At 39.8% G+C, this 71,766-nt stretch overlaps 2 protein-coding genes across 3 annotated transcripts in view; one reads left to right on the top strand and one right to left on the bottom strand.

Moving 5' to 3' along the window:
* Positions 1–11,047: 11,047 nt before the first annotated feature.
* On the top strand, positions 11,048–53,270 carry ENGase (Endo-beta-N-acetylglucosaminidase). The gene is made up of 12 exons (XM_068367321.1): positions 11,048–11,207; positions 12,780–12,992; positions 22,430–22,578; positions 25,344–25,507; positions 28,709–28,848; positions 30,387–30,552; positions 31,130–31,336; positions 35,099–35,161; positions 36,378–36,469; positions 36,969–37,106; positions 45,572–45,709; positions 50,635–53,270. Exons 2-12 carry the CDS (start codon positions 12,790–12,792, stop codon positions 50,744–50,746), a joined length of 1,572 nt encoding a protein of 523 aa, XP_068223422.1. The 5' UTR covers positions 11,048–11,207; positions 12,780–12,789; the 3' UTR covers positions 50,747–53,270.
* An 8,627-nt stretch (positions 53,271–61,897) lies between these two features.
* The window catches only part of LOC137634808 (SAP domain-containing ribonucleoprotein), a 9,941-nt gene continuing 72 nt past the window's right edge, over positions 61,898–71,766 (bottom strand). The window contains exons 1-8 of one of the 2 annotated variants that reach the window (XM_068367357.1): positions 71,712–71,766; positions 66,981–67,068; positions 66,672–66,826; positions 66,159–66,338; positions 65,463–65,597; positions 65,229–65,300; positions 64,924–65,003; positions 61,898–63,154 (exon numbers count right to left, since the gene is read on the bottom strand). The exon at positions 71,712–71,766 is cut by the window's right edge and continues 72 nt beyond it. In XM_068367357.1, the coding sequence (XP_068223458.1) occupies positions 63,052–63,154; positions 64,924–65,003; positions 65,229–65,300; positions 65,463–65,597; positions 66,159–66,338; positions 66,672–66,826; positions 66,981–67,068; positions 71,712–71,744 (846 nt within the window). In that variant the 5' untranslated portion in view covers positions 71,745–71,766 and the 3' untranslated portion in view covers positions 61,898–63,051. The remainder of the gene's footprint in view (positions 63,155–64,923; positions 65,004–65,228; positions 65,301–65,462; positions 65,598–66,158; positions 66,339–66,671; positions 66,827–66,980; positions 67,069–71,711) is intronic. The other variant, XM_068367358.1, reaches the window with a different exon arrangement.

Here is a 71,766-nt window from a genome sequence, read left to right as displayed (position 1 = left end):
ATAAAAAAATATTATGCACAATTATATGAAATAATGAAAAGAACTTCACAAGAAAGACTGCAACAGATAGCTCTATTGTTCCTATATCGATAAAACAAGGATGAATAAAAAATATTATGCACAATTATTTGAAATAACAAAAAGAACTCCATAATCAAGACTGCAACATATAGCTATTTCGTTACTGTGCCGATAAAACTGAAGGATGAATCAAAAATATTATGCACAATTATTTAAAATAACGAAAAGAACTTCACAGGAAAGACTGCATCGTATAGCTTTATTGTTCCTATGTCGATAAAAACTGAAGGATGAATACAAACAAAAAAAAAATATTATGCACAATTATTTGAAATAACGAAAAGAACTTCACAAGAAAGGCTACAACATATAGCTCTATTGTTCCTATATCGATAAAAACTGAAGGATGAATAAAAAAATATTATGCACAATTATTTGAAATAACGAAAAGAACTCCACAAGAAAGGCTGCAACATACAGCTCTATTGTTCCTATATCGATAAAACTGAAGGATGAATAAAAAAATATTATGCACAACCGTCCTTGACAAAAGCTTGACACAAACAGTCCTCCCACGGTTGTGTAAATAGATTCGGTATGTCCATCCGGTGCTTTTGCGCCCCAACCTCCATTTATGGCGTCCCTTTGCTTTGCATAAGAATCGCCACACATCGTGTTAAAGCAGTGCCATGAAATCATGCTAACTGGCTATTTGCATGTTGCAGGTAACTCGCTTTGGGCCGTTAGTGCAAGCTCTTGCGACTGTAGGCGATACGGAGAGAACTGCTCAAAGATCGTAGTCCTGGCCATTTTTGTCGTTGGTTTTTAAGAGCTCCTATGTCAAACATTATATGGCAGGCCTCATTAGAGCCATTCGATGCTTCAAAGGCCGAGTCTATAAGGGAAGTCTTCTTGCTGTGGGCTTAAACATCGGTCTTGGTGTGGGCGTAACTGCGCAGGACATAATATCAAGTGGGTGGCTTATGTGTAAAGGTTGTACGGGAGGTCTCTGTAGACGTAAACACTTCAATGCAGTTGTTTACGATGATATGGGTCTATCGTTTGTCTAAAACGATGTTCTCAAATGAAAAGTCGTAGACAAATACGAAGCTTGATGAAAGAAATATTAAAAAATACAATTTCTTTAGGCTAAAGAATTTACATAGATCGTGTGGGCCTGGTTTCGTATGTAAAAATATAGAAAACCACACCTCTTTCAGGGTGATGAGGTTCGTTAGTATGTGTTTGTTTGTTACAAAACAGTTTGACCATCTACGGTGATCCTCAGTTCAGAAATTAATGGGAAAGTTAGTATTGTTTCCATCCTCAAAAGATACACCAATTTGGCTAAGACTCGCTGGCAACAATCTCTCGTGTTGATTAGGCCGACCTTGAGTACCTGTATTATTATTATTATTATTATTATTATTATTATTATTATTATTATTATTATTATTATTGCTATTATTATTATTATTATTATTGCTTGCTAAGCTACAACCCTAGAGGGAAAAGAAGGATGCTGTAATCCCAAGGGCTCCAACAGGGAAAATAGCCATGTTAGGAAAGGAAATGATAAATAAACTACAAGAGTAGTTTAAGAACAATAATAACGTTAAAATAAGTCTTTCTTATATAAACTATAAAATCTTCAAAATAACAAGAGGAAGAGAAACAAGATAGATTGGTGTGCCTGAGTGTACCTTCAAGCAAGAGAACTCTAACCCAAGGCAGTGGAAGACCATGGTACAGAAGCTAAGGCACTACCCAAGACTAGAGAACAATGGTTTGATTTTGGAGTGTCCTTCTCCTAGAAGAGCTGCTTACCATAGCTAAAGAGTCTCTTCTATCCTTACCAAGAGGAAAATAGTCACTGAACAATTACAGTGCAGTTGTTAACCTCTTGAGAAAAGAATTGTTTTCTAATTTCAGTGTAGGAGGAAAGAGGAGAATGTGTAAAGAATAGGCCAGACTATTCTGTGTATGTGTCGGCAATGATGAAATGAGCCGTAACCAGAGAGAAGGATCCAATTTAGTACTGTCTGGCCAGTCAAAGTACACAATAACTCTCTAGCGATAGTATCTCATCGGGTGGCTGGTGCCTTGGCCAACCTACTTCCTATAAAAGTAATTTAGACTGACCTTACTGGGTGAACTGATTAAAGTCTCAAAATGAGGCAAGATTACGAAATGCAATTTTTTTTTTTTCTTATTCTATCAATGTATCCATGTAAAGATAATAATTCTCGTTACTGGTGATTGATTGATTGATTTAATGCCTGTAAACTTTAAATCAATCAATCAATCAATCATCATTTACAATAAAATTGTTACGAAATTTGGTTCCACCGTGAACTCTCTCACTGTGAGGGAATTTCTCTCTGGTTCTAAAGCGAGGAAAACAGTAAATCAATCAATTTCAAGATTAGCATTTCATTAGTTTCATTCTCGTTCGCTATCAGAATGTTCCCTTGTGGTATTTGCTTAGATATACAACGAAAAGTAGTGTATATATTGAACTTTCTAACAAAAGTCATTCAACATGATGTGGAGTCTTGATTAAGGTATAATAATACAAGACAGTTATTTATTTTATATATTTTCTATAATTACTAAATGTAACAGATAAGTTAATTCATTCTAAAGTAAGTTATTATAAGTAAATGAGGCAGTTTTATTTCTGGTTTATTCCAGGGCACCAGCCACCCGTTCAGATACTATGGCTAGAGTTATTGAGTCCTTTGACTGGCTAAACAGTAGTACTTTGGATCCTTCTTTCTGGCTATACTACGGCTCATTTTCACTTTGCCTACACATACAACGAATAGTCTGGCCTATTCTTTACATATCCTCTTCTGTCCTCATACACCTGATAACACTGAGATTATCAAACAATTCTTCTTTTCTCAAGGGATTAACTAATGCACTGTAATTGTTCAGTGGCTACTTTCCTCTTGGTAAGGGTAGAAGAGACTCTTCAGCTCTGGTAAGCAGCTCTTCTAGAAGGACACTCCAAAATTAAACCATTGTTCTTTAGTCTTGGGTAGTGCCATAGCCTCTGCACCATGGTCTGCCACTGTCTTGTAGTAAAGTTCTCTTGCTTGACGATACACTCGGGCACACTAATCTATATAATATCTCTTCCTCTTTTTTTTTCAAGTTTCCAGTTTAAAGATGAAAGATTTATTTTTATGTTGTTACTGTTCTTAAAATATTTTATTTTAATTGTTCATTACTTCTCTTGTATTTTATTTATATCCTTACTCCTTTCCTCACAGGGTTATTTTCCCTGTTGGACCCTTTGGGCTTATAGCCTCCTTCTTTCCTAATTATATATAAACTATAAAAACTTAAAATAAACCAGAGGAAGAGAAATAAGATAGGACAGTGTGCCCGAGTGTACCCTCAAGCAAGAGAACTCCAACCCAAGACAGTGGAAGACAATGTTACTGAGACTATGGCACTACCCAAGACTAGAGAACAATAATTTTCTTTAAAGGTCGTTCATGAATGACAGACGCAAGGGACAGTGACATGGCCCCAGCAAGCAGGAAAATGCCTTAGAGACTGACCATATACACATATGATCAGCGCCCAAGCCCCCTCTCCATCCAAGCTTGGACCAGGGAGGGCCTGGCAATGGCTGCTGATAGCTCATGAGGATGGTGAGGTTACAGCCACTAAAGGAACTAACGAGTTTGAGCAGGACTCTAACCCCAGTCTGGCAATCACCAGAGAGGGACGATAAGACTAAAGAACAATAATTATTCTTTAAAGGCCGTTCATGAATGGCAGACGCAAGGGACAGTGACCCCTAGCAAGCAGGACAATGCCCTAGAAACTGACCATATACACATATGATCAGCGCCGACGCCCCCCTCTCCATCCAAGCTGGGTCCAGGCAGGGCCTGGCAATGGCTGCTGATAGCTCATGAGGATGGTGAGGTTACAGCCACTAAAGGAACTAACGAGTTTGAGCAGGATTCGAACTTCAGTCTGGCAATCACTAGAGAGGGACGTTACCATATAGACTACCACAACCCTTGACTTTGACGAGTCCTTTAAAGTGATTGATGAAATTGCCTTTAAATCATGAAACAAATCCTTCATAAACTCATAACATTCAGGACCACTTCCTTCAAAGCATCATAATTCTTCAGGGCGTAGAGGATCCAAGTAAATCTCATCGCATTAATTGCGGATGGGCGTATATCCAAAAGTCTTTCATCAATTTTTTTCTAAAACTCTCCTTATACATTTCCTAGTGGATGAAGGCTGCCATTATTAGGTGTTAATGTATATAAACCCCCAAGGTCGTCTTTTCACTTGGCGAGAAAAGGATTTTCCACTAAAGGCGCGAAGCCCATCATTCATCGCTCGGTGCAAATGGTAAACAATTAGACCCTCCGGGATTCAACGTACGAGAGATGAAGATGAAGAAGAAGAAAAGTTTTTCAGATTCCACCGCCTGGAATATGTTGATCTTCGTCCAGGTGATGTGGGTGACTCATAACTTGCGTGATTATTATTATTATTATTATTATTATTATTATTATTATTATTATTATTATTATCATCCAAGCTACAACCCTAGTTGGAAAAGCAAGATGCTATTAGCCCAGGCGCTCCAAGAGGGAAAAATAGCCCAGTGAGGAAATGAAATAAGGAAATAAATAAATGAAAAGAACAAATTAACAATAAATCATTCTATAAAAAGTAACAACGTCAAAACAGACATGTCATATATAAACTATTAACTCAAAAACAAATATGTCATAACTAAACTATAAAAAGACTCATGTCCGCCTGGTCAACAAATAAACATTTGCTCTAACTTTGAACTTTTGAAGTTCTACTGATTCAACTATCCGATTAGGAAGATCATTCCACAACTTGGTAACAGCTGGAATAAAACTTCTAGAATACTGTGTAGTATTGAGCCTCATGATGGAGAAGGCCTGGCTATTCGAATTAACTGCCTGCCTAGTATTACGAACAGGATAGAATTGTCCAGGGAGATCATTCCACAACTTGGTAACAGCTGGAATAAAACTTCTTGAGTACTGCGTAGTATTGAGCCTCATGATGGAGAAGGCCTGGCTATTAGAATTAACTGCCTGCCTAGTATTACGAACATGATAGAATTGTCCAGGGAGATCTGAATGTGAGTCGATGAAAAGTCGTTCATTTGATTGTTATTACTTCTGTTTAGGGAACTATCTCAGACCTTATGTCACAATGGGAGACTTTTTTTTATTACGTTTGCACGTTTAATTAATCTCTCCTACTTTTACGGTATAAAAAAATACAACTACATGTATTAACATTCACCTATCTCATCACCATCTGTCTACATACTGTACATACACATATACATAGTATTTATACAGTGTGAAACTATCATTTTGACTCGTATTCCCAATGTCCATTGAATTTTTGCTTTATAAAGAATCCTTAAAGGGAATCTTACTTACCAATATTTCACATATTTAACAAAATACTTATGCATAGTTTTAGACCGAGTGAAATTATAATTTTGACTCGTATTTCCCTATGTCCATTGAATTTTGCTTCATAATCTTTATAGGGAATCTTATATACCAATATTTCGCATATTTAACAACATAGTTATACGTAGTTTAGACCGAGTGAAATTATAATTTTGACTCGTATTTCTCAATGTCCATCTAATTTTTGCTTTATAAAGAATCTTTATAGATAATGTTACATACTAATATTTCACATATTTAATAAGATACATATGCATAGAATTAGACCGAGTGAAATTGTAATTTTGACTCGTATTTCCTATATCCATCAATTTTTTAATTCATAAAGAATCCTTATAAGGAATAATACATACCAGTATTACTGTATTTCACATATTTAACAAAATACAAAATATAAAAGATCCAAGTGAAATTAATATCAACTATAGTCAATTTCTTTTAATGAGGCGCATTTGCACCGACTCGCAGCGATGCCCTTTTACCTCGGAAGATTTCCTGATCGCTGATTGGTTAGAATTACCTTATCCAACCAATCAGCGATCAGGAAACTTCTTCCAAGCTAAAAGGGCACCGCTGCGAGTCGGTGCAAATCTGCCTCGCTAAAAAAGATTGACTATAGTCTGTAACATAGATAAATTCGAAGATTTAATATTCATCTAAGCACCAGTAAGGAGAGGAGGAACTGATTTACTACGATTTACTACGACAGCTATCAGTTTCATTCATCATTTTTACTCTCTCGTAGTAAAAGAGTTTATGGAATAATTGTATGTTAGGTCACTCCAAAGCTTTACACTCAGACGAGGTTTACGATTAATTTTTGTGTGTAGAGTCTCTCTCTCTCTCTCTCTCTCTCATGACTTATCATCTAAAGGAACGACAGCCTAGTTAAATCAATCTAAACCTAAAGGAACGACAGCCTAGTTAAATCAATCTAAACTTAAAGGAACGATATGCGAGTTAAATCAATCTAAAGCTAAAGGAACGGTAACCAATTTAAATCAATCTAGACTTAAAGGAACGATATGCGAGTTAAATCAATCTAAAGCTAAAGGAACGATAACCAATTTAAATCAATCTAGACTTAAAGGAACGATATGCGAGTTAAATCAATCTAAAGCTAAAGGAACGATAACCAATTTAAATCAGTCTAAACTTGAAGGAACGATATGCAAGTTAAATCAATTTAAAGCTAAAGGAACGATAACCAATTTAAATCAATCTAAACCTAAAGGAACGATATGCAAGTTAAATCAATCTAAAGCTAAAGGAACGATAACCAATTTAAATCAATCTAGACTTAAAGGAACGATATGCGAGTTAAATCAATCTAAAGCTAAAGGAACGATAACCAATTTAAATCAGTCTAAACTTGAAGGAACGATATGCAAGTTAAATCAATTTAAAGCTAAAGGAACGATAACCAATTTAAATCAATCTAAACCTAAAGGAACGATATGCAAGTTAAATCAATCCAAAGCTAAAGGAATGGTAACTAATTTAAATCAATCTAAACTTAAAGGAACGATATGCAAGTTAAATCAATCTAAACCTAAAAAAAACAATAATAAAGTAAAAACAATCTAAACCTAAAGGAACGATGCTCAGCAGTCGAATATCGAGCACAATCATTTGCATAAGGACTCCGAGATGTTTGCATAAACCATTAACAAGTCTGAAACGGTCCATAAAATTCATGCCTGGCAAATAGGCGCTATGGAGCTGGATCCAGATTTGTTCTAAAGTAGCAAACAAGGGTATTTTAATGTCATGACATAAAATTCTCCCCCGAGAAAAGACTTATGAATAAAGCTAGACCTAAACCCACCCAGCTAATAGCCGACTGAAGATGTGTTTTCTCGTTAGACAGGCGATAGAATTAAAGAGGGGCGTGTCCTGTCTTCATTTCAGGTGGGGGGATAGTCATATCCTAAACCATGTGCCATAACCAATCCCATTCAAAGCTTATCATCAGACGCCTCCAACTTCAACTCGTGAATAAAGAGCGAGGAAAGACCAGGGGGTGTTCATCATGTTTGGATGCTCGTTTTTAGCTATCAGCGAGGAGATCTGTTTGCTACAATTTGCTAACGTCAGGCAATTTGCTTTAACTTCTCTCCTCTGAATTACGCGAACCTTCTGAGAACAGGCGAAGAGAAGTGTAAGGCAGTGTTAAAGCAGGTTTGATGAGAAAGAGCTTTTAAAAAACCAGATTTTCTGGGCGCCTTTTAATGAAAACAGTTACCAACTGCCTCTTGTCCACGACCATTTTCAGATACTGTGTACTTATATGGAGTATGGAGTCTGGTATCAGAGGGTCTTGGGTATCATTGTTGTGTGTTACCATTTGTATCTTTTTAAATGACTGGGGCTGAGAATTTCATGGTATCGGAGTGAAACAAGAATGTTTATTCTCTCTCTCTCTCTCTCTCTCTCTCTCTCTCTCTCTCTCTCTCTCTCTCTCTCTCTCTCTCTCTCTCTCTCTGTATATATATATATATATATATATATATATATATATATATATATATATATATATATATATATATATGTGTGTGTGTGTGTGTGTGTGTGTGTGTGTGTGTGTGTGTATATATCCATTTCCGTGAGGGGATACCTTAACGTGGTGAAAGGGTTTGTATATAGCCATGATCAGCAAAGCTGTACTAGTCAGGGCCACCCATACTATGTTGGTTTGCTGTGAGCGATCAGACAAAAGTCTCCCACCATCACCAATCCGCAGTTGGCCAGCGTGGTGATGAAAATTGACCAAACGCCAGGCATGATTAAGGACATGTCTGACTGTCTGAGTCCTTTGTATCCTGCAGTGGACTTGAAACGGCCGCATTTATTGTTGTTGTTGTTGTTGTTGTCGTTATAAATTAGCAAAATTCCAATTTCTTCACAAAGAACACTTTTGAATACCTCTTTGTAGACCTACAAGATCACTCTATCTTATTTTTCTTCTTGTTTTTTCGAAGTTTTTATATTTTATATATGAAAGATTTATTCTAATGGTGTTAATGTTCTTAGAATATTATGTTTTAATTGTTCATTACTTTCCTTGTAGTTTATTTCTTTCCTTATTTCCTTTCATCAGTGGGCTATTTTCCCCAGTTGAGCCCTTGGGCTTATAGCATCTTGCTTATCCAATTAGGGTTGTAGCTTGAATAATAATGATAATAGAAAATATTTTGTTTTAATTGTTCATTACTTCTCTCATAGTTTATTTATTTCCTTATTTCCTTTCATCACTGGGCTATTTTTTCATGTTGGAGCCCCTTGTACTTATATCATCCTGCTTTTCCAATTAGGGTTGTAGCTTGAATGATAATAATAATGATAATAATATGAAATATTTTGTTTTAATTGTTCATTACTTCTCTCATAGTTTATTTATTTCCTTATTTCCTTTCATCACTGGGCTATTTTTTCATTTTGGAGCCCCTTGTACTTATAGCAGCCTGCTTTTCCAATTAAGCTTGTATCTTAGCTATTAATAATAATAATAATAATAATAATAATAATAATAATAAAAACTGCAGAAGTATGATTCAACTCCGGCAGGTTAAGTAACTAGAAATTGGAAAGTTGTCTAACCCCTTCCAGACTGTCAGTGAAGATACCACGAAGATGCAGACGCTGTGGGTATCCTGTATCAGTTAAAACACCTTATGATTCATAAAGCTCTCGCATATAAGAAACCGTAATCCATCTTCTTGCATCTATGGCTTTCTAGAAAGCTCCCCGTTCGGGGATACTGCAACAAACGTTTGATTAGAATCTAGGCCAAAATTGTAGCCAGATGGCTAAGGTATTTTTATAGCTATGCAAATTGGTGACCTCCTGTCTTCTCCCTTGAGAATGTAACTTTATTATAGATTATTTTTGAATAATGAGACTCCTTGCTATCGTTCACCGTTCTTAGAGATAGCAGAACTTTCTCTAGCTAGTTGTTCTTAGGTGAAGCGAAGGAACAGATGATTATATGAATTGGGAATCAAATTTGAACTTAGCTTTAGTGAAGAAAGGGCTTGGACAATGATTATATGATTAGTCTCTAGGGCATTGTCCTGCTTGCTATGGCAATATCACTGTCTCTTGTCTATGTCCTTCATGAGCTGCCCTTAAACCTTTAAATGATGCAGGTCTTTTACTGTCTGGTATGCGTGGTTATGTCAACATTTCGGCTTTATGCCAGAAAGTTCTCCTAGTACCCATTTAAGTTGTGGCTAATGTGCTGAAGAGGACTCAAGGCCCGATATGGACCTTGGAACTCTTACAAACCAAGATGACACTTCCCCTGGGTAAAGCCCCTTATATATATATATATATATATATATATATATATATATATATATATATATATATATATATATATATATATATATATATATATATAAGCTGTTTATGATGCAACAAGGTCACATTGAAGCTATCCACTCATTATAATGTTATTTAAACCCTCCAGATTAAAGTACATCAAATCCATATAGTGCCAACACTGCGACTTGAAAATTTAACTCATTCCTCTTACTCCAATAGTGCCGGAAACTTGATCATTTATTGATATGTATATTTTATTCATTGCTATGATATATATATATATATATATATATATATATATATATATATATATATATATATATATATGTGTGTGTGTGTGTGTGTGTGTGTGTGTGTGTGTGTGTGTGTGTGTGTGTGCAATTAATGATAGGAAATCCGGGTCATTAAAGAGGAGATAGATAAGTTAAAGGCAAAAATATGAAAATGCTGATACCAAATTCAAATTACGTAAAGAGGAAAAAGAAACTTTGTTGCATTTCTTATAAGACTGCAAAAACAACTTAATACCACAAGAAGTTATTGCATTCTACTAATGAAACAACATCAAGAAAAGAAAGAAGACATAATTTGAAATAGAAAATAAAGAAAACATTTCTATGAAGTGATACTATTTACAAATTGTGTACATCCGGAAAATAATTATAAAACCTGTTAACTACTAAACTGTCATTGTTCAGTGGCCATTTTCCTCTTGGTAAGGGTAGAAGAGACTCTTTAGCTATGGTAAGCAGCTCTTCTAGGAAAAGGACACTGCAAAATCACACCTTTGTTCTTTAGTCCTGGGTATTGCCATAGTCTCTGTATCATAGCCTTCCACTGTCTTGGGTTAGAGTTTTCATGCTTGAGGGTACACTCGGGCACACTATTTTATTTGTTTCCTTGTTTCCTTTCCTTATAGGGCTATTTTCCATGTTGGAGCCCTTTGGCTTATAGCATCTTTGATTTTCCAACTAAGGTTGTAGCTCAGGTAATAACAACAACAATAATAATAATAATAATAATAATAATAATAATAATAATAATAATAATAATAATAATAATAATAATGATAATAATAACAATAAATTTAAAACAACATTGGATAATAAGAACCTAGCAAAGAAAAATCTTACAGAGTGGCCGTTACAGAGGCTACGCCCTTCTTTAACTACTACTCAATACTACTACAATTTGTTACGTTGTCAGGAAATATAAGAAGATAATATCGCTCATACTCATAAAATAGAGGCAAACTTGTTCTAATACTCTGAAAGGACTTCTCACACTATTCATTTAACTACAAAACTAAAACTGTTTCATACCAAAGTCACCTGATCATATTAAATCAAGGTTAGCAGAGTGTTAAATCAAGTATTTGTCTATCGGTAGATTTATCGTATATAACAGTAATTTAATTTGTTTTTTCAGAATATACGGTAAATAAATTACAGTTTAGGGTTTATTTTTTTTTATTTTGTTCCATATACCCTATTTAATAGAATATTGTTTCCTTTATTTTTTATCCTAAGGTATTTGTTAGATAGTTTACAGAACGGTAAAACTTTACCCTTGCACCGTCCAAAATACACCAACGTATTCTAGTATAGGATTATGAGTAGAAACCCTAGAAAATATACATACTTTAATTTCTAGCCAAATACGTGTACAATATATTTATCCCACACGTTATCTTGTATTTTATCCATTTAAGACCATGAATATTGGGGCAAATCACCCATGAGTTTTCCCACCCCCTATTGTAATGATTATGTGGTTCAAACTAGTTTTCTAGTACAGATATAGAGAGTTGTGCTAGTTTTAATTCTTGGGGTGTACGTATGACAGCGGCCACCTGTACTGTATGTATGATGACGGCCGACTAAAGATACGACAGTGTATGGAGGGGAGCAGGGGACCTTATCCCTCTGTTAGGTATGGACATGGCTTGTAGATTAGAATAGGGGGGAAGTTTACGTTAGTTGGGATACATTTTTAACCCTTTTAGACCCAAAGGACATACTGGTATGTTTCACAAAACTCATCCCTTTACCCCCATGGACGTACCAGTACGTCCTTGCAAAAAAAACTGCTTTTTACATTTCACAAAACTCATCCCTTTACCCTCATGGACATACCGGTACTTCCTTGCAAAAAACTGCTATGTACATTTTTTTTTTTTTGCATATTTTTGATAGTTTTTTGAGAAACTTCAGGCATTTTCCAAGAAAATGAGACCAACCTGACCTCTCTATGATGAAAATTAAGGCTGTTAGAGCAATTTGAAAAAACTGCAAAATGTGCTTGAAAAAAATAACCCCTTGGGGGTTAAGGGTTGGAAAGTTCCAAATAGCCTGGGGGTAAAAGGGTTAATGCACTCGGGAGGAACTGGCCGCTGATACACAAAAGGCTCCAAATTCTTTTTAGAATTTTGAGTTAATTTACAAATACCAAAATATATGGTTCATGTAAGTGGCGTGAAATTAAAGTCGGTAGTCGTCTATCATTCACACCACATTCCTCAAATGGGCTTTTGCTCGGTCGTGGCTTGCTTCGCTCGCAAATAAACGTTATCTCATTACTTCTCTGTTCTGGTAAGCGGTACATGGTTTTGGTGCACGCCATCTGCTAGCGTCAATATTAAAGTATCACAATTATATATAATTTAGATTACATTTCTCAGATGGTTTTTGCTCCGTCGTGGGAGAAGTTTCCAATAATATAATACACTATTTTGGATAGTGTCACTTGTTCAGGATTGCAAAATATAAACATAATTAGTTATTCAAAACTAGATTTGCATAAAAGAGATTAGAAGAGTGGTTAGGTAGACCCGAGAACCATTGATTTTTAATTGAGATTTAAGATTGTCATTTAAGATAAAGGACTTATTCATCTTTATTCTAAGATAAGTTTTTTTTACAGGTCTTTGATTATGGCACCAGTTGAGCTTCAAAATAATAAGGAATTAAAGCCATTGAAAACACTGGAAGAGCTTTATGAATGGAAAGCATCAACTTACCAAATCGATGAAATAGTCAACGGGAGAGCGCTTCGTCCCCGCTACCCACCTTCTTCACCCGAACAACTAAAAACCCTCGTTTGTCATGATATGAAAGGAGGATACTTGGATGATAGGTGAGTATAGACGTTCCTCAACTTACAAGTTTAATAGGTTCCAAAAATCTGTTCGTAAATCAAATTTTCTTAAATTTTGGCTTAGGATAGGTCTAACCTGACTCCTATCATTGCCTACCATTTCTAGTTACAAAAGTCATTTTAACTGACAGGATTCACCGCCGAATTTAGAGCTCGCAACAACAGTACTGTAGGCTACATCTCGTTGGAGGCAAAAATATGAAATCACTGATACAAAACGCAAATTACGTGAAGAGGAAAAATATCACGTTATTGCAAATCTCGTTTTGTTTACTGTATTGAATTATGTAATATTATTTTGAATATAAAACTTACCCGCTGGTTATATAATAGCCAAGTCCCTGGATGCCTCGGCTATTATATAACCAGCGGGTAAGTATATTAAAAAATTTTCAATATTAATCTTACCCGATGATCATGTAGCTGTCAACTCTGTTGCCCGACAGAAATCTACGGTCAGGATACGCCAGCGATCGCTATACAGGTGGGGGTGTACACAACAGCGCCATCTGTGAGTAGGTACTCAAGTACTTCTTGTCAACAAGAACTCAATTTTTCCTCTGTCGTGCCTCCGGCAAGACCTACTAATACGCCGTCCCTAACTGGATTTGTTTTCACAACTTTTTGGTGAAGTACACTATTCCAGTTTTGAGCTTTCGCTATGCAGGGGTTTTATCTTCATTTCAAAACTTGAACTCGTTTTGGATAGATTTTATTATGGTGACGAAGAGAGTATGGACTCTCTTTCACTTTTAAATGGCCGACCCTTCCCTTAGACGGAAGTGTTGGTGTCGAAGAGAGTATAGACTCTCTTTCACTTTTTATGACCCACCCTTCCCTTAGACGGAAGTGTGTTTAGGTTTTTGGTAATTTTGCTTAACAAAGTTATAGATTTATTTTATATCTCTCCGCCATTTATAGGCCTCTTCGATTAACTTTCCATTTATTATAAACTTATAAAAATTAATTTTTATGTTTGTTTATATGCGACCTTTCCTAATAGTAGGCGGTCCTTACTTGGAACCGAAGTTATTTAACATTGAGCCCGTCATATCGTTTTTCCTGTTAAGAATTTATGCTATTTTAATTTTAATGTTTTTGAAAGAATTTCTTTGATAGTCTCGTACTGTTTTCAAAGTTGAACTAACGTTTTGTTTAGTCTCCGCAGTTGTTGACGTTCAGAATGTTCAACTTGCGCTCTATCGTTACGATAGAGAGAGAGTATTTCACGGTTTCACGTTGCAGTAAGAGTAAACCGATTCTAGCGTTTCGTTCATTCTTTCTTAGCTTAAATGGTTTTAATTCTAATAAAGGAACTTTTTATTTGGGAAACCTTTCAGTTTTTTTTTCCTTTAACAAATAATATGTTTTAACGATATATAATTGGGCTCATCTCTCAGGTTCTAAGTCAAGAGAGAGAGAGAGATAGATAGAGACGGAGGGAGAGAGAGGAGGATAAACGTTTCGTTCAAGCGGGTAACGTTGTTCTCGTTTTTTTTTTTTTTGCTCTTCTCCCTAGTCGCTATAGGGGAAGAAGGTAAAACGTTTCTAGAGTTTTATTCTTGTTCCCAGGCTTTATGCGGTGAGAGATTTTAAACGTAGTTTATTTGATCTAGTGTTTAGTCTCTTTTCCAGCCACTGAATTCTTTATCTTTCATTATGTTTTTCTGTTACATTGTAATACAGTGATACCTCGGTACTCGACCATAATCCGTTCGAGATCCGTGTTCGACCTCCGATTTGTTCGAGTACCGAATTTTTTTTCCCCATAAGAAATAATGGTATATATTCTATTCCGTTCCCAAGCACTCGAACAGGCCCAAAATATTAATAAAACGTGTACCTAAACAACAATAATTATCTAAATGTGTATGAAATTGGTCAGAAAATCCTATAAAACAATTTTAAACCATTTACTGTACTAAAATAAAACAATTTTAAACCATTTTCTGTACTGTAGTGAACATACCTTTGAGCAGCGGTTCGATGGCATACAGGGATGGATGTGGAGAGGATGGAAGGGGGAGGTTACTGCTTGGAAGGAGAGTCCCCTTCCATGATGTGGCGGGGTAGTTCTCCTTCAGGAGTTGTTTCTCTCTCCAATGAAAGGGTGGGCAGATCTATTTCAGGGGTTTCTTCTCTTCTTTGTCTCTTCTTTGGAGGAGAAACAGGCTTTGATGTAGCAGCTTTCTTTTCTTTTGTGAAAAACTGGTCTATTGTTAATTGTTTCTTCCTCCTCTGCAGTATTCTTCGAAAATGATGAATACCTGTTCTATTACGAATACCTGTTCTATTACGAAACTTTTCAAACCAACCCCTGCTCGCTTTAAATGTAAATGAATCACTTTCACTGGTACTCGGACTTTTCTTCACTAATTCTTCATAGATATGCAACGCTTTTTCACAAATGAACGCTTCACTAACACTTTCCCCGGCCAACTGTTTTTCTTTAATAAATATTAAAAGCAACTTTTCCATCTCCTCAATCACTTGTGGCCTTTGCTTAGTTACCGCCGTAACTCCCGTTGCAACATTCGCCTTCTTAATCATTTCTTTATGCTTTAAAAACGTAGAAATGGTCGACTTCGCCATTCCGTATTCTACCGCTAAATCGGACACTCGTACACCATTCTCATATTTCGCTATAATTTCCTTCTTCAACTCGATCGTTGTTCGCACTGTTTTCCTCTTCTCCTTCCCCTTAACACTCATTACTTTCTTGGGACTCATTATGAAAGCTAAAAAAGCAATTAAAAGCACTGAAAATCACTAAATCACAACGAATGCTGATCGCGCGTTGTCTGAGTGACGCTCTCGAGAGAACTGATGCTTCCCGAACAAGCGAGAGTGGCCGAGAGATGGCGCGATCATCACAAAGCCCATGCGGTCGTCACGTGTTCGGCTGGTCGAGTACCGAATTTTTGGTCGAGCACCGCAGCAAAAATTTCTCGAAAATTTTGGTCGAACTCCGAATTGTTCGAGTATAGAGTCGTTCGACTACCGAGGTATCACTGTACTGTTTTCGCAATTACTACCTTTTAATGAAGGATAGGATTGCGTGTTTCAGGTACAAACCACTTAAAGTTTCGAGTTCAGTGAAATAAGTGCAAACAAAAAATCAAAAGTGATAAAGTGATATGCGCAAAGTGTTACAGTGTTGCGTTCGAGGGTTCGTTTGTTCGTGCCAGTTGTTCACCTAGTCCGATACCTCTTACAAGCTCCCAAGCCCAGGGGAGAAGTAATGTCGAAGGACTTATGGGTTCCACAGGTCTTGATCGACGAACAAACGTTTCCCTCCGTGGTTTCGGGTGTATCTACACACGTTGCCGACGTGATAACCCCACCCACACAAAGACGAGAGAGCCCATTTATTCCTCGTCTGCGGAAGAGGTTTCTCGCAGAAACCATGGACCAAATCTTGCAGCTTTTAAGTGCAAGTCGGTCCCTTCCGCGCAAGTCCAACGGCCTAGGTGTAGCCACTGGGTCAGTTCGGACTCGCTGCAGTACGACAACTGCACACCTCCCAAGAGAGGCAAGGTGGTACCGCAACAGGCAGTAACTCCGTCTGTTGCCGCACCAGCTGTTTTAGACCCTCAGTCACAACGGACAGTAGCTCCGTTTGTTGTTGTCTTTCATAGACCCTAGTGGTCCATGCTGCAGACTATACAGTCTCAGCTTGCTCCTTCATGCAGGAGTATCGTGCTGGAAGGTTGACAATGCACCTGTTAACCTACAACCCGCCGAGGTTGTGCGCTCTGCAGATACTGCGGCTGCCTGCTCCCACCCTCCACCTGTGAGAGCTCCACCACCGATGCGCAGTCCACCCTGCCAGACGCATGTTCTTGCTGCACCATCTGCTAACATGCGTGAGCTACCGCATCAACAGTGGGAAGGTTCTGTAGAGCTGACGGGTTCCAGCACTATGCGGCATTCTCCGCAGCCCATGCAGCATGCTCTGCATACCTTACAGCATGCTCCGCATACCATGCAGCATGAGCCGCATACCTTACAGCATGCTCCGCATACCATACCGCATGCTCCTCAACTCACCGCAGCCCCTCCCACGCACCAGCACTCTGCTTTTGTTGTTGCCAGCTCCCACACTCCGACTGCGGAGAAGGTTGACGATGCACCCGTGGGCCTACACCTCCCACGGTTGTGCGCCCGGCATGGCTTCCTGCTCTCACACTCTTGTTGTGAGAGCTCCTCCACCCATGCATAGTCAACCCTGCCAGATGTATGATGACTCCCACACACAGAGCACTCCGTTGCCGTGCGTGAGCTACCACAAGCTGCCGTGTTTTGACACGGTGTGTCAGCCTCCGCAACACACTGTGGTTACCGCCACTCGCCAGCAGCAAACTAGTCAGTCAGGAGTTGAGGCTTCCCCACACAACTTTGGTTGTTGCCAACTCACAGACTGTCAAACAGTTACATGACGTTGCCTTCTGGTCTGCTACTTATACACCAGTGCTGTATGTCCTCACGCTCCTGTTGTGGTTGACAGTTCAGTTTTTGACAGTTCACAGACTGTCAAGCAGTTTCATAACGTTGCCGTCTGGTCTGCTGCTTTTGCACCAGTGAAACCCTCACTGAGAGAACCTAGCTTTTCTCGGATATGGTTCCTGTAGATGAGAAAGTGCTGTTCTCCCTCCTTCTGATATTCCCTTGAGGACTCTGTCATTTGGAAAGGAGCCTTAAGCTGCTTAGCCTCCTATGGACTTTTATTTAAGCATAACATGCTTCCAGGGAGGGTAAATGGTTCCGCTTCAGTCGCTAACCCCGTCTGTTGCCACACCTGCTCCCATAGACCTTGGGCTTTGTTGCAAGACATGCAGTCCAAGCTTAGTCCTTGATAGAGGATTTTTTACGGAGAAGACCCTTCTTGCCAACGACCTTCCTACCGGTTGGTTGTACGCCCTGTTGACGCTGAGGTATCCTACTCACGTCCGCCAGTTGAGATGGTTCCTCCACCGGTGCGACCCAGTGAGGGTTGCCAGTCGCACGTTGATGTTATGCTACTCTCGGAGGTGGTTGTGGTCGTTCAGTGTGTCACTGGGAAGACGTTCAACAACCAGCAGAGGTGACTTGTTGTGACACAGTGCGGCAACCTCAGCAACCCGATAAGGGGTTGTCTGTACTACCCAGACAGTCTAGACAGTTTCGGGTTGTCGCTGTACTTCCTCGCTTCCCCATGGTTGACAGTTCACAGACTGTGCAGCAGTACCATGATCTTGTGTCCGGCTCCGTCACGCATCCACCAGTGCGACCGGATTCAGCGAGTCAGACGTTGCCCACTCCGTTGCCGTTTCCTCATCAGTTTCGGATGAGGAACCCTCTGATGAGGACATGGCTGAACAAGAAGATCAATCCCCAGCCCTGCTATCCATCCAGAAGATGCTGAAGAAGGAATACGGCCCTGTCAGGCTGTGGATGAGTCTGGTTAGGACACTGTCATCCGTGGTGCATTTGGTGTCACTTGGAAGACTACACCTCCGTCCTCTTCGGTTTCATCTAGCTCTTCACTGGAAAAGGACAAGACGCTAGAAGCGGTCTCGATCCCGGTTTCCGGAAGATAAGTCTGGTCTAACCTGAGGAAAGGACTTTATCAACCTTTTATAGGGTCTTCCCCTGACTGTTCAGACTCCCAACCACGTTCTCTTCTCAGACGCATCGGACGTAGGCTGGGGTGCGACCTTAGGCGGTAGGGAATGCTCGGGATTATGGAACTCACGTCAAAGGACAATGCATTTTAACTGCAAGAAGCTTCTGGCAGTAAGTCTGACCTGGAAAAGCTTCAGGTCTCTCCTTCAAGACAAAGTAATGGAGGTCAACACGGTCAACTCCCTGCTTTGATGTTCATCTCCTAGCAAGGAGGGACCTACTCTCTGACATGGTGCGAGTTCGCTAGTGACCTCCTCTCCTGTTCAACAGGTCTAGACTTTTCACTAGTAACAAATTTCTTCCAAGGCAACTTGAATGTCTTAGCAGTTTGTCTCAGTAGGAAGGGACAATAATTCCAACATATTGGACCCTCCACAGAGATGTATGCAAGAGACTTTGGGTCACCTGGGGCCAGCCAACCATAGATCTCTTCGCAACCTCGATGTCCAAGAGGCTCTCAATACTTTGCTCACCTATCCCGGACCCAGCAGTGGTTCTTTTAGATGCCTTTCTACTAGATTAGTCTCATCTAGATCTATATGCATTCCCTCCGTTCTAGTTTGTCAACAAGGTACTGCAGAAGTTCTCCTCTCACGTTGGGACAAAGTTGACACGCGAGAGAATAACTTACCGAGGTACTTCGATGGCTAGTAGACGTTCCCAGAACTCTTCCCCTAAGGGTGGACCTGCTACGTCTGCCACGCGTAAAAAGGTACTCCAAGGCCTCCACGCTCTTCGTCTCACTGCCTTCAGAGTATCGAAAGACTCTCGAGAACTAGAGTTTTTTCGAAGGAGGCAACCAGAGCGATTGTTAGAGCAAGGAGAACATCCACCCTTAGAGTCTACCAATCGAAGTGGGGAATCTTCCTAAACTGGTGCAAGTCAGTATCCGTATCCTCGACCAGTACCTCTGTAACTCAAATAGCTGACTTCCTCTTATATCTGAGAAAAGAGCGATCTCTTTCAGCTCCCACTTTCAAGGGTTACAGAAGCATGTTGGCATCAGTCTTCCGTCACAGAGGCTTAGATCTTTTTAACAATAAAGATCTACAGGACCTCCTTAAGCCTTTTGAGACCACGAAGGAGCGTCGTTTGGTTACACCTGGTTGGAATTTAGACGTGGTTCTAAGATTCCTTATGTTAGACAGGTTCGAACCACTTCAATCAGCCTCCCTGAAAGATCTCACCTTTAAGACTCTTTTCCTGATATGCTTTACCAGCTAAAAGAGTCAGTGAGATTCATGCCTTCAGCAAGAACATCGGATTTTCATCCGAAACGGCTACATGTTCTACATCTTGGTTTTCTAGCCAAACACGAGCTGCCTTCTCGGCCTTGACCAATATCGTTCGTTATTCCAAACTTATCGATATGGTTGGAAATGAACTAGAAAGAGTATTATGTCCTGTAGAGCTCTTAAGTTCTATTTTAAAAACCTTTACGAGGCCCGTCTGAAGCTTTATGGTGTTCAGTTAAGAATTCATCTTTGCCTATGTCAGAGAATTCTTTATCCTATTATTTCAGACTGTTAATACGAGAAGCTCATTCCCTTCTGAATGAGGAAGACCAAGCTTGGCTGAAGGTAAGGACACACGAAGTTAGAGCTATCACAACTTCCGTGACCTTTTAATAAAATAGATCTCTGCAAAATATTTTCGACGCAACCTTTTGGAAAAGCTAATCAGTGTTCGCGTCTTTTATCTTAAGAATGTCCAGTCTCTTTGCGAGAACTGCTACACTCTGGGACCATTCGTAGCAACGAGTGCAGTAGTGGTGGGGGCTCCACCACTACAATTCCCTAATTCCAGAACCTTTTTAATCTTTCTCTTGAAATATTTCTGGGTTGTCCGGAAGGCTAAGAAGCCTTCCGCATCCTGGTTGATTTGGCGGGTGGTCAAATTCTTTCTTGAGAAGCCCCTAGATTAGAGGTTGTGATGAGGTCCTTTTATATGGGTTGCAGCCCTTAATACTTCAGCACCTAGGAGTCGCTCAGCATCCTAAGAGGATCGCTAGGCTCAGTAAGGAAGACGTACTTAAAAAGGCAGAGTAATGGTTCAAGTCAACTTCCTTACCAGGTACTTATTTATTTTATGTTTGTTATTTTGAATAACGGCTAAAATAAGATACGGGATACTTAGCTTCTTTGTTAACATGTATGCTGGTCTCCACCCACCACCCTGGGTGTGAATCAGCTACATGATCATCGGGTAAGATTAATATTGAAAAATGTTATTTTCATTAGTAAAATAAATTTTTGAATATACTTACCCGATGATCATGAATTTAAGGACCCGCCCTTCCTCCCCATAGAGAACCAGTGGACCGAGGAGAAAATAGAGTTCTTGTTGACAAGAAGTACTTGAGTACCTACTCACAGATGGCACTGTTGTGTACACCCCCACCTGTATAGCGATCGCTGGCGTATCCCGACCGTAGATTTCTGTCGGGCAACAGAGTTGACAGCTACATGATCATCGGGTAAGTATATTCAAAAATTTATTTTACTAATGAAAATAACATTTTATTTTATTATGAAAATATCATTTTTATTACGGTGTTTCTTTATCTTATTGTTCGGCATCAATGACCTTAGATGTCAGGATACCAGATAACTGCAATCTTTTATCTTATTGAAGTCCTGTATCTCCAAATGTTCGAGTTGAGGTCCTTCTGTATTAAACAAGTCATTTTAATGCTGTTTTGATGTTTTTTTTTTTATATTTGGAAGTAAATTTACATACTTTAAGCATATAAGTATGGGTAGTTTGTAGCGCTACGGCCAAGCGTCCTAATTTGCTTATTATCGCTCCGACTGTTATCTTGTATAGAGTAAAAACGTTTGGAAATGGTCTACGGATCTTAAATATGTGCTTAAACGCACACTTTCATGTTTTTTGCCGAAAACCCTAAATTACTTGAAAATTTGTGGCTCAAGTTCTTACTCCGGCCACGAATCTTCTCGCTCCCGTAGTAGGTAAGGGGGGTGGGGTCCGGGGGGGCGAAGCCCCCCTGGGTAAGGATATGGCTTTTAGCTTAGGTTAGGTGGGTTTTATAAGTTAGCTTCTCCCGCCAAAATCGTTTTTAGAAAGACGGCCACAGTTCAGAATATTCCAGTTTTCTACGAACTCGATTTTAGAATGACGGCCACAGTCCATCCCACTTTATAATATTCCCATTTTCTATGAATGAAAACGGATCTGTCCGTCACCCTATAAAGGCTCCAAAAGTATTAACTATTTATGATGCAAAAAATGTCATATTTAAGCTATTCACTAATTAAATCCATATGGTGCCAACACTGCAACTTGAGAATTTAACTCCTTCCTCTTACTCCAATAGTGCCGGAAACTTGATCACTTATTGATATGTACGTACATATACATATACCAAGGCACTTCCCCAATTTGGGGGGTTAGCCGACATCAACAAATGAAACAAAAACAAAAAGGGGACCTCTACTCTCTACATACCTCCCAGCCTGACAAGGGATAGTAATGTGTATTAAAATTATTATTATTATTATTATCATCATCATCATCATCATTATCTTACTATCTTATTATTAAACTGCCTAAAATTATCATTATTATTATTATTATTATGATTATTATTATTAAAATTATAGTGTGTTGTTTAAGCTGACATAAAATATCCACAGCCTGTATATATGGGTATTTACCATCTGAAAAAAAAAATTCAAGTATTTAGCCTTCATTCTTTACTTTTGATAACTTTTCTTTTATTTTTTCCTCAGGTTTTATAGTGGTTCATGCGATGATAACGCCTATCGATTTTACCATTGGTCGGGTGTGGACATGTTTGTGTATTTTAGCCACAACTTAGTCACCATCCCTCCTCCTTGTTGGGTCACGGCTGCTCATCTTCATGGAGTTAAAGTCTTAGGTATTAGTCCTTCTATTTGTTTGACAATTCTCCTACCATCAGCTGGCAGTATACAGTACAGTATCACATTTAACCCTTTTACCCCAGGCTCTTTGGAAATTTCCAACCCTTAACCCCCAAGGGGTTATTTTTTTCCCAGCACATTTTGCAGTATATTTTTTTTAAATTGCTCTAACAGTCTTAATTTTTGTCATAGAGAGGTCAGGTTGGTCTCATTCTCTTGGAAAATGCCTGAATTTTCTCAAAAAAATTTCAAAAATATGAAAAAAAAAATTTCTATAGCATTTTTTTGCAAGGACGTACCGGTACGTCCATGGGGGTAAAGGGGTGGCTTTTGTGAAACGTACCAGTACGTCCTTTGGGGGTAAAAGGGTTAAACTCATAAGTAGTGTAGATAAAATGTGTGCTGTACTTCTTAACTGGACAGTTTACCATACATATCTGTTTTAGCTAAGCCATCAACTTTGAAGAAAGAGTGTGTAATTAACCCATCAACTTTATTAGGGTATAGAGTGTTTTAAGCTATCAACTTTGTTGGGGGATAGTGTTTAAACCATTAACTTTATTGGGGGATAGAGTATTTAGAAAAGGAATTTATTTTCCATTCAAGTCATCTGTAGGTTTATATCCCTGTAGAAATAATTAATTTTTTTGGAGGGTTAGGCTACTGTGTGGTCCCCAAAGGACATTCCTAGAAAGGCTAAATCAAGGAATCCAATTTAATATGATATACTAAAGAAATATTGCCTTCCTTGCCTTAGAGCCAGTGTATCAGTGTGTTATGCATGATGCATTATCCTTTGATCGTTCAATGGAAAGCTATGTGAGATATGTATGGTATTCTATGAAAAGCTGCAATTGTTTGTAAAAATAAAGTTAATCTCAGCCGTGGAAGACTTGAATGTATGAGTGAAAAGGTATTAAATAAAATGGTTGAGTAGTGCTGTACATGGCTTGGAAATTCATCGTCACGTTTTTTTCTTTTTATGAGAGATGCGTTGAGGGGAAGATGTTTAGAAAGCCCATCAAGTCGAGTGGTGAAGTAAATTCCACCTGTAAAGTTCAACTACTGCAGTCTGATGTCTGTGGACCCATGCAGACGTTTTCAAAGAAGTAAACATTACTTCCCTTCCTTCTTTGGAAAGTTCCAGAGATGGCAACCCAGCAGGAGTGTACGATCAACAAGCAGCATGAACATAACACTGATAGATAACAGATCTTGCACACGATCCTAACGCACATGATCTTCATGAATCTGGCCTTCCATATAGCTGTCGGCTTTCACTCGCTCTGTCGCCTATTAAACGGTCTTGGTATGACCAGTCTCTACGGAATTTGTCCCACATGCACTTTAGTACACCTTGCAGTTGGATCTCTCTTAAGTTTTTCATGGTCTTTTCGTCTATAGAAATTCTAGCATCTGCTTCCTTCCAGCTTTCCCAGTCTGTGCTACTGGTGAATCAGGAACCTTTGATCATTCTCATATCTTGTAGGTGCTACAAGATCTTCCCTTCACGAGCGGTGAGATTTTCTTTGCGGTCATCCCTTCGTGCTTCGTTTACACTGGAACGTTCCGCTTGTGTTCTCTCCCCTCAAGTCAGGGTTTCTGGCGCTTGGTCTCTTTGATTGTATGGTCCCAATTGTGTGATTCACAATCGTGAACGTTCCCATGGGAAACAACAATCGAGAGACCAATCACCAGGAATCCTTGACTAAAGGGGAGAGGAGAGGACATAAATGGAACATTCCTGTGAAGATGAAGCATGAAGGGAAGACCACAAGGAACCATGCAAGCAGAAGGTATACGATTGGAATCAATGCTCGTTCTTCTGGTGACCGTTACTTTTGAGTCCCCAGGAAACTAAAACATTTGGCATCTTTTATCTGTTCCATCCCAGCACTCCCAGCACAGAGGTCTTCCAACATGCCGAAGTCTTCAACCCTCTACATCTTCTGACTGTTGAGACTGTTCCAAGACACGATTTTCCCACACTCAGAGACCAGTCCAGGGAAGGGAATCTTCCCATGCTCCAAAATTTGACCAAAGGAAAGAAAGTCATTATTTGTTCTTGGGTTTTACCTATTCTATTACCTTCAGCCCCCTCTTCTTTTCTTTATCCTTCTTGGTCCCTGGACCATACAAGGAACTGGGGGAAAGTTTCATTAGCTTGTGCCCCCATTGTAAGCCCTAATCACTTCCAAGTGATACCTGTCTTTTCTTGCAAGAAAGATTAGGGTTTATAGCATGAATCTTATTTTCATACAAACCTATCAGTCATATGCATGGCCCTGACCTCTCATCATCTCATTCTCAGTGTGTCGCATCTAGTCGAGTGGTACGAGGATAGTTACCACATGCCGATTGGACAAAAAGCACACTTGGGAATAGTCTTATTTAGTTTGGCTTCTTCTATTTGTCAAACATAAGAATTTGTCTTTGGAAATTACATAGTTTATTTCACAAATAATTAATCTTTACACTGTTTGCTTTTTGGCCCAAAGGATTCAAATAACTTTATATTTCAAAATTTTTCACCTTAGAACATTGATATCACATAAGATTGAAGACTTCTTGAATCTCATTCAGTGTTTTCCTCATCCAACATAAGTAAACTACCTTTCCAAATTTCATCGTTCTAACTTTTTCCTTTTATGCTCTTCTTTTCATTGTCCATTATTGTAATCCCATAACTTTATGTATTTGATGAGTAATGTTTCCGAGTGCATTTAGGATCAGTTTTGAATTGAATATTTTTTGACGTCAGGTACTTTCATCACTGAATGGAAAGATGGAGCTGAAATCTGCCGCGAATTTCTTGCAAAGGACACTTCTGTGAAAAGAGTGGTGTCGCAGCTCGTCGAAATTGCAAGACATCACAAACTTGAAGGCTGGCTGATTAATATTGAAAATGAAATTGACCCTGAAAAGGTACATAGTGTAAATGTTTGTTCCTACAGTACATGATTACAAACTCTCATCCTTTAATAGGAGTATGATTTCAGCGAAGCTGGATACAGCTGATAGAACTTTTAACGAGGTGGCGGTAGTTAGTAATGAGTAGCGGGGAAGCCGCTGAGCACTCACTTTGTCCTCAGTTGCTGGATAGTACAAATGTACTTTTGGCACCCTCAACTGACTGTGTTAATCTTTTTTTTTTTCTATTAGTTGAGTTGACAGATCATCATCGATAAGGAATATTTACAATGAAGAATGGATTTCCATTGGTTTTCTGATAACTGTAGCTGCATGGCAGTTCTCTGCGCAAACCTGCCGCTATCCACATTCCTTTTCCTGTTGGACAGCATTCTAGTTTGCTGTTTATTTCCACGTTTGTTTGACCATATGACAATGATGAGAACCTATTCCGTAGGAGATTCGCAATGCTTAGACATCGATGTGTACCGTCAGAGGAAGAAGATTTTACTGCCACTGAATGTGAAATAGAACCGCACTGTCCTTCATCTTTCCTTCAGTATCTTCGCATTCCTGGAAAAGCACTAAGGATGTATCGTCTGGTTGTGCTGTCTCTTCATGGAGTTCCCATCACCTATTCCCATTGGAGCATCGTCATCGGCCTGAACAATTCTTAAAAGTCCTCCACTTCTGACTCACCTTCACATCATGCTGCTGGTCAAGATAGATGGGCTCTGCCCTTCTTTTCCCCTTTATTGGCGAAAAAACCCAGACCAATTGATAAGAGTTGCGTATGTGTGACTCCTACCGTTTCTTTCTCCATGAGAGAGACAGTGCTGCCCAAGGAGTCCTCTTGACTCCCTTCTGCAAAGAACAAAGAAGACGACAACTCAGTGCAGAGGACTCCCGTGTGCATGTGGCTAAGAGAGCTCTCCTGTGCCTGCAGTCACAAGTTCTCTCTTATGTGTACATCCACAAGCAATCTATTTTGTACTTATCCATGAGCCCTCTCATGGTCGTGCACCCTCACCTATTCACACATGCATGAACATTTTGTGCATGACCTTCTTAGAGAGCACATTCACCTTCTAGTCAGGTCAAACATTTGAAAGTTCTATGTTATCTAGCCTGCTGTAGACATATCTAAAGAATTCACTAAATCATTTCGTGTTGGATCCCCACGGATATGTTCTGGGAGTGTACCTTTCGCTAGATTCCCACAGATACGTTCTTGGAATGCATCACATGCAGGATCCCCACGCGTCGGTTCCCCATGAGCAAGAACCCTATGCACGTTCCAGAACACCATATGTACACAATATTTTTCACAATTTACCACACTCCAAGACCTGACAACGACACGGTATCTTACCACTCGTCTTCTCGTAGAGTCGAAACACGAGACTTTTATGCTATTTTTAGAAGAGAACAAGGAAGAGGTTATCGAAGATGTCCAGGAAGACTGCGCAGTAGGAGTTTGTACTCGTACTCCTGCTTTTTATTTTCCTTGTCAGAAAGATAGTGTGGTTCTAAGAACGTTCTGATCAGGGAAGGGATCCTAGTAGGTTCTCACTTCGGTCGTGAGGTAAAAGGTTACGTACTGGGAGTGTTCCCTTTCTCAAGTATACGTATTGGTAACCAGTACAGGTGTTCACACACCTGTGACATTAGGTCTTTTCTCACGAGAATTGATTCGGTTATTAAAAGTTGTATTTTTCCTAAATATGCAAACCTGAGTCCTATAACTTATACTTCATTCCTCAACCGCACGGAAAGTACTAATCTGAAGGTCAAGGTGAGGCCTCAGTGGCAAGTTGGATAGGCAGGGCTTCCCCGCCACTCGGCAGTAACTACCGCCATCTCGTTAAAAGTTTTAACAGCTGTAGCCAGCTTTTCTTAAAGCATACTCCTATTAAAGGAGTCAGGTTTGTATACAGTAGTTAGGAAAAATACGAATTATCGTACATAGAAAATTTTAATTTTTGGTGAAATCGTTTCATGTAAAACATCACTATTATAGATCCCTCAGTTATAGTTTAGATATCCCCTAATGTAATACTGTAACTATTGTTACTTACATTTTGTACCTAGCTGGTTTTCTATAAGTATATATCATATTTTACGCTTATTGAACTTACTCTCATGCTTGTTTTTGTTGCATAATTCAACTACAGTACAGTACTGTACTGTATTATCATTATTCTGAGCAGTTTATTCTTATGATTTTTGTATACCGTCATTGTATTCTATTCCCGTGACTAGTACCCATTGAGGTAAAGGGTAATTAATTCTAAGAAGTTACAGTAGTTTGTGTTGGGCTCAATATCGTACATAGTTTTTATGCTTAAAAGCATAGCTTTTAACGGAGGCACTTTACAGGATTATGATTAGTATTCAGTAGTCTGTTTACCTGATGTTTAGATGGTTGTGTAACTAAGTGTGTATATCATAATATATTCATACATACATACATACATACATACATACATATACCAAGGCACTTCCCCCAATTTTGGGGGGTAGCCGACATCAACAAATGAAACAAAACAAAAAAGGGGACCTCTACTGTCTACGTTCCTCCCAGCCTAACAAGGGACTCAACCGAGTTCATCTGGTACTGCTAGGGTGCCACAGCCCACCCTCCTACATTATCCACCACAGATGAAGCTTCATAATGCTGAATCCCCTACTGCTGCTACCTCCGCGGTCATCTAAGGCATCGGAGGAAGCAGCAGGGCCAACCGGAACTGCGTCACAATCGCTCGCCATTCATTCCTATTTCTAGCACGCTCTCTTGCCTCTCTCACATCTATCCTCCTATCAGTTTTTCTAAATTGCTATTTGAAATATACATAGAATTAAGCAAAATAGTTGGACAGATACATGTGTTATGACTGTGGTGAACCAAAAAGAAATCTTTAAAGAATTCTTTGCTATTATAGATTTGAAGCTAGTATTCCCATTCATATTCAAGGTTATCTCCCTATTATTTAACTGCTATTTTTTTTAATTAATGCTTAGTTACACTGACAAAATTATAAGGCATTTGTGCTATGATTAGTTTATTTCTTTAAGTTTTAAATGTAGTCAGTCATTTTTTAACCATTAAATGCTATTACAGTACAGTATTGTCAAATTTTTTCCTCCAAATTTGACTCAAAGCATATGGCATTTATACATTGCTAAGCATTTAAGCATATTTCTCTTTCATTATAGGTTGATGCCTTGGTTCTCTTCGTAGAGGAGCTTACAGTTTCAATGAAGAAATTAATTCCAGAATCTGTAGTCTTATGGTACGACAGTGTCACCAAAGAAGGAAAGCTAGATTGGCAAAATGAGTTGAACGACAAGAATAGGTAAGATGAGGATAATTTTATAATGGGTACTTTTGGTCAAGTCTTTCAACCATGTTTTATTATTATTATTATTATTATTATTATTATTATTATTATTAACTAAGCTACAACCCTAGTTGGAAAAGTTAGATGCTTTAAGCCCAAGGGCTCCAGCAGGGAAAATATCCCAGTGAGGAAAGGAAATTAAGAAAATATTTTGGGTGTTGAGTGATTATTTATTGACTTTACATTCAGGTTCTCTTGGTAACGCAACCAATAAGAGGTCTCCCAGTAGTGGTTTAATCATTGGATTCTTCTTTATATTTCTTGCAAAAAGCTTTTACTGGTTTCTGGTAGTTCACATTAGCCTCATTAATAGTGCTCCATAATCATTTACAATTGTACTATGTCCTGCAATCATACAAACATTTTCTAGGCTCAACCTGTTTTGCTCCGTGAAATGCTCCTTAAAGCACCATTTCAAAGGTATAAATACTGCTAAATATACCAGAGAAAAAAGTTGCATGGAATGCTAGGACTATATCCAGCTCGCTCACGCCTAAAGGGTGTCGGTATTAAAACTGGGGCGAGTGATACCACTACCAGATATCCCTTTCCAATTAGACTTCTCCCTCCTCAAAATCCCCCGTTACTACGAGGTGTCGTTCACTACAGCTACTGCCCCCCCTCCCCCCCCCCACCACCACCACCACTACTACTACTACTACTACTACTACTACTACTACTACTACTACTACTACTACTACCTAACCCTCTCCCATCTTTCCTCCCTTTTTTAGCTATTGTGATATAATTTGGATGGTTAAGTCATTTTTAAGTGTAATTACTGGAAAAATACCTAATGGTCTTGAAATTGCAATGCATGGCACAGTACAGTATCAGTAAATTATGCCTTTAACTGTCAATAACTCATTTAGAATTATAGATGTTATTCTTGATTGCAAATTTACTTTTGAGAAGCACATTGTCTGTTGTTTCTTCAATTTTCAAAAGAAAAAAAAATGGCTTATTGAAAAAGTCTTTAAAATTGTTTGTGATCAGTCTATCCTGAGGAAATGTTATAATTCTCTCCTTCTACTTTGTTTCGCGTATTGCTCTCCTGTCTGGACTCCCTCTTATAGATTATATTAGACCCCATATATTTATATGTTAGCTTCTAATGAAAATAAGCACTAGAATAGAGTGGTTTATTGCTTCAGAAAAGCCATACCACAAGCTTAGCAAGGCATAATAGCATTAAGTGTGTTGAGACAAACCTATCAACTTTGTGGTACTAATTTTTTTTTTGGGGGGGAGCACAAAAACTAGGATGAATTTGACAGTGTATTGTAAGCCCAAAAGTAATGACTTCCACATGTCTAGTTTGTTAGTGTTTGAATTATGTACGAGTAGGCTTAAAAATGTATCAACACATACAAATGATCTGAAGACTTCCTTAGTAATATGCTTATCCCTTTAAATGTTACAAAATGCATTTGAAATGAACTTAAAAAATATAATTGAATACTACCTTATTTGAATTTCCTAATCATTGCCAGGCTCTTTTTCGATGCATGCGATGGCATTTTCCTCAACTACACATGGACCGGCGATCATTTGCATCGATCCTATGAGGCGGCTGCCACAAGGAACAGTGATGTCTTCGTTGGATTGGATGTTTTTGGCCGTAACTTCTACGAGGGAGGAAAATTTAACACTCACAAAGTAAGATATCTTGTGTTGTATTTTACATAATAATGCAATAAAGAAACCAGGTTAATTTTTTTAGTAATGTTTGCTATGGAATGTCAACTTACTTTTCCCATGATGGAAAAATGTTGACCCAAAATGTGACTTACACATTTTTTTTCTTTCTATTGATATTTGCTTGACATTGAAACAAATCAATTTAGAAGATACACTATAGTCCATTTCTTTATCGAGGCATATTTGCACCGACTCGCAGGGGTACCCTTTTAGCTCGGAAAAGTTTCCTGATCGCTGATTGGTTAGAATTATCTTGTCCAACCAATCAGCAATCAGGAAACTTTTCCCAGCTAAAAGGGCACCCCTGCGAGTCGGTGTAAATCTGCCTCGATAAAAGAAATGGACTAAAGTATACATTGTATTTAGTTCTTACATCAATTTATCAAATTGAAAAATCAGTCTTAGTGAAACTATAACCTTTGCTTAAATATAGATGAAAGGAATATATTTTTCAATGTCAATTGTATTATTTGGTAACCTTTATATTAAATTTAGAATATATTTAATTTTTCATTACTCTTTATTTTCATTTCAGGCTTTAGAATTAGCAAGAAAAAATAAGTTATCTGCTGCTATATTTGCTCAAGGATGGACACATGAAACTCAGGAAAACTTTGAAGAGGCTGAAGATAAGTTGTGGCAGTCACTGTCTCCTTTTCTCTCTCACCACGGACCCAAATTTCTTCCTTTTCGAACTTCCTTCTGTCAAGGAATAGGAAAAAAGAAATTTATTACCGGCAAGGTAGCGTATTTAAAATTAATAGATAATTTTATTACTTTTCCCATTTATTTCTCATGGTTAACAATACCTTTTCTATTTATAATATTTTTCTCTCAAACTATCTCGATGATTCCATTTTTGATGACTCAAGATTTTGTACCTTTATTAACCCTTTTACCCCCAGGCTATTTGGAACTTTCCAACCCTTTACCCCCAAGGGTTATTTTTTATTGCAATATAATTTATTTAAATTGCTCCAACAGCCTTAATTTTTGTCATAGAGAGGTCAAGTTGGTCTCATTCTCTTGGAAAATACCTGAAGTTTCTGAAAAAAAATTATCAAAAATATGCAAAAAAGAATATAAATAGCAGTTATTTGCAAGGACGTACCGGTACGTCCATGGGGGTAAAGGGATGGGTTTAGTGAAACGTACCAGTACGTCCTTTGGGGGTAAAAGGGTTAAGTAATACTTTGAGGTACGAGTGACTCAAAATACGAGCATGAAAATTCAAGTTAGTATACAAGCATTGTATCAGTCTGTGAGCAACAATCCCCCTCCATAGTACTTGTCCACAACGAGTACTAAGGAAACTAGCACGAAATCCACCAGGCGGTGCTCATTTGCCACACACCATCAAAAACCTTAACTAAGAAGACTGGCAGCGAGCAAGAATAGCAGCAGTCATTCCTAATGAAGTAGCCCATCAACTTCTAATCAATGGGAAGACCAAAAACCAAAACAGAGAGAGGAGATATCTAAGGAAAATGAAGCAAGACATGCAAAGCATCTTGTCACCGAGTGATGATATATTTGAACTGTGTACATACATACATACATATACCAAGGCACTTTCCCCAATTTTGGGGGGTAGCCGACATCAACAAAGAAACAAAAACAAAAAGGGGACCTCTACTCTCTACGTTCCTCCCAGCCTAACAAGGGACTCAACCGAGTTCAGCTGGTACTGCTAGGGTGTCACAGCCCACCCTCCCACATTATCCACCACAGATGAAGCTTCATAATGCTAAATCCCCTGTGTACCATGAACAAATGAATTACAGTCAGTTGTAAAACACACGAAGTCAGGGAAAGCTGCTGGTCTAGATGGAATTACATTTCAGATGAATCTAAATTCTGAAGATGAGGCAAGGACTTGGCTTATTGCACTTTTCAATAAATGTGGATTAGCATACCTAATCCCAAAGATATGGAGAAGACAGAGTTGTGGCTTTCCTCAAACCTGGTAAAGATCCAAGCTCACCTACTATTATTATTATTATTATTTTGGTAGGAGACCCTCCTTCGAACAGGTGGAGTTAAATACTATGGCTGCATCGGCAGAATTCAATTTCTTATCCAATTTCTCAATTCTTCGGACAATTCTTTTTTCAGGATTGCTACATTCAGCTAGCAAGTTGGCGAAGCCTATCAGGGTGAAGGATACAAATCAGGTTAAGGCTGGATGTAATTAATACAAGTACAAGTAATACTCGAAAATTACAACAGGTAAAGTCAGGTGTGGGTTGCGACGCGTTTCGGAACAGCTTACTCCGTCTTCAGGCGAGAAGTGAGGCTCTGGCTAGATCTGGGTCCTTATATATCCCGGCTCTGGTTCGTAGTGTTATTATTATTATTATTATTATTATTATTATTATTATTTCAAGCTAAGCTATAACCGTAGTTGGAAAAGCAAGATGCTATAAGCTCAAGGGCTCCAACAGGGAAAGAGCTACTCACCCATATCCTTACTCTGTATCACTTACAAACTCTACAAACGTATGATATTGTCCCGCCTAATCCCCACCATCAATGAGCAACTGACACCAGACCAAGCAGGCTTTCAATCTGGATAATCATGCTGAAGTCAGGTTTTGAACCTAACTCTATTTATAGAGGATGGATTTGAGAACAAGTAAATTACAGGCACTGTTTGTCGACTTAATAGCTGCCTATGACACAGTCAACCACAGAGCTCCTCTCTTCAAGGGAGCCCAAGTTACCCAAAACTCCGTCATTGTTTGTATCGTTGGATCACGCTCAGAAAATAGGACATCTGGATGTTTATATATGCTGATCTGCATTGCAACACAGTCACAGTTCTTTAAAATCATTGAAGGGAGACTGATGAGGGCATTATCATCGAAGATTATTACAAAAAATGACATCCTAAGGCAAATCCCATAAAACCCAGATATGCTCTTTCCATATGAACAACTACTAGGCATATAGAAAACTGAAACTGAAATGGGAAAACGAAGAACTGGAAAACCATCCACATCCAGTCCATCTTGGTGTCAATTTTGATAGAACGCCGACTTTCAACGAGTATTTCAACAGGCTTAAGAAAAATGGCTGCCAGAAATAACCTCCTTACTAAATAGCATCCACCAAGTGGTGATCGGAGGAAAAGACTTTAAAGCAAACAGCTTTAGTACTAAGTTACTCCACTCCAGAATATTGGGCTCCTGTGTGAGAAAGATCAAGCCAACCGAAAGAGTGGATATTGAGCTAAATAAAGCCTGTCGACTAATCACAGGTACACTGAGAGCAACACCTCAACTAGCTTTATACAGACTAGCCAGCATCCCACCACCTGACATCCGTGGAGATGCCATAGCTAGAAAGGAAAAGACTGAACGAGCAAATGATCCCATGCACCCACTCTACAACCGTCACCAAACAAGAAAATGTCTGAAATCATGAAAGAGCTTCATGATGGTGAAAGAACTAAAGACCTCAGACCTTTCAAGATACAAACTGCATAAATGGAGAGAGTGAGACCGTCAGATCACCAGCACTGCCCTTCCTAAGGCTAGTGAGGACCTGCCCTGTGGATTCTCCCCCACCGGAAGGTAATGGGTCACCCTGGATAGAGGAAGAGCAAAAGTTGGTAGGACAGGGGATAAACTCCAAAGATTGAGTTACACAAATGGTGCTGTATGTCCCTGCTGGTAGCCAATCCAAATGATGAATCACACCTTGTGTAGCTGCCCAATAAGGACCCACATGTTTGGACATTGATCTAAGAACACCAAATAATACAGCACTCATATGGGTTGAACTGTGGTGTAATAAGATATAATGATCCTATTGTCACTTTCAATACTTTGTTATATCTGATACTTCATTTCATCGGTTTTGGTATTCAGTGATCTTTGTCTCTCTTTCATAATACATACATACATATACCAAGGCACTTCCCCCAATTTTGGGGAGTTGCCGACATCAAACAAATGAAACAAAAATGGGGACCTCTCCTCTCTACGTTCCTCCCAGCCTGACTTCATAATGGTAATGCTTATTGACATATTGTCTTTTCTATATTCATTAGCCATTATTGCTGCATTTTTCATATTATTTTCACCATGGCTTATCCCTCTTAAAATTCATCATCCTCCAGTTATCAGTGATCAATCTCAAGGTCAGAACTATTTTCCTCAGGTTTCCCTGATATACAGTTCATATTTAATACTCAACTGGCTTTCTGCCACCCATTTGTATTGTTAGTCCAGAAGAGCAAGAGATGAAGGTGTATAAGTCTATCTTGTAAAAGATGTAAAACTCATATTGTTTGTTTATGAAGAATTCAGTTTTGAAAAAAGGGAATAAAGTCAATATCTTTTCCATTTGATGAGACAATTAATATAGAGAATTTTTGGCAGTTGTCAATGCTGTACATTGCTATTTTATTAGATTTAACTCTTGTGAATATTAACACTTTAAAAGTTGATGGAATAGTCAATATTTTAAGTACATTTATGTTTTCCTTACCTCCTTTCAGTGTCATGAAACAAGCTCCTGGTATAACTTGTCTGATCAGGAGTATCAACCTATCTGGCCACATGTGAGTTGCATCGTTCTTATTCCGAATTTTGGTAGATTTACATATGAATTATTTTTTAGCAAAAGAAATTCTTTATACCTATAAAGACAATGCTATATGCCAACCAGAGTGTGTTTATACATTACAAACTTTCTCAATATTACTTATAACTGTTTAAGCATAAAATGAGTTGTAGTACGTAAAACAACAGGGGAAACCTCTGCAAGGGAATCTTGTTCATAGCTATGAAGAGATCCCATTTCTTTATTTATTTTGTGAATGTTGTACTAGTTTTCAGTGATTTCTTTTCTTAACTGTATTCCTTAATATTTTTATGACAGGTTGTTTGGTTTTCAGTGACATTCGTCAAAATTGTCTGTGCTTGTGATTTTATATTTCAATGATACAGATTGGTTCTCATATATTTGTCATTTTCTTCATGGGCTCCATTACCAAGAGTTTGAATAACACATTCTCTTAAAGGCACTCCCAAGACTTCTCATAAAAAAGCTACGTTGATTAAGTATTGTTTGGGTCAGCTGTTAGGGAAATTCCTGGCTTCCTTCAAACCCCAAGTTCTTCAAGAAGGACTATGAATCTTCCCAACACATTTCTCTTGCCTTGCTGGTCTTGTCTTGGAATTTTAGGTTAGAGGATGATGGGAATGGAATGTACTGATAAGGTAAGCGGTCCTTCTCTCCTATTGTCACAAGTAAGATGATACCTGTCATTCCATTTGGCAATGTTGCAGCAAAACTGACAGTTGCAAACTGTCCTTCAAGAATTGATGTCCTCCTATAGCATACCAACTAATCCCACTCCAGGATCACCCATAGCTCTTACGTTCATCTACATGTCCAACTTCTTCCCTACTGACTCACTATCAAGAGGAGAGATAATGCTGGTTTTGAAATTGAAGACTACCTTACGCTGGAGCTTTGATTCTCAAACACTTATCGCTAGAGGGCTCTGCTCCTTAGTTAAGGCCATGTTTTTGTTGAAAGGAAAGAAAATGGGAAAAGTTTTAAATTTGAACCAGGCTTCTGAAGAAGCATATGAACACCAGGTCAGTATAGAAATAAGAAATTTGTTTTCAAAATTCTATTCTTTAAATATTATGGTTATTATGAGCCCTGTCTATCTACCCAACATTGTGTTTAGGGAAGACTTTTTATCCTTGTCATTGAGAGCTGCAACTTTAGTGAGGAGAGATATTAAATTTCATTTGTTTTTATAGGAAGGAGGAGTTCTAATGAAGCATGTGAGAGATGAAGCCTTCAATGGAGGGGGATGCTTGGAAATAAACACATCAGTTCCATCTACAACAAGGTATGTTGAATAGATGGATTTCAACCTCTTAGTATTATACCCTATACCTGGTTGAGTAATTATCCTGTTTATTTTTCCATCTTTAGGGTGAATGACATGCAATCTAAGGAATAATATGATTCATTATTCTTGGTTGATTTTTGCCAATATTTGATATTGAAGTATTTTGGCTAATTTCCAGTTGCCTCATTCTGTACCCTTTTTTTCCCCAACAAGACTAACTCTTGTAAGAAATTTGTTAATGCAATGCTTGTCTTACCTGTCAAACACATGGGAACAGTGGTTTGTCACACTCTTGAGTTTGTTGAGCAGAAATCAATGATGCATGCCAAACTAAACATACTCTGTGATTAGAGTCAAGGATTTCTTAAAAGATCTTGCTGTGTTACTAGAAAAGCTGAAATGCGTAAATTGGGATATACAGTAATAGGATTGAGTGAAATTACAAGAACTAGGAAATCTTATATAGAGATAAAAGTTGGTAAACTTTTTTTTCCAGATTATTCGTGTGTGAAATTGAATGGAAGAAAACTCTTCGTGTAGACGTAGCATATAAGTGGCGCAAAACACCTGTGCCTCTGAGTTTAGTTCTTCATTTTAGGGAAGAGTGTAAAGAGAAGAATTTAAATGAACAAAGGTAATATTTACATGTTTTACTGGAGTTATCAAATTAGTCTAGGTAATTATGCTTCAAAAAACAAAAGGAACATCATAGTAGATTGTGTCCTAGAGTTGCTTAAAGTCTCTTAACTTTCACTAAAGAATGACCTTGTGCTTGTTTCATTTCTTAGTACTGTAGTGAGATACAGTATATTGCTCATTTGTGACAACGTCGTCATAACTCAAAAATAGCTATTTTTAAATATTTAACTTAGCCGGTGAATATATAATAGCTGCAACTCTGTTGCTCGACAGACAAAAAACAGTAAAAACTCGCCAGCGATCGCTATACAGGTTGCGGGTGTGCCCACCAGCGCCAACTGTCGGCCAGATACCACTCTCTCGATGTAAACAAAGACTCAATTTCTTCTCTGTCGACGTGTCGACAAGACGTATTTTACTCGCTGTTGAACCTGGAGTTTTTTCACATCATATTTGGTGAAGTACTTGAATTTGGTTTGAGCTTTCGCAGTACAGGTGTTTTTCTTCAAATAAATCCTTGAACTCTTTTTTGGATCGGATTAATTGTTGATGACTTAGATCGTTTTTTGGCTTTTTCCCTTGACTAATTCAAAATGGCTGACCTTTCACAAGTTCCCAAGTTCAGAAAATGTAATGCTAGGGACTGTCATAGGCGTCTTCCAAAGGCTTTTCTCGACCCTCACACTGTTTGTTCCAATTGTCGGGGTAAAACCTGTCAATTGGAAGATCGGTGTGAGGAATGCGTGGGCCTTTCGGAATTCGATTTTATCGAATTTGAGAAATATACACGCAGACTCGAGAGAGATAGGGTAAGGAGAAGTTCTTCTAGGTCGGTAGAATTTTCCTCTCCACATGCCCCTGAACCTATTCCTTCCCCTGTAGTGGTTGTTCCTAACCCCCCTCCTAGCACTCAGGAACCATCGATGGCTGACATGATGCGTGCTATTCATGCCTTGGGGGAGAGAGTTGAGGCCCTAGCAAGTGACCGGAATCAACTCATGGCGGACGTAAAGGAACTAAAGTGCCAAAGTGCCGCGGCGGAAAGTGTTAAAGTGCCTAGTGTTTCTCAAAGTGTTGTGAACAGTGTTGCGCTTGAGGGTTCGTCTGTTCGTGCCTGTCGTCCTCCTAGTCCGGGACCTCTTGCAAGCTCCCAAGCCCAGGGGAGAAGCAATGTCGTACGACTCATGGGTTCGAGAGGCCTTGATCAGCGAACAGACGTTCCCTCTATGGTATCAGGCGTATCTCCCCAAGATCGCCCCTACCAACGTAAGACGAGAGAGCCCATTTTTACCTCGTCGTCCGAAGGTGTTTCTCGTAAGAAACCTTGGACCAAGGTCTCCAGACCTTTGAAACGTAAGTCGGTCCCTTCAGGACAAGTCCAACGTCCCGGTTGTAGCCACTGGGACAGTTCGGACTCGTTGCCGTCATCGGAGGACTGCTCGCCGCCTAAGAGAGGCAAAGTTGTGCCGCCTCAGTCGCTCACCCCGTCTGTTGCCGCACCTGCTTCCGTAGACCCTAAATGGGTGTTACTGCAGGACATGCAGTCCAAGCTTGCGTCCTTGATGGAGGACTTCAATGCGGAGAAGGTTGCCACACCTTCTGGCCAACAACCTTCCAAGCGGTCTGTTGTGCGTCCTGTTGACGTTGAGGTAGCTTTCTCGCGTCAACCAGTTGTGGTAATGCCTCCACCGATGCGACCCAGTGTGGGTTTCCAGCCGCACGTTGACGTTAGGCAACGCACGGAGGTGGTTGTTGACGTTCAGGACGTTCATCAACCATCAGAGGTGACTTGTTTTGACGCGGTGCGTCAACCTCCGCAACCCGGTATGGTGTTGACTGCACAACCCAGACGGTCTAAACAGTCTCGGGTTGACGCTGTGCGTCCTCGCGCACCTATGGTTGTTGACAGTTCCCAGACTGTTCAGCAGTTCCATGACGCTGCGTCCGGCTCCGTCACGCATACACCAGTGCGACCGGACTCGGCGAGTCAAACGTTGCCCACTCCTTTGCCGTTTTCTCATCAATTATCGGATGAGGAACTGTCAGATGAGGACGTTGCTGAACCACAAGAGGATCAACCTTCAGAACTTGATGAGCCTAAGGCAACTCAACCATCCTTGGACTTTAGAAAAGTCATGGCTGTGTTTAAGGAGTTGTTCCCTGACCACTTTGTTTCTGTGGCTCCTCGTTCGACGCCGTCAGAGTTTGTATTAGGCGTTCCTGCTTCCGTGCCTGCCTTTACTAAACTCGTTCTCTCTCATTCATCCAAGAGAGCTTTGTGGCTGTTGGGCGATTGGTTAGAGACCAAGAAGAGTTTAGGGAAGACAGCATTTGCCTTCCCCCCATCTAAACTCTCGTCTAGATCGAGCGTCTGGTATGCCACGGGAGAAGTTCTCGGCTTGGGAGTTCCTGCCTCTGCCCAGGGCGACTTCTCAAGTCTTGTAGACTCTCCCCGCCGCCTTGCCATGAGACGCTCGAAGATTTGTTGGTCACCATCGGACCTGGACCACCTTCTTAAAGGTATATTTAGGGCTTTCGAGGTCTTTAACTTCCTAGACTGGTGTTTAGGAGCCCTGAGTAGGAAAATCTCTTCTGCGGACAAGGATGTTTCCTTACTCATTATGTCCTGCATGGACAAGGCCGTCCGTGATGGGTCCAACGAACTTGCTGCTTCATTCACGTCCGGAGTCCTGAAGAAGCGAGAGTCTCTATGTTCTTTCCTGTCTGCTGGAGTGACGCCATGCCAAAGATCTGAGTTACTCTTTGCGCCCTTGTCCAAGTGCCTATTTCCTGAAACCTTGATTAAGGAAATTGCCTTGTCGTTAGTACAGAAGGACACCCACGATCTAGTTGCGTCCTCGGCTCGCAAAGCTCCCCCTTTGCCTGCATTGTCTGCTAGACCAAGGATAGACACTCCAGCGTCTCGATTTATCCCGCCCTTTCGTGGCAGAGCCTCCAGCAGGGGAGGTGCTCGTGCCGAAGGGAAGCGAGGGAAGAGGAAAGGATCCAAGTCCTCTAAGGGCAGAGTCTGACTGCCCGCAACTTCAGACAGCAGTAGGAGCCAGACTCAAGAACTTCTGGCAAGCCTGGGAGAAGAGAGGCGCAGATCAACAATCTGTGAGGTTGCTCAGAGAGGGGTACAAAATCCCTTTTGTACGCAAACCCCCTCTAGCGACGTCCCCCATCGATCTCTCTCCCAGGTACAGAGAGGAAGAAAAGAGACAAGCCCTGAAACTGGAAGTGTCTCTTTTGCTAGAGAAGGGAGCGGTGGTCAAAGTCTCGGACCTTCAATCACCGGGGTTTTACAACCGTCTCTTCCTAGTATCAAAGAAGACAGGAGGTTGGAGACCGGTGCTAGACGTCAGTGCTCTGAATGTCTTTGTCACAAAGACGAAGTTTTCCATGGAGACCACAAAGTCAGTCTTAGCAGCGGTCAGAAAGGAAGACTGGATGGTCTCTCTAGACCTAAGGGACGCCTACTTCCACATCCCCATTCACTCAGACTCCCAACCCTTTCTGAGATTCGTCTTCGAAGATGTGGTTTACCAGTTTCGGGCCCTGTGCTTTGGCCTAAGCACAGCTCCTCTCGTGTTTACGAGGCTGATGAGGAATGTGGCGAAATTCCTCCACTTATCGGACATCCGAGCCTCCCTTTATTTGGACGACTGGCTTCTCAGAGCCTCTTCCAGTCGTCGCTGTCTGAAGGATCTCAATTGGACTCTAGATCTGACCAAGGAATTGGGACTCCTAGTCAATTTGGAAAAGTCGCAGCTGGTCCCATCCCAAACTATTCTGTATTTAGGGATGGAGATTCACAGTCAAGCTTTTCGGGCTTTTCCGTCGGCCCCCAGAATAGATCAACCCCTGCTCTCCATCCAGAAGATGCTGAAGAAAGAACGCTGCTCAGTCAGGCTGTGGATGAGTCTGGTAGGGACGCTGTCATCCCTGGAGCAATTTGTATCACTAGGAAGACTACACCTCCGTCCTCTTCAATTCCATCTGGCTTTTCACTGGAAAAAGGACAAGACGCTAGAGGCGGTCTCGATCCCGATTTCCGAAAAGATAAAGTCTTGTCTGACTTGGTGGAAGGACAATATCAGTCTAAGAGAGGGTCTTCCCCTGGCAGTTCAGATACCCAACCACGTTCTCTTCTCGGACGCATCGGACTTGGGCTGGGGCGCGACGCTGGACGGTCGGGAAAGCTCAGGTCTGTGGAACTCGAGTCAGAGGAGCATGCATATCAACTGCAAGGAGCTTTTGGCGGTTCATCTGGCCTTAAGAAGCTTCGAGTTTCTCCTTCAAGGCAAAGTGGTGGAAGTAAACTCGGACAACACCACGGCCTTGGCGTACATCTCCAAACAGGGAGGTACCCACTCACTGACGTTGTACGAGATCGCAAGGGACCTGCTCATCTGGTCAAAAGATCGAGGCATCTCCCTAGTAACGAGGTTCATCCAGGGCGACTTGAACGTCCTAGCAGATTGTCTCAGTCGAAAAGGGCAAGTAATTCCAACCGAATGGACCCTCCACAAGGATGTGTGCAAGAGACTTTGGGCGACTTGGGGTCAACCCACCATAGATCTCTTTGCAACCTCGCTGACCAAGAGGCTTCCAATCTATTGCTCTCCAGTCCCGGACCCAGCAGCAATACATATAGATGCCTTCCTCCTAGATTGGTCACATCTGGATCTTTACGCATTCCCACCATTCAAGATTGTCAACAAGGTACTGCAGAAGTTCGCCTCTCACGAAGGGACAAGGTTGACGTTAGTTGCTCCCCTCTGGCCCGCGAGAGAATGGTTCACCGAGGTACTTCGATGGTTAGTAGACGTTCCCAGAAGTCTTCCTCTAAGAGTAGACCTTCTACGTCAGCCACACGTAAAGAAGGTACACCAAAGCCTCCACGCTCTTCGTCTGACTGCCTTCAGACTATCGAAAGACTCTCGAGAGCTAGAGGCTTTTCGAAGGAGGCAGCCAGTGCGATTGCTAGAGCAAGGAGAGCGTCTACCATTAGAGTCTACCAATCGAAGTGGGAAGTCTTCCGAGACTGGTGCAAGTCAGTTTCTGTATCCTCGACCAGTACCTCTGTAGCCCAAATAGCTGATTTTCTCTTATACCTGAGAAAAGGACGATCCCTTTCAGCTCCAACTATCAAGGGCTACAGAAGCACGTTGGCATCGGTCTTCCGGCATAGAGGCTTAGATCTTTCCAACAATAAAGATCTGCAAGACCTCCTTAAGTCTTTCGAGACCACTAAGGAGCGTCGTTTGGCTACTCCTGGGTGGAATTTAGACGTGGTCCTAAAATTCCTCATGTCAGACAGGTTTGAGCCTTTACAGTCAGCCTCCCTGAAAGATCTCACTCTTAAGACTCTTTTCCTGGTATGCTTAGCCTCGGCTAAAAGAGTCAGTGAGATTCATGCCTTCAGCAAGAACATCGGAATTTCGTCAGAAAAGGCTACTTGTTCTCTGCAACTTGGTTTTCTAGCCAAAAATGAGATACCTTCTCGTCCTTGGCCTAAATCTTTCGATATTCCCAGCTTATCGGAGATCGTAGGCAATGAACTAGAAAGAGTCTTATGCCCTGTTAGAGCTCTTAAGTTCTACTTAGCTCGTACTAAACCTTTACGAGGCCAATCTGAAGCTTTATGGTGTTCGGTTAAGAAACCATCCTTGCCTATGTCAAAGAATGCTTTGTCATACTTTATCAGATTGTTAATACGAGAGGCTCATTCACACCTGAGTGAGGAAGACCGAGCTTTGCTTATGGTTAAGACGCACGAAGTTAGAGCTGTAGCAACTTCCGTGGCCTTTAAGCAAAATAGATCTCTGCAAAGTATAATGGACGCAACCTATTGGAGAAGCAAGTCAGTGTTCGCGTCATTTTACTTGAAAGATGTCCAGTCTCTTTACGAGAACTGCTACACACTGGGACCATTCGTAGCAGCGAGTGCAGTAGTGGGTGAGGGCTCAACCACTACAATTCCCTAATTCCATATCCTTTTAATCTGTCTCTTGAAATGTTTTTATGTTGTTTTTATGGGTTGTCCGGAAGGCTAAGAAGCCTTTCGCATCCTGGTTGATTTGGCGGGTGGTCAAAGTCATTTCTTGAGAGCGCCCAGATTAGGGGTTTGATGAGGTCCTGTTGTATGGGTTGCAGCCCTTGATACTTCAGCTCCTAGGGGTCTGTCAGCATCCTAAGAGGATCGCGGGGCTCCGTAAGGAAGACGTACTTACAAGGCAGAGTAATCGTCTAAGTCGACTTCCTTACCAGGTACCTATTTATTTTGGGTTTTGTTATATTGATAACTGTCAAAATGAAATATAAAAACTCTTAGCTTATACGATGTAAACATATTTAACTGGTCTCTACCCACCACCCTGGGTGTGAATCAGCTATTATATATTCACCGGCTAAGTTAAATATTTAAAAATGATATTTTAATTATAAAATAAATTTTTGAATATACTTACCCGGTGAATATATAAATTAAACGACCCTCCCTTCCTCCCCAATAGAGACGCAGTGGGATGAGAAGAAATTGAGTCTTTGTTTACATCGAGAGAGTGGTATCTGGCCGACAGTTGGCGCTGGTGGGCACACCCGCAACCTATATAGCGATCGCTGGCGAGTTTTTACTGTTTTTTGTCTGTCGAGCAACAGAGTTGCAGCTATTATATATTCACCGGATAAGTATATTCAAAAATTTATTTTATAATTAAAATATCATTTTTCAGGAGAGCCATTTTAAACAATTAAAACACTCATATTATGTTATGTCGTTAGGACATTAGCGCCTCTAGCGATCAATATTTTAGCTACAATTATGACACATTTGCCAAAAAAATCAGCATTTGAAGATGAATATATCTATATGGATAACTCAAAAATACATTTTTTTGAGTTATGACGTTGTTGTCGCAAGGGAGCGAGATTTTGTGTTTGTAAGTTAATGATTATTTGTTCATTGACCTTAATTTTTATTGAATCTCTTCTCATGTATGGACATGCTGTTCTTTTAGAATCTTACTGTGCAAGTCGGTGGCTTTAGGGTTTTTACATGTGAATTTTTCACTGAATAATGCTCATATTGAAAATTGATTGTACAGTACTTGAATTCCATAGGGAAATTTTAGCTAGGCGATTTTAAAGTGTACAACTTTATTTTCATGATTTTTCATCTTTTCTATTCATTTTCAAACTGTAAAAAGTAATTTGAACCCTCATACTAAGAGAAGATTTGCATTGAATTAGCATTATATAAAATTCTGATAAAAGAATTAAAAGTAAGCATACAACCAAAAAAAGAATTGTTAATCCCAGATTCTATATACTTTAAATTTCATTTAGAACAAGCAAATTGTTTAATGCATAAACAACACAGCAAAACTACTATTAGAATAGTTATGAAATTTGATTAACCCAGAGCAGTCATCAAGGTGAAGGCCTGACAGGTAGAGAAGAGATTAACTTTTAGAAAGTGGTAAATTAAAATGCTATAGTGATTGCAAAGACTCTTTAGTTGTATAATAAACTAATATTTGTTCTTTTAATTTTGAAATATCTCTCAATTAAGCTATTGTAAGCAGTTTGTCTTTATTTAATATAACTTTTTTTTTTTTTTGTAAACGAAGGGGCTGCTCAACAGAAGGGCTTGTGCCTTGCATCAGTCAACATAAATCTTAAAACAAACAACCAATTAAATACAGTACTGTATCATAAAATGTAGAGGAACTTTTTGTTCAAGTTGTCAGAGGCACCAGAAGTTTCCAGTTTAGAAAAGTTTAGAGAAATTTATTGTTTAAATAATCCCTTACAAAACAAAGATGTGCTGTATCTAATCAAAACGGTTGCATTGAATTCATGTGATTACTGGGTACGAGAAAAGGGATTTTGACGAAGGAAAAATCTATTTCTGGGCGAGGGACCTGTGTCGTCCAGTGAAATTCTCCTTAAAGCACCATTTCAAAGGTATAAATACTGCTAAATATACCAGAGAAAATTTTTTCTCTGGTATATTTAGCAGTTGTATGGAAAGCTAGGAATATATCCAGCTCGCTCACCCCTATAGGGTGTCTGTATTATAACCCTTTTACCCCCAGGCTCTTTGGAAATTTCCAACCCTTAACCCCTAGGGGGTTATTTTTTTCCCAGCACATTTTGCAGTATATTTTTTTAAATTGCTCTAACAGCCTTAATTTTTGTCATAGAGAGGTCAGGTTGGTCTCATTCTCTTGGAAAATGCTTGAATTTTCTCAAAAAATGTTCAAAAATATGAAAAAAAAAATTTTTATAGCATTTTTTTGCAAGGACGTACCGGTACGTCCATAGGGGTAAAGGGATGGCTTTTGTGAAACGTACCAGTACGTCCTTTGGGGGTAAAAGGGTTAAAACTGGGCCGAGTGATACCACTAGAAAAAAATGCTCTTCTATACTAACCATAATCATTTTGTTTTCCAGAACGGTGTCCTTACCACTAGAAGGAAAAGATACTATAGGTGTGATATCAGAATCTGGTGGCAGCCTAGTCAACGAATCACAACATTCAGGTGCTATTGAAAACGTGGTATGTGAGGAGATTGAAGGCTGGACATCTAGGTATGTGTTCTTACATAGATTTTTTTTTTTCATGTACTTATTTTAATCCTCTGAGGATATTGATAATTTTAAAATGTTAAATTTGTAATTCTGGGCAATATGAAATGCATTTCATATTCACGCTGCATGTTTTGTGGTACATCTAACAGTCTGGTATTGTCTACTAACTATTGAAGGGTAAAAGCAATTTTTCTTTTCAAAACTAGTAAGTACCAACGCTATCAGTACAGCTTGAACAGTTTTTATATCTTTTCATGGTTAAAGGACAGGTTATGTTAACCCTTTTACCCCCAGGCTCTTTGGAAATTTCCAACCCTTAACCCCCAAGGGGTTATTTTTTTCCCAGCACATTTTGCAGTATATTTTTTTTAAATTGCTCTAACAGGCTTAATTTTTGTCATAGAGAGGTCAGGTTGGTCTCATTCTCTTGGAAAATGCCTGAATTTTTTCAAAAAAATTATCAAAAATATGAAAAAAAAAAATGTTATTGCATATTTTGCAAGGACGTACCGGTACGTCCTTGGGGGTAAAGGGATGGGTTTTGTGAAATGTACCAGTACATCCTTTGGGGGTAAAAGGGTTAAAAATAAGAGCACATTAAACACGACAGATTAAAATACCTGTTCCCTATTGAGAATCAGTCGTGTAGTAGGGATTGAATAAAAGAAAAGTTCTTCCCAATTTTATTAAGCAAGGATGCCAGGAAAAGATCCATCCCGATCCGTGGACCCTGGCTATAGTTGAAGAAAGCTTTCGAGATTTCTCTATCCTTCTGTTTTCTCTTGTCCAAGGAACCATTTTCATATATAAATTAGCTAGAAAATACAACAAAGGTACAAATTTACAATTCAAAGATGTAAATATTTTGGTAAACGATATAATAGAAGTTTTAAACCTTTCTCTAGATAACGATTGTGAAACGAGTAGATCGTCGTCTAGATGTGCAAATTCATTATAATGCAGATTTCAACATTAGGGTGCAAATGGTAGACCTCATGCAAATAGAATGTCATTACGGGACTCATTTAAAGGTCGTATACATCCCGCATGCAATTTCGGGTGAATTTTGTATTTTGTTCATGATTAGTAAATTGCATTTACAGATTCTTATTTAGGATCATGGTAAATTAATGGATTTCTGGTTTCTGTAATATCGAGTGTGGTGTTGACACAACCTTGGAAGGTAGGCCATCTTCTACAATTGGTGTTGTAGGCGAAATACCTTTACGGTCACAGCATCTCTGCAACTGGTTGCCAATTTCCTAGTCTATCTTCACAGAGATGAGTTCCTCTCATTCTCTGTGGTAAAATGCCTATTGGAAACATCCATTCCTAGTATTTGCCGGACTGGGTTTCAAGCCCCGCTCAAGCTCGTTAGTTTTTTGTAGTGTTTGCAACCTCACCATCCTTATCACGGGGCCATTTTGGGGAGCCTATAGGTATACCTGCTGAAGAATCTGCAGCCATTGCTCAGCTGGAGAGGGGGCTTGGGCACTGATCATATGTATATATGTTTAGCCTCTAGAGCATTGTCACTCTCCCTTACCTCTACCATTCATGATCTGCCTTTAAACCCAGCCTTGATCCAAATCTCTAGACTGAAAGACCTGAACCTTTCATCATGGGAGTTGTCCATGCTTATGAGAAGCTTTGAGGAGTCCTGTTATGTCCTCTCAGAGAATTCAGACCCCCGAGCTTTGGACATTATGAAAGTTCTCAGCTCTCTGAAGTGCACTCCAGAGCCGTGTTTTAGTTGCTATAGTTTCAGCGAAGAGAGTAGGAAAATTACAGGGAATTTCCTATGCCATTAGTCATTCTAATGGATTGAAGGTCTTGCTAACCTTCATTTCGGAGTAAGTCCTTCTCCATCTCCTCCCTTCTAGACGTAACGAGCGATCGGTATGACCTACTTCTCTCTCCTTTGGGGGTGCCAGAGCACTACCCTAAAAGAACCCAGGACTTCAGAAGCTGTTCCTCAGCACTAGTAGGGTGAACAAGCCAATCTCCAAGAACACAGCCTTTCTAGCTTCATAGGACTGCCAAGCGTGCATCTCTGCTCCTGGGTAGCCCTTGAGCTGTGCATCTAAAATGCAAACTCACGAAGTCACAGGAATCCGTTCCACCCTCGCCTTCACGAAGAATCTGTCAGTAGAACAAGTGCTAAAGGTAACAAAGCCCACTACTTGTTGGATTATACCAGCAAGTTCCTGAACACATTCTCCTTGGCCTCTTGTAGCTGCTAAATGGGTTCTGTAGTGAGTTTAGTTCCCTCACAAGGACAAGAAGTATCTTTTTAGAAAGCAGTCGTGACATAAGTTCAAGAAATCAGGTAGTTATGGAGCTGGATCAGATAATTGATGCAGGTAAGCTACAAAACGCAGTACAGCAGGTCTCTAACTTACAAAAACTCTCCAACAGATGTCTTTCATTCTCCAGTGTTTATATCCCAACAGTAACTCATCTCTTCCTTCACCTTTCTTGTCACTACAAGCAAATCCACATCTCTACACATCCAGCCTATAGATGTGTATGCAATAAATTATGTATATACTATTCTACCAATATTGTGTAAAAGCATGGCACAATTATGAAACAAGCAGTCATCATTGTGATATTGTGAGATAGGACATACCAGTAATGGTGATTTATTGTTTTAAATAAACCATTTTATACCTTAAATCTTATAAATACACTTAATGAATAGACCAAACAGTTATCTAAAAACTAATTACAGTAACATATTTGTGATATTTAGAGCAATCCTTTAAATCAGCTGATTCGATTGTAAAGTAAACGTAATCTAACACAGTGCATAAGGCCGCTTGTTTGTGTACTTTTCTACTGTGTAATGTATATTTATTGAATATACCAATTTGAAATTTGAAAATTAATTACAGTAATATACCTAGTAATATTTACATTTACACTAACCTTCAAGTCACCTGATTCGATTGTGGAGTAAAATGTAAACAATAGTATAGTACAGTGAATATAACCGCTTTTAGTGAAAGTCTATCATGTACCAAGATAATAAATGAATAAAACAACACATTATATAATCTAGAATGTAATAAACAAAATGAATTTGCTGTAACTTGAGATTTCTTTTATATGAAATGGAGCTATTTGTCGTTTTGCAGCTGGAATCGTAGGCATGCAAGTTAGGGTAGGCCTACTCGAGCCTAATTTTACAATTGATTTACAAACACCTTCTCAGCTACATTTGGGCACTCATATCTGAAAGGGTGTATCCTTCTTTGACCGTCCACTATAGTCAATTTCTTTTAGCGATGCAGATTTGCACCGACTCGCAGCGGTGCCCTTTTAGCTCGGAAAAGTTTCCTGATCACTGATTGGTTGGACGAAATAATTCTAACCAATCAACGATCAGGAAAATTTTCCGAACTAAAAGGGCACCGCTGCGAGTCGGTGCAAATCTGCCTCGATAAAAGAAATGGACTATAGTATCTAGTGGAGGCCTAGCCTAACACCTGCAACATCCCATGTTCAGGTAGTTAGGAGGTCGACAGGGGCCATGACTTTAAATTCTTTACAGGACTTTGGTACATTGCCAATTCCCATGTCAGTAAAGCAGCCAGGTGAATTATAGGGACTTCTTCCATCCTTGTATTACATATAGGAAATCAGAAATTTTTTATATTTACATCTGTTCCTAAACATACACACCTCAACCAACCCACAAGTCCTGTAGTCCATTTCTTTTAGCGATGCATATTTGCACCGAATCGCAACGGTGCCCTTTTAGCTCGGAAAAGTTTCCGGATCGCTGATTGGTTGGACAAGATAATTCTAACCAATCAGCGATCAGGAAACTTTTCCGAGCTAAAAGGGCACCGCTGTGAGTCGGTGCAAATATGCATCGCTAAAAGAAATGGACTATAGGTCAAAGTGAAGGTATCACTATATGTCGGGTGGGTGGGCTGTCCTGCCACCTGTTTTTATCTTGCTAAAAGCTTAACAGTTGTTCCAGCTTTGCTGAAATTGTACTATTAAAGGTGTTAATCAGGTTTATATGGTCAAGAAAAATCCTTTGCTATTGTGAAATTATACTATAGATAAAATGACCAAAAAAAAAAAAAAGAGAGAATTGTCATGTGACAGTTTCTATACAGAGTTTATAATATTGTAGCCTCAGAGTTATTTTTTTAAGTGTATAAAAATTAGTTTTGATTTAATTCTTCAAATCTGAAGTTATCTTTTAGCTTTACATATTTCCAAAGTGTATAGGTAGTAAGTTGCCCAGGGCACCATCCACCTGTTAAGATACTACCGCTATAGAGTTAAGGGCTCTTTTGACTGGCCAAACAGTAGAACATTGGATCCTTCTCTCTGGTTAAAGTTCATTATCCCTTTGCCCACACACACACACAGAGTTCTGTGTCCTTATACACCTGACAACACTGATATTACCAAACAAATATTCTTCACCCAAGGGGTTAACTACTGCAATGTCATTGTTCAGTGCCCACTTTCCTCTTGGTAAGGGTAGAAGACTTTAGCTATGGTAAGCAGTTCTTCTAAGAGAAGGACACTCTAAAATCAAACCATTGTTCTCTAGTCTTAGGTAGTGCCATAACCTCTGTACCATGGTCTTCTACTCTCTTGGGTTAGAGTTCTCGTGGTTGAGGGTACACTCTTCTATCTTATTTCTCTTCTTCTTGTTTTGTTAAAGCTTTTAGTTTATATAGGAGATGAATTATTTTAAAATATTTAATTTTTCCTCGTTTCTTTTCCTCACTGGGCTATTTTCCCTGTTGGAGCCCCTGGGGTTATAGCATCTCCTCTTCCAACTAGGGTTGTAGCTTAGCAAGTAATAATAATAATAATATAATAAGTTAAGTAAACTAATTTCAATCAAAATGTAGTAGCCTCTCTTTCAAACTCATTTTAACCTTATTTTCCAGAACTTACAAAATCCCTCAGGAAGGACTTGTGCTGCAAGAAATCAATATGAAAATAGATGGAACTTCCTCACTGCTTATCGGAAACATAGATATCTCAGAGATATGGAGTTGAGGTGCTCTTCTTGTAGGACTCACCTTTGCAACTCTCATCATTGTGTTACAGTTTTCAAAGAGGTGGTTGTGATACTTCAAGATGGGAAGGGTCCTACCTAGTATGAACCCAGATTTGTCAAGTGCTAGAGGTCCACTACTGTCTTGCCATTTTTTTCAATGTGAAGTGACGTGAGAAGAAAGCTTATTCGATTCCCTATACTCAGGATTTATCAAAACTTTTTTATAAGAATTTTCCAAAGTTAAATGACAAATATCATAATAGTGGCACCGAGAAAATTAACGGCAAATAATTTTAACTAATATAGTTGGGCATTTTAGGCAGTGCTAAGACGATAACTTAAGTTTGTTGGCACAATTAGGCTTTTGTGTTGGGAAAGATATTTGTTGAATATATTATTACATTTTACCTTCTTCCACAATGGACAAGAGATCGTCAAGAATACAAGAAAATTTAAGTAACAAGTTGCAGCTTTGCCTGGTATATTAAAGGCCCATTTTCGGATATGCTGTATACCCTCCAACTAGAGACAGGCACTGAACTGCTTTGTGGAACTTTCTTACGTGTGGTTTTCATAGAAGATTTGGCCAAACTGGTAGCCGTCTTGGAACTTCTACGAGGTTTAGAAAGTCCAGATACCACTACACAAGGCTACTTAGGTGCGAGTGGCATTACTCAAGAGGCTTGTATCATCCAAATCTTGTTTAGGACCCTGATAGGCCACATTAGATCAAATAAAACAGAAAAGCGTAATTAACCATCCCATTCTAAGGGTGTTGGAATACTTCTCCAATCACTACAATTACTGTACGTCCAGAGCTGGAGAACAATTCGCTGTTAGTTTGTGGTTCAGGCGAGTAGGCAGCATTCAATTGGGCCAAATTTTGCATAACTACTGCCAATTTGGCAAGTAAGGTGAGAGAGCTTCCTTGCTTAGACGTGTCACTACAGTCGTGTTGTCATTCATCAACAATACTGAGTGACCCTTAGCGGTGTTGTGAAGTGAAGTAACGCTTGATACACTGCTTTCAGTTCTAGATAGTTTATGGGGAACAACTTTTCTTGTGTCCATATCTCTGACACCTGTTCTACTTGCAGGTGGGATCCCATCCTTGCCAAGATGTATCTGAGAACAAGGAAATCCAGAAGATGGACCTGCAGAGGTGAACAAACTAGCAGGGTCTCTTCCTTCATCCACCAAGTGAGGTCTAGTCTGCTCTCTCGAGGAACTTGGGAAAGCAGAGGGTTGTTGAGAGACTAGTGCCTGGTGAATGGAATGGGGGTGTATTCTTCCCAAAAGGCAATTTTCTTCAGGGAGAACAGATGTCCGAGAAACCTGCCAATGATGGACTTTGAGTACTGTAATCCTTTCCGAGGAACGGTGCGGTGCTATGACCAGATGGAATCACAGGATTCTGTCTCTGAATGGAAACACTGGCTTGGGCAGTCTATATTCATGCAGGTTCACCTTGTGCCACCAAGTGAGATATATTCTGACTCTTGAAGAACTTTCAGGAGAGCAGATGGAGGGTCGTTGACCGAGACTGTAGTGCCCTGCAAATGGAACGGAAAGGAAAGTTTCTCTAGAGAGGACAGATGTCTGAGAAAGATCTACCAATGATGGGCTTTGAGAAATGATGCTGTGACCTGCTGGAACCACAGGCTTTTGTCTGAATGGAAATTCGTGGTTTGGGCAGAGTCTATCCATGCTAAGATGTAGACTGAGCTGTGAATCGAGGTTTGACTTTTACAAATTCAGCCAGACTCCAAGATCAACACAGCTGCAGAACTCAAGATCCCTGTGGTGTATAAGCAGGGCTCTTGACTCCCCCAGTTGTCCGATTCCCATGGCGTGTGACCCTGAAGAGACAGAGACCAGAGTGAGGGATGTGTGAAGGCCTGTGGAGCAGTTGACAGGCTGAAACACAGCAACCAAAACTGGAATATTCTTCCATGAAAGTTGAAATGCAGGTACAGCACTAACTTGACCTCAGATCAGGAAGTAACCATTCTGAAGGTCGGTGGACAAGTTAGTCCTTCCATCTTATCCTTAAGTTTGAAGGATGAATAGGTTGAAGTGGGAAAGGTTTTTAACAGGTCTCAACCCCAGTCAGTTTCTCCACCAGATGTTGCTGAAGAAAAAAGGGGAGCAGGTCTGCAAAAGGTCTTTCCGGGATCCCTTCAAATACAACGATGGGATTATTGGAGTAAGACGAGGGCGAGTCCTGTGAACGGGATGCAGTATCCTGAATGCAGGACTTCTACCACCCAATAGTGACTGCAACATATCCCAACAAGTAATGTGTCAGGGGAATTGCTGTTCCTAACGAAAACCATGACGTCCCCTACCCTCGATGCCAAAAGGAGGTCTTAAGTTCTCCATGTCATGTGAATTGACTGGTCAGGTTCAGGTAACAAATATGTCGAGTTGTCGTAAAGGGCAGAAGCTTAAACGTGTTGCAGCTGCTCTCCTGAAGAAGGAAGCATGGCTAAATTTCAACCTCTTCCATACATCTCCAGCAACTTCCACAGGTAGGACGATCAATACTGTAATGCTAGCATTATGTAGAGCCAGTGTATCTCTATATGCCTTGTGTCGAGCAAATTTGGATGTCGCCGTAACTGCATCTTCTCTTTGTATTTAATAGTTTCCCCCCAGATAAAGGCACTGGAAAAATATTAATTCTAGTTTTTGCACCAGAGCGGAAGTTTTTCCATGTATGATTAATTGTCCGACAGTGCTCCTGATCAGTGGTCAAGCCAATATCGTTTAAAATGTTGCCATAGAAGCCGTTATAAATTTAACAATTAGGGGCCAGAAAGATGGATGACTGTAGACCCATTAGGATGAGCTCCCCCTGGCACATAAAATATGCTTTGACGCGATAGCACACACGAGGTAACTTGGACAACCAGCATCTGAAATTTGTAGAGATCAAGGAATGTCAAATTTGCAGCAGGCACTCAAAAGAAGCCATTCTCCCAATAACAAGCACAAGGGCCCTCACGAAGACTCATCATCACACTTTCTATGTAATGTCTTTACGCGGACATCAAATCTCTGGTGTGTACAGGCGTTAAGAGATTGACAACGAACCTGAAAAATCTAAGATGCATCATGATCACATGAAATAGGATATACGATTGAGGAGGCTTAACCTCTTTCTCAACTGATGAACAAGAAAAATAAATTGTGTGATTTATAATCACCCTAAAACCAATCATTTCTCAAAATGTTATTTTCATTAGTAAAATAAATTTTTGAATATACTTACCCGATGATCATGTAGCTGTCAACTCTGTTGCCCGACAGAAATCTACGGTCAGGATACGCCAGCGATCGCTATACAGGTGGGGGTGTACACAACAGCGCCATCTGTGAGCAGGTACTCAAGTACTTCTTGTCAACAAGAACTCAATTTTCTCCTCGGTCCACTGGTTCTCTATGGGGAGGAAGGGCGGGTCCTTAAATTCATGATCATCGGGTAAGTATATTCAAAAATTTATTTTACTAATGAAAATAACATTTTTCAATATTAATCTTACCCGATGATCATGTAGCTGATTCACACCCAGGGTGGTGGGTGGAGACCAGCATACATGTTAACAAAGAAGCTAAGTATCCCGTATCTTATTTTAGGCGTTATTCAAAATAACAAACATAAAATAAATAAGTACCTGGTAAGGAAGTCGACTTGAACCATTACTCTGCCTTTTTAAGTACGTCTTCCTTACTGAGCCTAGCGATCCTCTTAGGATGCTGAGCGACTCCTAGGTGCTGAAGTATTAAGGGCTGCAACCCATACTAAAGGACCTCATCACAACCTCTAATCTAGGCGCTTCTCAAGAAAGAATTTGACCACCCGCCAAATCAACCAGGATGCGGAAGGCTTCTTAGCCTTCCGGACAACCCAGAAATATTTCAAGAGAAAGATTAAAAAGGTTCTGGAATTAGGGAATTGTAGTGGTGGAGCCCCCACCACTACTGCACTCGTTGCTACGAATGGTCCCAGAGTGTAGCAGTTCTCGTAAAGAGACTGGACATTCTTAAGATAAAAGACGCGAACACTGATTAGCTTTTCCAAAAGGTTGCGTCGAAAATATTTTGCAGAGATCTATTTTATTAAAAGGTCACGGAAGTTGTGATAGCTCTAACTTCGTGTGTCCTTACCTTCAGCCAAGCTTGGTCTTCCTCATTCAGAAGGGAATGAGCTTCTCGTATTAACAGTCTGAAAATAATGGGATAAAGAATTCACTGACATAGGCAAAGATAAATTCTTAACTGAACACCATAAAGCTTCAGACGGGCCTCATAAAGGTTTTTAAAATAGAACTTAAGAGCTCTACAGGACATAATACTCTTTCTAGTTCCTTTCCAACCATATCGATAAGTTTGGAATAACGAACGATATTGGTCAAGGCCGAGAAGGCAGCTCGTGTTTGGCTAGAAAACCAAGATGTAGAACATGTAGCCGTTTCGGATGAAAATCCGATGTTCTTGCTGAAGGCATGAATCTCACTGACTCTTTTAGCTGGTAAAGCATATCAGGAAAAGAGTCTTAAAGGCGAGATCTTTCAGGGAGGCTGATTGAAGTGGTTCGAACCTGTCTAACATAAGGAATCTTAGAACCACGTCTAAATTCCAACCAGGTGTAACCAAACGACGCTCCTTCGTGGTCTCAAAAGACTTAAGGAGGTCCTGTAGATCTTTATTGTTAAAAAGATCTAAGCCTCTGTGACGGAAGACTGATGCCAACATGCTTCTGTAACCCTTGAAAGTGGGAGCTGAAAGAGATCGCTCTTTTCTCAGATATAAGAGGAAGTCAGCTATTTGAGTTACAGAGGTACTGGTCGAGGATACGGATACTGACTTGCACCAGTTTAGGAAGATTCCCCACTTCGATTGGTAGACTCTAAGGGTGGATGTTCTCCTTGCTCTAACAATCGCTCTGGTTGCCTCCTTCGAAAAACCTCTAGTTCTCGAGAGTCTTTCGATACTCTGAAGGCAGTGAGACGAAGAGCGTGGAGGCCTTGGAGTACCTTCTTACGCGTGGCAGACGTAGCAGGTCCACCCTTAGGGGAAGAGTTCTGGGAACGTCTACTAGCCATCGAAGTACCTCGGTAAGTTATTCTCTCGCGGGCCAGAGGGAAGCAACTAGAGTCAACTTTGTCCCAACGTGAGAGGCGAACTTCTGCAGTACCTTGTTGACAAACTAGAACGGAGGGAATGCATATAGATCTAGATGAGACTAATCTAGTAGAAAGGCATCTAAAAGAACCACTGCTGGGTCTGTTGAGAGCCTCTTGGACATCGAGGTTGCGAAGAGATCTATGGTTGGATGGCCCCAGGTGACCCAAAGTCTCTTGCATACATCTCTGTGGAGGGTCCAATATGTTGGAATTATTGTCCCTTCCTACTGAGACAAACTGCTAAGACATTCAAGTTGCCTTGGAAGAAATTTGATACTAGTGAAAAGTCTAGACCTGTTGAACAGGAGAGGAGGTCACTAGCGAACTCGCACCATGTCAGAGAGTAGGTCCCTCCTTGCTAGGAGATGAACATCAAAGCAGGGAGTTGTCCGTGTTGACCTCCATTACTTTGTCTTGAAGGAGAGACCTGAAGCTTTTCCAGGCCAGACTTACTGCCAGAAGCTTCTTGCAGTTAAAATGCATTGTCCTTTGACGCGAGTTCCATAATCCCGAGCATTCCCTACCGCCTAAGGTCGCACCCCAGCCTACGTCCGATGCGTCTGAGAAGAGAACGTGGTTGGGAGTCTGAACAGTCAGGGGAAGACCCTATAAAAGGTTGATAAAGTCCTTTCCTCAGGTTAGACCAGACTTATCTTCCGGAAACCGGGATCGAGACCGCTTCTAGCGTCTTGTCCTTTTCCAGTGAAGAGCTAGATGAAACCGAAGAGGACGGAGGTGTAGTCTTCCAAGTGACACCAAATGCACCACGGATGACAGTGTCCTAACCAGACTCATCCACAGCCTGACAGGGCCGTATTCCTTCTTCAGCATCTTCTGGATGGATAGCAGGGCTGGGGATTGATCTTCTTGTTCAGCCAGGTCCTCATCAGAGGGTTCCTCATCCGAAACTGATGAGGAAACGGCAACGGAGTGGGCAACGTCTGACTCGCTGAATCCGGTCGCACTGGTGGATGCGTGACGGAGCCGGACACAAGATCATGGTACTGCTGCACAGTCTGTGAACTGTCAACCATGGGGAAGCGAGGAAGTACAGCGACAACCCGAAACTGTCTAGACTGTCTGGGTAGTACAGACAACCCCTTATCGGGTTGCTGAGGTTGCCGCACTGCGTCACAACAAGTCACCTCTGCTGGTTGTTGAACGTCTTCCCAGTGACACACTGAACGTCAACAACCACCTCCGAGCGTCGCTTAACGTCAACGTGCGACTGGCAACCCACACTGGGTCGCACCGGTGGAGGAACCATCTCAACTGGCGGACGTGAGTAGGATACCTCAGCGTCAACAGGGCGTACAACCAACCGGTAGGAAGGTCGTTGGCAAGAAGGGTCTTCTCCGTAAAAAATCCTCTATCAAGGACTAAGCTTGGACTGCATGTCTTGCAACAAAGCCCAAGGTCTATGGGAGCAGGTGTGGCAACAGACGGGGTTAGCGACTGAAGCGGAACCATTTACCCTCCCTGGAAGCATGTTATGCTTAAATAAAAGTCCATAGGAGGCTAAGCAGCTTAAGGCTCCTCTCCAAATGACAGAGTCCTCAAGGGAATATCAGAAGGAGGGAGAACAGCACTTTCTCATCTACAGGAACCATATCCGAGAAAAGCTAGGTTCTCTCAGTGAGGGTTTCACTGGTGCAAAAGCAGCAGACCAGAAGGCAACGTTATGAAACTGCTTGACAGTCTGTGAACTGTCAAAAACTGAACTGTCAACCACAACAGGAGCGTGAGGACATACAGCACTGGTGTATAAGTAGCAGACCAGAAGGCAACGTCATGTAACTGTATGACAGTTTGTGAGTTGGCAACAACCAAAGTTGTGTGGGGAAGCCTCAACTCCTGACTGACTAGTTTGCTGCTGGCGAGTGGCGGTAACCACAGTGTGTTGCGGAGGCTGACACACCGTGTCAAAACACGGCAGCTTGTGGTAGCTCACGCACGGCAACGGAGTGCTCTGTGTGTGGGAGTCATCAAACATCTGGCAGGGTTGACTGTGCATGGGTGGAGGAGCTCTCACAACAAGAGTGTGAGAGCAGGAAGCCATGCCGGGCGCACAACCGTGGGAGGTGTAGGCCCACGGGTGCATCGTCAACCTTCTCCGCAGTCGGAGTGTGGGAGCTGGCAACAACAAAGGCAGAGTGCTGGTGCGTGGGAGGGGCTGCGGTGGGTTGAGGAGCATGCGGTATGGTATGCGGAGCATGCTGTAAGGTATGCGGCTCATGCTGCATGGTATGCGGAGCATGCTGTAAGGTATGCAGAGCATGCTGCATGGGCTGCGGAGAATGCCGCATAGTGCTGGAACCCGGCAGCTCTACAGAACCTTCCCACTGCTGATGCGGTAGCTCACGCATGTTAGCAGATGGTGCAGCAAGAACATGCGTCTGGCAGGGTGGACTGCGCATCGGAGGTGGAGCTCTCACAGGTGGAGGGTGGGAGCAGGCAGCCGCAGTATCTGCTGAGCGCACAACCTCGGCGGGTTGTAGGTTAACAGGATTACTCTGCCTTTTTGCATTGTCAACCTTCCAGCATGATACTCCTGCATGAAGGAGCAAGCTGAGACTGTATAGTCTGCAGCATGGACCACTAGGGTCTATGAAAGACAACAACAAACGGAGCTACTGTCCGTTGTGACTGAGGGTCTAAAACAGCTGGTGCGGCAACAGACGGAGTTACTGCCTGTTGCGGTACCACCTTGCCTCTCTTGGGAGGTGTGCAGTTGTCGTACTGCAGCGAGTCCGAACTGACCCAGTGGCTACACCTAGGCCGTTGGACTTGCGCGGAAGGGACCGACTTGCACTTAAAAGCTGCAAGATTTGGTCCATGGTTTCTGCGAGAAACCTCTTCCGCAGACGAGGAATAAATGGGCTCTCTCGTCTTTGTGTGGGTGGGGTGATCACGTCGGCAACGTGTGTAGATACACCCGAAACCACGGAGGGAAACGTCTGTTCGTCGATCAAGGCCTGTGGAACCCATAAGTCCTTCGACATTACTTCTCCCCTGGGCTTGGGAGCTTGTAAGAGGTATCGGACTAGGTGAACAACTGGCACGAACAGACGAACCCTCGAACGCAACACTGTAACACTTTGCGCATATCACTTTATCACTTTTGATTTTCTGTTTGCACTTATTTCACTGAACTCGAAACTTTAAGTGGTTTGTACCTGAAACACGCAATCCTATCCTTCATTAAAAGGTAGTAATTGCGAAAACAGTATTACAATGTAACAGAAAAACATAATGAAAGATAAAGAATTCAGTGGCTGGAAAAGAGACTAAACACTAGATAAAAAAAACAAAGGTTTAAAATCTCTCACCGCATAAAGCCTGGGAACAAGAATAAAACTCTAGAAACGTTTTACCTTCTTCCCCTATAGCGACTAGGGAGAAGAGCAAAAAAACGAGAACAACGTTACCCGCTTGAACGAAACGTTTATCCTCCTCTCTCTCCCTCCGTCTCTATCTCTCTCTCTCTCTCTCCTGACTTAGAACCTGAGAGATGAGCCCAATTATATATATCGTTAAAACATATTATTTGTTAAAGGAAAAAAACTGAAAGGTTTCCCAAATAAAAAGTTCCTTTATTAGAATTAAAACCATTTAAGCTAAGAAAGAATGAACGAAACGCTAGAATCGGTTTACTCTACTGCAACGTGAAACCGTGAAATACTCTCTCTCTATCGTAACGATAGAGCGCAAGTTGAACGTTCTGAACGTCAACAACTGCGGAGACTAAACAAAACGTTAGTTCAACTTTGAAAACAGTACGAGACTATCAAAGAAATTCTTTCAAAAACATTAAAATTCAAATAGCATAAATTCTTAACAGGAAAAACGATATGACGGGCTCAATGTTATAAAATAAATCTATAACTTTGTTAAGCAAAATTACCAAAACCTAAACACACTTCCGTCTAAGGGAAGGGTGGGTCATAAAAAGTGAAAGAGTCTATACTCTCTTCGACACCAACACTTCCGTCTAAGGGAAGGGTCGGCCATTTAAAAGTGAAAGAGAGTCCATACTCTCTTCGTCACCATAATTAAATCAAATTAATTCCAAAAGCTTGCTAAGCTAATGATAAAGCTTCCTGAATAGCGAAGGCTAAACTCTAGAGCAAATACATCACCAAATCATGAACAATAACTCCAGAATCAACAGCGTATCCAAGTAGGTCTAGCCGGTGGCACGACAGAGAAAAATTGAGTTCTTGTTGACAAGAAGTACTTGAGTACCTGCTCACAGATGGCGCTGTTGTGTACACCCCCACCTGTATAGCGATCGCTGGCGTATCCCGACCGTAGATTTCTGTCGGGCAACAGAGTTGACAGCTACATGATCATCGGGTAAGATTAATATTGAAAATTGTGTAATTTATAATCACCCTAAAACCAATCATTTCTCAAATTGTGTAATTTATAATCGCCCTAAAACCAATCATTTCTCGAGAGCTAGAAACCTGGGGATCATGACTATGCTTACGAACTGCTACAAATTGAAGGGGAGCTAGGTCTCGAACACTAAGGTGCACGATGCTGAGCATCAAACTAAGGAAACAGGGATAAGGAACTGTTCGTCGTTTCCTACAACTAAAGCAGAAGAATCTTTTTGTAGTTGAATGCCAAGACCGATAATGCACTGAAGAAATATACCCGAAAAAGGACTATTGGCGTAGAGGACAAGGTTCTGGGTAAAGAAAAGCCCCCGGAACAACAAGTTAGAGGGCGAACAATGGCCAAGTGTGTAATGATGATGGCACGCTATTAGTAGGACGTAATCTGCAAGGGTCTAAGTTTGCAAATATGCATCCCGAAGCTTTGTAGGAGTGTACGCAGGGATTGTTGCCATGCCGAAGAGCTATTGCTAGCTCCCAAACGAGGCTTAGCATTCTGCACGATGGATGTTTGAGATGGACTGAAGGGATACCCAGGAGGATAAAAGATTCCATAAGTTTAGAAGGAAAATAGTACATCCTGGATAACTACGATGGTGGCGTATGGAGAATAGCTGAAGAGGTGTATGCCTCAAGAGATTTGCACATCACACTCAAAGGAGGAACTTCTGGAACTTAACCAGTAAATCTAATCTCTAATTTCGGCTAAAAAGTGGCTCATACAAGCTAAGCACACGGAGGAGGGATGGCAAATGAGCAGGATTATCAAACTGCCAAAAATAGAACATCAGCCTACACAATATTCACAGCTGGGATAAAGGCAGAAGCTAAAAGGTTCGTTTTCCAAAAATTTACCATTATTCTTTGTTATCTATAGTCTCCGGGTAGACTGTAACGAAGGACCAAACAATGGAAGATCAGGGCTCAAAAGGTTAGGCTTTGAGCCTATCATCCTCCGAGGCTGAAGTAGAACAATCACACAGCTTTCTACCTGCATCCACTGAACCTCAACCATTGGGATGATAAACATCACAAGGAAAACACAGAGCACCTCTCTGGACAATTGAGATGAGGAACAATATCGATGCCATGTCACAAAGGTACCGCCGGGGTGACCTCAACACCAGGCCAAGAACACGTGAAAACTTGCTTCACATCCATATTGGAAGAGATAAAGAATGAAGGTGCTGAAGAGGTAGTCGGTAACTGGCAACCGTTCATACCACCGACCAGAAGCAGAGTGGGATCCCAGTCACAAGCACAGGGGGTGGGTAATGCAACCTTACCAGACCGTAGATAAACATTCAACTGGCCTCAACAAGCTGCGCCTGAACTAACCCAATTAAATGATGGGGGTTTGTATCTGCGTAGGAACAAACATTCAGAAACCAAACTAGTCTATCATTGTACATTCGCTATGTTCTACTGTAATAAAACGATACTTTTGTGAATGGTACATGCATTATTTTTGGATAGTTCAAACATTCATCAAAATTGAAGCAGTTAACCTTAAAATGAATCCAACACAAACACCAATTTTGAAAAGGAAACAAAGGTAGATTATTTTTTTTTTATTTCAACTATCAAGATGACTAAAACTGCTAATAAAATTTAGTGGGCAAAGCTCTATACCATCACTGTGTCCTTAAATCTAGTGGTAAACAATAAATAAAATACTGTATAAAACACCAAGGGTACTTGTAAACAATGATTATAAAGTTGTTGCTATTGCATTCATTTAAACAAATAAAACTTGCTATTTAGTTACTTTTTCATTATTTTTATTGTCCTTAAATACACTTTCTTATGAGATTACTTATGCAAAAAGGAAATCTGCCAATACATAAAAGTAATGTACTTTCACAAGGTAGAAATAATGCACAGATCTATATGGAGCTGTACCACACTTGTATACCAAGACTTACACCCATCGATAGAAAGAACACTGCCAAAATAACTATTATCCAAGACATTCAATGCAATGTTTACAAGAAATCTTTAAATATTGTACTTATACCTCATGAAATACTTTGATCTAATTTCAAAAATCCATACATGAAAAAAACCATACATACGTAAGCACAAAATTCCTCATGTTTTGCCTATTGTAATAATGGTATTAACAAAAATAAATCTTGTCAATTACTTCTGTAATGCCAAGAGTTCCAAACTTGATACTACAGTAAGATTACCTAAACCTAATCTCTTACCACTGTACATATAACCTTGTGAACGGTAGTGAAACGAGTATCAACCTCTTGCTGGGAAATACAAGCATCTTGACCAAGAGGTTGAAATCTATGGGGGCATGAAGAACACCAACACAAAAAACCAATTTGCTGATCTACAATTTCATAATGGAAAACAGAATACTTAAACTATTCATACCCCTAAGACGACTTTGTACTACACAGCAACATCAGAATCCGAGTTACTCCTCTTCCCCGTGGTCTTAAAAAAGGTGATCCAGTGACGTTAAGTTTCCTTCAGGCTACTAAAACACAATGAATATTTCAACTTGCTGTCACTAGGTTCAAATTAAAGGTAAAATAAAAACGCCAATTGTTATTACAAAGATTATTAAAGACAGAAAGCACTACCTTCTTTGGCTTATTCATACTGGAATCTGAAACCATTTTCAAATGTACAATGCTTACGCACAATGTAAATAATAGTTAGCTTGCAAAATTAATTATCTCAAATTACATACACCTATTTAGCAGCAGCTGGAGTTTCTGTTTCTGCTTTTGGTTTTTCAGCGGCAGCAAACCTCGCGGCCCTTGCAGCTTTGGCGGCATCGACAGGAGCAGCAGCACTGTAAAAGGAAATCAAATTACAGAATGCAAAACTTACTATATTAACCCTTTTACCCCCAGGCTATTTGGAAATTTCCAACCCTTAACCCCCAGGGGTTATTTCTTTCCCCAGCACATTTTGCAGTATTTTTTTTTTTAAATTGCTCTAACAGCCTTAATTTTTGTCGGATAGGTCAGGTTGGTCTCATTCTCTCGGAAAATGCCTGAATTTTTTTTAAAAATTATCAAAAATATGAATAAAAAAAAATTTTTATAGCATTTTTTTGCAAGGACGTACCGGTACGTTCATGGGGGTAAAGGGATGAGTTTTGTGAAACGTACCAGTACGTCCTTTGGAGGTAAAAGGGTTAATATACAGAAAACATTAATACCATTACTTGCTAAGCTACAACCATGGTTGGAAAAGCAGGATGCTATAAGCCCAGGGGCTCCAACAGGGAAAATAACCCATTGAGGAAAGGAAAGCTTGACCTATTTCTCTTGGTACCAATGAAAACCATCCCTACCATAGATGTACTATACAGTCTCCACCTTGGTTACTGAACAAAGGCAATATAAAAACATTAAAACTATACTGTAGTCTCATTCCTGCAACAGACTCCAGTCACACCAAATTATACCTCACTGTTTGCAGGAAGTACTGTATGCATAGTTAAACTTTAATGGGAAAAATACTAAGCATTTGATAAAGTATAAATTTAAAAGCATGACAGGGAGTTTGAATTGAAATTCATAAAAATACCCTATAGGACTAGAACAATATGTTCATACCAGGGAAATTGGCAATAAATAAAGCTCCCTACAGTGACGGGGTCAAAGATATTGAACTATAGTACATGAAACAAAAATATTTAATCCTACCTAATATTCTTGAATAACGCAATGTTAAATTCTTGATACTAGGGTTTATTAAGTGCTTTATTGCAACATATCAAGTAAGGGTTTTCTTGATGATAGGGTTTATATAGCGCTTAGCTAGTAGTTTTCTTATTAAAAAAAAAGAAAAATAAATAAATAAATTAGGTAATACAGCTGGGAAGGTGTTTCAGGACCATCGGGCTCGGTTATCCGATCGTTGCTAAAGAATTCTCAAGCCCTGGACGTCATGAAATGCCTCATTATAGCAAAAAAACAAAACAAAAAATATCCATCACGCACACCTCACAAAAGTTAATACCAAATTATTTAGACAAAATATAATAAACAAATGAGGAACTTTGTATTCTCACAAACAAAACTTCACCATACAAAAAATCATGTTATGAAAGCCAATCTGGAATTAATTAATTTTGTATCCTGAGGTATTACTGTATTCATTACGCAGAGAATAAGGCCAATCATATGTCAAAAGAACCCAATTTCAAATCAATTTTACTTGGTGAGCTCAGTATTAAACGTAAAATTATATAAGTAAAAATTTAACCCTTTTACCCCAGGCTATTTGGAAATTTCCAACCCTTAACCCCCAAAAGTGTTATTTTTTCCCCAGCATATTTTGCAGTATATTTTTTTTAAATTGCTCTAACAGCCTTAATTTTTGTCATAGAGGGGTCAGGTTGGTCTCATTCTCTTGGAAAATGCCTGAATTTTCTCAAAAAATTATCAAAAATATGAAAGAAAAAAAATTTTAAAGCTTTTTGTTTGCAAGGACGTACCGGTACGTCCATGGGGGTAAAAGGATGGCTTTGGTGAAACGTACCAGTACGTCCTTTGGGGGTAAAAGGGTTAATTGATTGACTACTAATAAAACTATAACCATTCTACTCACTCGCTGGTCTTTTCTTCAGTCTTTTCAGGGGCAGAACCAAATCTCTCCAACCTAGTCTTCTTCTTTTCTGTTTCCTCTGCCTGCAAGGACACGCAGACAAATTACCAAACGAACTAAGAGGTTCTACATACATTAAGGTTTTTAAAATTGGAAAAAAAGGACCACATAAGTACTAAAGCAACAGTAATGATAATACTCAAAATGCTTCAACTAAAAAATACAGTAGTAATAAGTGCACAGCCAAAAAAATTTATGGGTGAATGTTCGTCAAGGTTTTTTTTTTTCTTTGTAAATTTCAATCTTACCTTTGTGAGAGACTTAGAAGTAACTACACCAAATCGTTCAGCCCGAGCTTTCAGTTTATCCATGTCTATACCCTGAAAAAAATTAAAATAACATTAATTAACCCCCTGGGACTCAAAGATAAAGATTGGCCTATGAGCTCAAAAAACTATGTTGTTCACAGTATTTGAACCTTTCAAATATCTTATCTGAATTGAGAACTGTCTGACCTTCAGACAAAGCTACCAATTACTTACGCCAGTAACAGTGGAGAGTTTTGAGGATCCTTTAACAGTGCCATTTGTCAATTCACCAAAGCGAGCAGCTCTAGCTTCCTTCTTTGCAGCTTCAGTCAAAGGTACTCCAAACCTCTCTGCTCTCTTTTCCAACGACTAAAATGAAATAGACAATTCGTGGATGAGGTATGGTATAATCGACAAAAACTCTGTAAATTTCTAACCAGCCATGGCTGGTAATTTCTGTAGTAATATCTCAAAATTAGAGAAACCTTCAAACTACAATAAATTAAATTGCCCTTCACCAATTCTGCCTCGCCATACATAAATCCTAATATTGACATACAAACGGCATTTTCCAGATTTTTAAAACCCTGGATCACGATACATCTACTGTATAGCCAGTGCAAGATTTATATTACCAGATATCTAAATACTTCAAGTCATGAATAAATATGGAATACAGTGGCCTAAGGCATCCTCAAAATAGGATGACAAATAGTTGAAACAGTAACTTTACCATTATATAAAACTAAAAAAAAAAATTACAATAAACAAAATACAAACCAAGAAAAATTAAAAAAAATAAAAATAAGAAAATAGAATATTTTATGGTTATGAGTCAGTCTATAAAAGCTAGTACATCTAATGACCTGAATATCCTACTCTCTTACAGTAAACAAACAAATGAATCAAAACCCTATTCGGTTTTCTTACCGACTTTTCGCCGTCAACTTTTGTAACCTTCTTTGGAGGTTCAATGTTTTCTTGTTCTTTGGTATCAGATACAGCTGTGATTGGTTTCTTAGTGGGCGATTTCCCTGCATCAGCAGCGGCAGCACCGGCCTTCTTGGCAACAATCTTAGGTGCCTCTCTCTTTGCTGGGGTTTTCAGTGTCTAAAAAAATACAAAGCATTAAAAATGATGGGAAGTTTCAATTCGGAAGGAAAAAATAATGATCTAGATAAAATGTTTCAGATTAAATTCAAAATCTAAGGAACAATATGACAAATTCGTAGATAATTTGTATTTTTCCTAACGATACAAACCTAGTTATTTACATGGGGTAATGTCATCGGCTGCGCCGAAGTAATTACCCCATGTAAATAGCGTGGTTTGTATTCAGTTACGGAACAAATAAACTTGAAAAAGATTCATGGTTTACATTCAATCAATAGTTTGTAAAATTCCAGCAATTACCACTTTATAAGGTTTAGAAATAACACTAACCTTTTTTACTTTGAGGTTTGCCCCTGACAGTGCAGCTTCCTCCTCCTGAGGGGAGATCTTGATTTCACTGGAATCCATGTCGCCACCGCCTAAAATCTCCTCTTCATCAAACTCTTCCTCATCTCCTTCTACTGATGCAAGAGGTGCGTGGCCTTCTACAAAGAGAATATTTGGGAATAACATTATTACAAGAGAAATTGTTACTTGCCATGAATGTATACTGTACTTTATACAGAATTTTTAAGAGATTATGATTAAAATTCCTTGAAATTTTACATAATACAGTAAACAATACAAAAAAAAACTTACCTGCTGCTAATAATCTTTCCACTAGCTCATTTTTGTTTCCTGTGACAGCTAAACCCCTGGTCTTCAACTCCTTCTTCAGGTCAGCAACCTATTGAAGTAAAATAAATGCTTTAATGAAAAACTCATAAGAAATAGGTACGTTTGATTGTACAGATGATGTAACAAAATTTAATCGTTTGAATTAATCAAGTTGGCCGATTGTTCTTATGTCTGTGGCATGGAATTAAAGCAACCCACTACCTCTAATTTATATCATGTCACTCAATTGGTTTCAAGCTCCACCATGTCTAGTTTCACTCGTAAATAAGTATTATTTCACTGCTCCACTGTTTGTCCATTTGTTTGTTGGCGAGCAACTTCCTGGCCACAGTTTTACTCATAGTGAAACTTTATAAGGTGTCGTGGCAGAGGTCTGCACTCTGAATGCTTTTCTTGTTATTTCTGGGATATTTTTTTTAAACCCACAAGAGCAACAATAGCTAATATATTAAAAGTCTGTTTTAAACATTCAACAATGGAAATTAATGAAATTACAAAATTTCCAAATATATTCAACTTCACTTTAGATGTCTTTAAGTCATGATGGTACTGAAGTGAGAAAAAATGGCTTTTGTAGGAGAAAGCAGCCGATAGCAAATGCAAACAATGCATGTGTATTACCCACAATCAGTCTTTAAAAGGTAAACAATGGGCTTGAAATTGATGAGGTGTTGACATTTTAAACTGATCGATACGTAAGTTATTGTGGCCTGGTCCCTTAATCACAGGGGAAAATGACAAACTATACAACACGTCCCCTTCTCATAGCGAACTCCAGCCTCATTAGAAATTAATATATCATATTGACCATTCATCAATTGTTACCAATGAACAAAATATGGAGATGTGGTTGATTTGAACAGGCATAAACTTTCAAATTAGTACCTATCGTATAGATTTTGAGGAAAATGTCTCTGAATATGAATCATGAAGCTAGTTTTACAATTTATAAATCATTTAGTGTTACCTCGCCGATTGGGAAGCAAACCCTATTCTTATGGTAACCAAGGCTACAGCGGTACAGAGGGAGGAGTCAGCAAAGGGTGCAACCCCCTACCCTGTTAACCCTTTTACCCCCAATGGACGTATGTTTCACAACACATCCCTTTACTGTACCCCCATGGACATACTGGTACGTCTTTGCAAAAAACTGCTATTTACATTTTTTTTTTTTGCATATTGGTGATAACTTTGGGAAACTTCAGGCATTTTCCAAAAGAATGAGACTAACCTGACCTCTCTATGACGACAATTGAGGCTGTTAAAGCAATTTAAAAAATATATATTACAAAATGTGCTTGAAAACAAAAAAAATCCCTGGGGGTTAAGGGTTAGAAAGTTCCAAATAGCCTGGGGGTAAAAGGGTTAAGTAACGATACGCTCCTATGTTTTAAACTTTGCTCATCAAAGGGAGTTTACGTATTATTTGTAACACCCGACTCTTGGGTGATTTTTCAGTTTGTACTAGGTGTAATGTTGGTGAAATTGCGACACACTTATGTCAGAAGATCAACACACAAAAGAAAATTGTCCATGCTGAAAGATTTTCAAAATGCATGGTTTTTTTTTTTTTTGAAAGATGAATACTATCATGAAGATATTTTAGTGATTTAAGAATGCCTTGCATTCCACAAAACCTGCTGCTACAAAAATTTTGCTTCACACACTAATATGGACTGGTACAACTTCGATGGACAGGCAAGAAGACTGGCAGATCCGTACATATCGTATAGATGAGAGCAAATTAGGAAACACGATGTGCAATTTGAAAACCTCGAGAAAAACAATATTTTTGATACAAGTACACTCTCTAACCCAACATAGAATACCGTATTCTTATCTTGCCCCGTCTCGAAGTGCTACATTTCCCCCCAATCACAGCATCAAATTTGAGTCTGGGTGATCCAAGTATACAAACAAAACCTTGTACGCAATGGCGAACACTGAAGAAGTCTGTCCTGACATAGTTCGGGAATGAAACATTTGTACAATAACTCATTTTGCAATGTACTGTACTCAAAATTGATTTTGAAAGACATTCCTCGAATTAGTCAAAGTGTTAACCAGCATATCTGTCCAACCCCTGAAACATCAGTCCTTCCACCCCGTGGTTCCAGAAGTCATTGTCCCTCCCTACACCCTATTCCATCTTCTTAACCTTGTCTTGGTCACTCATATCCACCAAAAAAAGTCCCTTAAAAGATGATACAACCTAAAGATTTCGACTACCGTAACTGAATAATTCAAATACAGTATACCTATATTAAATTATGTTAATGTATATGTTGAACAGTGATTTAGACGACTAAAATAACGTAAAGATACTCGCCTGCACAAATGGCGTGCGCAGTACATCCATGTAGTGTTTGCCAGAACAGAGTTACAGTGAAATGTTAAATTGTGAGCAAAGCGAGCCACGGTCGAGCAATAACCAGTGTTATCAAGTAATGTCAATTAAATGGACCAATGTACACGAAATATGCAAGGCTTTTGCAGTACGAGAGACACGGCTATGATCGACTAGAAAATGGGAAGGAAATTCCAATATTTTGATATTTGATGGAGTCCCACCCCACGATTAGTGCTTGAGCCTTGCCAGTACATAGGAGCTTAATGTCTTTCTTTTATCGCGAGCGCACAGTGGAGCAAAAACGGAGCCTTTGTATATCAGCTGCCAGTTCCTCACGCGTTCGTTAAAATTGAACATTAACCAACCTAAACTTTCCCTCCTAACCTAACCTACAAGCCGTGACCTTGCCTACTTACCTAACAGGAGGGCTAACCCCACTGCGACCCCCCCAACACTCCCGTATTCACTAAGTTAGACACAAAAATACACAGAGGTGGCCACTATCATACATACACCCCAAAAAAGGAAGAACATCAAGCTCCTATGTACTAACAAGCACCAAGCAGTAATGGCTGGGCAAGACTTATTGAAATATTACCCATATTTAATGCGAGCAAGAGGCCTGGGCCGTCAAATACACAAAAGAGCTTACAAATATTTCTGCTATACTTGCAATGCACTTTTGTAAGAGCCACAACTTACTATCCCATTTGCTTCATTTCCACCTTGACTACCATCAATATTATTATTAATAGCTAAGCTACTAGGGAATTCAATTTACATAAATGTTTAGTGTAATTTCTTTTATGGTGTAGTTTAAAAACTATTGAGTTTACAGCTGTTGATGCTCAGAAAAAAAAAAATCCCAAAAAATTTGCCGACATAATTGGTATGCGCAGATCACACACGTACCCGCTATAATTACTAGCCAAATACAACATTCATTTTACCAACTGGTTAAATTGTTTATTGTACATTTAACCCTTCCTACAGCTGCAACCAATGTCGGCCCGATTCAACTATTATTAGGAGTATATGGGAGAGTGGGAAAAATCAAACAAGTGGTTTGCATTAATATTCAGTTAGAATGGGTAAATCACAAGGCAATGACTCAAAGGGTAAAAATTCAAATCATATTTACTGAATGCAATGAATGGTTAACCACAGTAAGCCTACGTGACTTGGCGGCAAAATTGTAATAACAGACGAAACATTTAAAAATAAATAGTTTAGTGTTTCTCTATAGGGATTAGTTCGTTTTTACTAGGAAAGGTTTCCCGACCATAACTACTATATTACCAGTAGTTTTTCCTAATGCAAAATAATTTGTTATCGCTGAATTTGACCTTCATTTCTACTGAAAATAAACCAAAGCCCGTTAGAACATCTAAATAAGGGATTATTTCTTTTAAATTAATGACTTCTGCTTCGACGGGTGCTTGCTTTACTCGCAGAAAAAAAAAAAAGCTTCTAAGTTCTAGCAAACGTTAAAATGCTGCACTGCGTACACTAAATCCCTTGTCTTCCTTTAAATTGCAGTGAAAACAAGTATCATTATCGAAGAAAACGGACATTCTTCTACAGGAAACACCCTATTTACCATGAAAATGCTTTTCCCGTCCATAACTACAATACAACCAACTTGGCCTAATATGAAAACCGCTAGATGCAGACAAAGGAAAGCTTAATGTTTTGTCAAACAAATCAACCCTAAATAACCTAAACTTACGAGCTGAGAAACATTAATTTGGACGACCCTAAACCTAAGCTACGTAGCGTGGCCTAGGTTTAGGGTCCCGTTCAACAACCGGCAAACAAATGATGCAGTATAGCCTACTCTAAGGGTGTTTAGTATAGATAAGATCTCCCTAAATGCATTTAATGAACATAATATATGTGAATAGTTAAACGATTGTCTATAAATATATAACGACTCAATGTTAATTACATATGGTTTTAAGCCTAATTTACCGGGGGGAAAGTTCCCGCCACAAGCCTAAACCCCACGCCATATTTAAAACCGCCAGCTATAACCAAACCCTTCACAATTATAAAAACCAATCGGTTACGTACGAATATCGGAAGAGCTGACGCCTAGGAGACCAGGAATCCGGCCAATATTAATCCCAGAAAACTTTTTGGCAAGAAGCCATGACGTCAACTCTCGGAGCATTGAACCACGCCAAAACTCTTCTACAAGCCGATCTCGTGTCCTGCGTATATTTCACCCCTTCCGGCCCTCATTTCTACTATAAATGGAAGCTATAGCATTAGTCTACTGTTCGGCACAATCCTGAAGGTATTTTTAAATGAAGGATATAAATATTTCATATAAATTTTACCTTCATTTTGGCGTAGTGGGCAGCGTCCTCCATCTTGCTGGCGTTGAGAGACTAC

This window comes from Palaemon carinicauda, chromosome 45, assembly GCF_036898095.1.
Source record: "Palaemon carinicauda isolate YSFRI2023 chromosome 45, ASM3689809v2, whole genome shotgun sequence".
NCBI lineage: Eukaryota > Metazoa > Arthropoda > Malacostraca > Decapoda > Palaemonidae > Palaemon > Palaemon carinicauda.
Note: the sequence above shows the minus strand (reverse complement) of the source record. Positions and strands in the feature narration are given on the sequence as shown.

What these genes read in the sequence shown, in the direction of transcription:
- ENGase (XM_068367321.1), top strand. Translation starts at nt 12,790, where the DNA reads ATGGCACCAGTTGAGCTTCAAAATAATAAGGAATTAAAGCCATTGAAA. An exon ending in TCATGGAGTTAAAGTCTTAG is followed by an intron (nt 22,579 to 25,343) that starts GTATTAGTCCTT and finishes TTTTGACGTCAG; the next exon opens with GTACTTTCATCACTGAATGG. An exon ending in AGAAATTTATTACCGGCAAG is followed by an intron (nt 31,337 to 35,098) that starts GTAGCGTATTTA and finishes ACCTCCTTTCAG; the next exon opens with TGTCATGAAACAAGCTCCTG.